The sequence below is a fragment of the Talpa europaea genome, assembly GCF_964194135.1.
Source record: "Talpa europaea genome assembly, chromosome: 9".
In the NCBI taxonomy this organism is placed as follows: Eukaryota; Metazoa; Chordata; class Mammalia; order Eulipotyphla; family Talpidae; genus Talpa; species Talpa europaea.
Window position 1 is genome coordinate 40,806,342 of NC_140076.1, and position 72,089 is coordinate 40,878,430.

The 72,089-nt window shown below is 35.9% G+C and overlaps 1 protein-coding gene across 6 annotated transcripts; it reads left to right on the forward strand.

The window, feature by feature from the left end:
• Positions 1-480: 480 nt before the first annotated feature.
• Positions 481-33,822, forward strand: ODF2L (outer dense fiber of sperm tails 2 like; the record flags this gene model as incomplete). 6 transcript variants are annotated; one of them, XM_084241741.1, is made up of 17 exons in its annotated part: positions 481-694; positions 3,166-3,298; positions 3,918-4,043; positions 5,929-5,988; positions 6,116-6,187; positions 7,000-7,116; positions 11,028-11,213; positions 18,027-18,136; positions 19,068-19,203; positions 23,728-23,838; positions 25,077-25,181; positions 27,095-27,253; positions 28,351-28,389; positions 29,450-29,535; positions 29,618-29,780; positions 31,360-31,485; positions 33,694-33,822. In XM_084241741.1, exons 1-17 carry the CDS (start codon positions 582-584, stop codon positions 33,820-33,822), a joined length of 1,971 nt encoding a protein of 656 aa, XP_084097867.1. In that variant the 5' UTR covers positions 481-581. The 6 variants fall into 6 exon arrangements, with proteins under 6 accessions (XP_084097867.1, XP_084097868.1, XP_084097871.1 ...); XM_084241742.1 differs by lacking the exon at positions 28,351-28,389; XM_084241745.1 differs by lacking the exons at positions 27,095-27,253; positions 28,351-28,389.
• Positions 33,823-72,089: the final 38,267 nt, after the last annotated feature.

The window sequence follows — 72,089 nt, forward strand, 5'->3', positions numbered from 1 at the left end:
ATACTGCAGAGAGCCCCAAATATTGCTATGTTGCCATCTCTTTATTCATTATCACCAAACAATAGCCAAGATTGACTGGGAATTTAGCTAATTTTTTTTTAATCTCAGTGTAAAGTCTGTTTTCCAAAAAAATCATATCTTTGTAGCTATTGCTGCCAAGTATATGTTTAATTTCTATTTTAGGTATTAATAGGAACCATAGTTAACCTCTGGTTTTTTATATCTATTTTCTAGTTTGAATTAAGATAATAGTATGATACTTTAAAAAATACATGAATAAAATTTCTGCATTTTAGTGATTATATATTGTAGAAAATTGTAGGCCTTTTTGGGTAACTGTATGGAGATTGTCAATTGTTGAATAGCGATGTGATACAATTTGATACTACCTAGAATGAGTACAGTTATAATTTCAGTTTTGTCTGAGAAATATTACTCTTTAGGATCTTTATGCTGTATGGTAAGGTAATGACAGAAAAAAAGAATCCCTACTTAAATGAAGTATAATAACTAAAATATTTCCTAACTTTCAGCTTTTGTGGAGTTGTGGAAGCCACCTGTAAATCTATTTACCGAACTTAATGGAGAAGCCTTCAAACAATGGAAGTCATTCAGAAGAACTATTTTATCATTTTGAAAATAACCCAGAGAAAGAAAATAACCCAGGGCATACCAGTGAAAGTCATCTCGGCTGGTATTCTCAACATTACCATGGGATATCTCATTTTCTGATTTCAGGGCTTCCTGTTTTGTCCATATTGTAAATTATCTTAATCAAATACAACATTCTTTTAAGAAGTATTCTTTATCTAGTAATTCTTATACTTGTTTAATTTGATTACAAATGTACTCATTCAGCACAAATTGGCTAGTTTTTTGGGATCTTGATGAAAACAACTAAAAATGAAAACCTAACCTAGAGAGAATTTGTAAAATATAAAGCTTTTCAACTAGGTAAATGAACATAGTAAATGCTATAGGATATTGGAAATGCAGATTGTTAAGTTTTTAATTCACTTGGTATTTTGCTCTATAACAAATACTTGTCATATTTTCTTCTTTAGTATGGGGCATATACTTGTTATTTATATGAACCTTTGCCCCCCACAGTGACAATTTAAAAATATCTTTATTGTCACTGTCAATGGTTTTGGCTTCCAACTTAACTGTTACAAATGAAAATGTATTTGGTAATATATAATTATTCCTGGCTTTCTGCCCTAGAACAGGTATCATTCATAAGTCCATCTTCTTAGGGGCATCTTCTTAGACCTATCATTTAAGCCACTGGTATAGAAGGACACAGTCTACTTTTTCAACGTAGCATCTACGATGCCATCACTTGTTAATGAGCTAGAATATTATGTTCCATAAAAAGAAAAGACGGCCTCCCTGGTGGCATAAGGGGTTAAGCACCCCACTATGAAGCAATCCGCAGCCTCTATAGCATGAATTTGATCCCTAGCTGGCCAGGGAGAAACCCACATGGCGCAGCAGACCTCTCGTGTCTTGCCCGCTGCTCCCCTCAGTAGTGTATTTTAGTCAGTCTGCCTGTTCTGTTCCCCACTCTGTCTCTGGTGAATCCTCTCACCCTCCACCCACACACACACATCTCTGGTCTGTACCCCAGCTCTTGTGTGCATGGATGAATAAATCTTTAAAAAAAAAAGAAAGGAAGAAAGAAAGAAAAAGAGCTGCCACTTAAAGAAGCACACAGTGCTTTCTTATCAGTGGGACTTTTATTTATATTGAAAAGTGCCTTCAGACTTAATTATATATAGATTTTTAATCCAAACAACCCTGTGCTTATATAAAAATAAATTGCAAGTAAAATAAATCAGTTAAGGAATTCTCAAATATTCTTTATACTCAAAGTCCAGGTCCTATTATGATTCCAATTTGTCCTTGCTATTAAAAGTATTGGTGAAGAGATATTTCTTAGCAGCATCTTTAATTTTTTTTTTTTTTATAGAGGCATGCTTTATTTATTTGTTTGCTGGTTTGTTTGTTTTGTTTATACATGCACTGGGTACAGTCAGAAGCGCGGGAGGGTGAGAGAATTCACCAGAGCCAGAGCGGGGAGCAGAGCAGGCAGAAGGACCGAAGTACACTGCTGAGGGGAGCAGCGGGCGGCAGGAGAGGTCTGCACGCCATGTGGGACCCTCCTCTGGTGGCCGGGGAGCAGCCGGGGATCGAACCGGCGCCGCAGAGGCCGCGGGCAGCTTCGCAACCCAGCGCTCAACCGCTGCGCCACCGGGGAGGCCCATTAGCAGCATCTTTAAATGAAACAAAAGTTATTGGTGCTGAACTCTTAATTACAACATATAGCAAGCCTGTATTATAATTTTCTGGAATGTTGCTAAGCATTCCTACTCACCCACTCCCTCAACACCTCTTTATGACCTTTTGTCCCAAGGAATTAAAATGGGGCCATAACCTATCTCTGGGATGTTCTTCAAAGTATTGGACACCCACAATGTAAGTGTTAAGTGTGTGCAAGTAACACAGGTCAGGATTCTCTTTCAATGACAAGGTAGTACAAAGCATCTAGACTTCAGGATATAAAAATGGAACCAAAAAATATATCTTAAGGTGTTACATGTAGTGTATAGGTAAAATGTAATTAGCAAAGCCAAAAACAATATTGTTTTGAATGACAATAATTTATTCTAAAGCCAAATCTGAAGGAATGTTAGGTATCTGGGAAAGTGTGTGTGTGTCCCATTTATTTAGATTATTCATCCTTCTGGAGGAATTTTCTTATGAAGAACAATAAATTTCAAGAAAGGGTTTGGGGATAATATCCAAATCTTTTTGATTTGGAGTTAAGGAAGAAGTAAGCGAAGAAAAAAGGACACATACCAGAAAAGGGATACTGAATAAATAGTAGCACGGCAAAGCATTGCTAGTCATGGTCTTGGTGTTTTATATATTTTAACATCTTAAAAATTGCCTTCTCATGTACAATATTGAAAAAACACAGAAGTATACATTCTGTTACAGAAGTATAAAAAAATTACACGTTTTCAGTGATAATATACTGTTACATTTATGCAGAACGATCTTTGCAACTCATTTAGTCAGGCTATGCTGTATTTGCATAAAAAGTATGACTAGTGTGTGTGACAGATTTAACTTAAATTTTATTTGTGTATATGTAATTAGTCTAAAACAGGACATCCTAAATGAAAAAAATGAATTGGAAGCAACATTTAAGGAAGCTGAGTTGGCAACCTGTTCTGTAGAATTACTTTTACCACTTTTTAAGGAAACCATTGAAGAAATTAATTTTGAAAATGTGAGTATTTGACCTGTGAACAAAATACAAAGTTGGCATAATACCAGAATGCGTTAAGGAGATCTCATATCTTAAAGTAGTTCGGCTCACGTGTTGGTATTTGATACCGAAATATGTAGGCTTATCAGTATTCTTTATTCCTATGTCATTAATTGCAATTCTTTCGCTAAAAGCTAGACTCGGCATGTACCTGATAAGAGCTGAAACAAGAAACTCTATAATTTGGTACTTGACTTACCTGGAGTTGAACTAGAGTCAGCCGAAATGAAAATATTCTGAGAGATTAAAAGATATGCTACTATATTTTCTATAGTGTTAATGACTAGAACACTGTATTCTAAAATATCAGTTCTGCTAACATTTGAGTTAGGGGCAAAAAAAAAATTATATTCTAATTTTATTAAATGCCTGAAGTAATTTAAGATTTAACCTGTTATTTTGATTTCATTTTAATTTATTCTACTGTGTAATATCATATTTACTATGAATAAACTTGCCAATATTTGTCACTATATGCAGAATGATTTTGTTACTAGCAAAAGTATTCTTTAATAATACATATTTTACAATATTTTAATGCTATGTCTTAACTGTGTATGTGGTTCTTATATTCTGTCAGGCTAATCTTTTTGTATCCAATTGGAAGATTTCTAAACAGAAGGAAATATTGACAAAAGAACTAGACACTTTCACACGTGTAAAACAAGCTTTGGAACATCTTCTTAGAAAGACAGACTACCAACAAGTAAGGAACACTAAACCCTAATTTGATAGTAATATTTCACATTTGAAGGGTATAGTCTCAAATGTAGTTTTAGATATTAATTATTTTAGAAGTTAAAATATTGATATATTTGAAATATTTCTTGACTGTTTGAAGTAGCAATCACTAAGCTAACCCCTATTTTTTATATTTCATAAATAATTCTACATGAAAATGACATGTTTTATAAAAAATATATTTTTATTTTTTATCTCAGAATCTTTCATTACTTTTTGTACTTCATTCACCCTATGGTAGTAAAATACTCTTAACATTTAAATTGTTGTGTACTTTCACATATTTTCATTTTGCTTTCATATATTTTTGTAACCATTTAATTGAATTATAATTACATCTCATGTAATTCACCCATTTAATAGATATAATTAAGTGATTTTTAGTATATTCACAGAATTGTGGGACCAAATCCATAATCAAGTTTAGATCATTTTCATCACTACATAAAGAAATCCCAAGTCCTTTATAAATTCATCTGCCATCCCCACCCACACTTCTTAGCCTATTACCTAATTTCTGTCTCTGATTTGCCTTTCGGGACATTTCATATAAATGAAATCTTAAGCGATTGTTCGTAACTGCCTTTTTTCATTTAGTTTATTTTCAAGGTTTGTCTACATTGCGGCAGGTATTAGTACTTCATTTCTCTTCGTTGCTGAGGATTATTTTGTTGTACGGGTATACCACTTTTACTTATCCATTTTTCAGTTGATGGACATTTGAGTTGCTTCTGCTTTTTGACTGTTAAGAATAAAACTGTTGTGTGCATTCATTTACAATATGCATATCCCCGAGAGAAATGAGAAGATATATATGCCGGGCTTCCCATTGTATTCCCTAACAGTCTAAAGATGAGTGAGCCTCAGGAAGTCAATGAAGCCTTTGAAATTGTGCAATTTGTATTATATATTGTTTATATGTTCTATATTAGATATGTGTTATGGAGTGAAAGTAATTAGTAACTTTTTCACATTCTCAAGCAAAGGTATGGCCCTCAAAATGAATAAGCATTCTTTGTTCTCATTTAAAATGCCTAGACAGAATTCTGTTACTGATTTGTTCTAATTAAAAATTTGTCTTGTTGCTAGAATTTAGGTCCTTTATAATTTTTATCTATTTATAAACAACACTGTGAAATTCTTTTGTAAATCAGATTTTTATGTCATTGACTTATACTGTGAATTATTATTTAGCAGTTAATTAATTAATTGAGATAATTGTGAGCAAAATGATTTAGGGACACAGTCAAAAAAATCATTCTGACAATTTTTTAAAAATATGAGGTGTGCATGTTAATTGTCTATATTAATTACATAAGTGATTTTTGTTATAATTGCTACCCTTTTATATAGAGAAATATAATTTGTGAACATTGAATTGTAACATCTTTTCTTCACAGTTAGGGGGTGGTTTATTCAACATGCTAGAGAAGCTAACTGATAATGAAAGTGAAAATGCTGTAAGTCTTTATTTATTTATTATTTTATATATTTTTCACATCATTTTTCATTTTTTGTACAATGTATTAATTTTCATCTTGGTTATAATCTCCGTGAAATTCCCACCACCCATTCACCCATGTACCATCACCATGGTCCCTTGTGCTCTTCCCACCCCTATTTTGATCCTATTCCCTTCTCCTCCCCTGCAAAATATATCTGGTTTATAGTTGCCCGTTGATTTTGATTTTTACTTTATCAAAATTACTTTCTTTTTCCTGATCCCTTATTTGGATGCTGTATATTCCTCCTATAAGTGAAACCATCCAATATTTTTCTTTTTCTTTCTGGCTTATTATATAAAGAAATATAATCTATGAACATTGAATTGTAGCATCTTTTTTTCACAGGCAGGGGATGGTTTATCCAACATGCTAGAGAAGCTAACAGATAATGAAAGTGAAAATGCTGTAAGTCTTTTAAACTTTTTCTGACATTTTTTTTTTTTTTTGGTTTGTGTGCTGCTTGGTTTTTGTGAAATTAGTCAATATTATTCAAGTTGTGATATTTCTAATTCTTACAATATATTTACTAAAGAATCTTAAGAAGAAGATCCTTGAAAAGGAAACCTATATCCAAGAACTTTCTTGTCTGTTCCAGAATGAAAAGGTAAGCAAATATTTTAGCTTAATTTATTATATATTTTTTGATGTTGGTTACCTCTTTCTCTGCTTTCTGTCTTGATCACCATATATCCTTAAAAATAGACAGGTTTTGGGACCTTCCTGGTGGCCTAGGGTTTAAGTCGCAGCACTATTACCACCACAGCCTGAGTTCTATCCCCAGCCAGGGCGCTAACCCATCTGGCACAGCAGACCTCTCCTGTCTCACCCGCTGCTCCCCTCAGCAGTGTATTTCAATAAATCTGCCTGTTCTGTTCCTTGCTCTGTCTCTGGTGAATCCTCTCACTCTCCCCCCCGCACCTCTGGCCTATACCCCAGTTCTTCTATGCGTAAATAAATAAATCTTTTTTTGCAAAAAAAGAAATAGACAGGTTTTTAGATTATTTGAGTATTTTTCAAGTTTTATATCTCAAATATATAAATATTGATATTTTTATGGTGTTTCTGTCAGGGTCCTTGACATAATTGATTATATATTAGGAACTCTGTGTAAACTTGTAGTGCATTTTAATTTTGGTTTGGTGTTTGTAGAAGCATTTTAGATATATTCCTAATTTTACAATGAAGAGAGATGGGAGCTTTGAAAAAGAGATTATTACCAGGAACCATTAAATAAACAAGGGGAGGAGAAAATATCCCAATGGGTTTATATAAAATACATTTGTAATAGGAGTCATGGCTTATGTAAAATGCTACTATGTCTTTTTTTATCAGTTTTTAAAAGCATGTCTACATAGGGGTAAAATTAAAGATTGTAGAGAAATACATAAAGTAACACTTTTTTGTTTTCTTTTCTAGGCAAATGCTCTGAAAGCAAATCGTTTTTCAAAGTCTGTGCAGATGGTACATGAACGGCTGCAGCTCCAAATTCAAAAAAAGGAAGCAGAGAATGCTAAGTTAAAAGAACACATAAAGGTTACAAATTTGCATCCATTTTGTAGTTTAAGGAAAAAATTAGTGAGAGGCTATTTTCCTAATTCTAGAATTTTGTGGTTTTGAAAGAATTCAAGTATGCACACTTGAGACAAATCTTAATCTTAGGATTTCTGCTCCTTCTAAAGATTTGGTTCCAAGTTCCAAAATAAAATGCCATCTCTTTTCAATACCAACCTAGGAAAGATTTGAAGGACTTGAATTACTTTAAAAATCTACCCCATTATATAATTAATTTGTGTTTACTGTGGAAAACTTGTAAAATATAAAGAAGAAAATTAAAATGACTTTGAAACACTGAAACCATTGTTAGCATTTTGGTATATGTTATTTCAGTCATTTCCCCACACTAACATGCATGCTCTCGAACATACTTAATGAGCAGTCAATGCAGGTTAATTGTTTTGTTTGTTACCAACTATAACTTAAAATCAATTTAATCTAGCTTTGGTGTTTAGATAATCTAGTAATCCCCTTGATATATATGTGTTTGTATATATAAAACTCAATTTGTTTATTTTATGTATAATACATATACTTAGGAGTATAGTTAGAGGAAATATTCTTTTTCTAATTTTTTAAATTTATATATATTTTTACATCATTCTTCATTTTTATACAATGTATGCTTTATCATATCAAGTATAGTCCCCATGGAATTCCCACCACTAATTCACCTGTGTACCATCACCATAGGCCCTTGTGCTCTTCCAATCCCTGTTTTGATCCAACTTCCTTCTCTCCCCCTGCAGAATGTCTCTGGTTTATAGTTGCCTGTTGATTTTGATCTTTACTTTATTATAATTACTTTTTTTTTCTGATTCCTTATTTGGATCCCCTACATTCCACCTATAAGTGAAACCATCTGGTATTTTTCATTTTCTTTCTGGCTTATTTCACTGAGCCTTTTCAGCTGTATCCATGTTGCTGCAAATGGCATGAGTTTATCTTTTTTGATTGATGAGTAATATTCTATGTGTATATGTACCACATCTTCTTGATCCAATCATCTATTTTTGGGCATTTGGATGTTTCCATAGCTTACCTATTGTAAATAGTGTTTAGGGAAAATATTCTTTTGGAAGACTCATAGTCACTTTGAGATAGGAACTTGAACTTGCTATGATATGGTACAAGCTAACTAGATTGACTCATTTTTGGCATTTCCCACTTTCAGAAGAGAAGTGTGTAAAGACAATCCTCACTGAGTGTGAGGACTTCTGTGTTAAATTTGTTTGCTTTTGCACTCCTGAATTTGGGAGATGACTAAAATCTATAGCACATTTTTTCAGACTGAGCTGGGGTTGGATGTTTTTGTTGTTTTTTTTCCTTCGAAGACAGAAAACCTTTTGGCCATCTAGGGGACATTAATGTCTATGGGGGAATATAAATTTTGTTCTTTGTACTCCTGCCTGTGCTTTTGAAAAAGCACTTTCCCCTTAGATTCCTGTGTCCTTTGCATTGGTGTCCTAGGGCGCTGCATATGAACCAGAGTTGGTATGTCTGTCTGGTAAATACACAGTGTTGGTATGTCTATTGCATTGGTCTGTCTGGTAAATACAAGAGAATACATGTGATTAATAATCATCTACCAAAGTTCTTAATTATGTTTTCAAATATCAACCATGAATGTTTTTTAAAATATCCTCTGCATTTTAAAAATGAAATATTAAGTTGCAATTGTATGGAGAATATAAAAATAAAATTAAAAAAAAAAGAAATATGTAAAAAAAAAATCATCCTACTTTACACCTTGAATGTCTGTCTACAACTTTGACTCATCAATTATAGCTCAATAAAGCTGGAAAAAATAAATTAAAAGGAAGACCTGGAAAAAAAATGAAATATTAAAATTTTCTTGAATGATGTTTAACAGTTTCTTTTTATATCCATATAATTTGGAGAAGCAGAATAAGGTTAAAATCCTAAGATTTTGCCAAGACATTCTTTGTCTAATACACAGAGTTCAAATTCCTTTACAAAAACGCTGTGCTTAGAAATGATTAAGAGAAAGTTTCATTAGGTTACTGATTTTTCTACACCCCTCTAACATGGTTTGGAATTTAAGGCATTACATACTTGGGGGTTAGAATTTAGTTCTTCTGTTTAGGTTTAAAAGTTTGGCAATGTAAATCTCAATTTTTTAGTATTTCAGAGTAAATTCTATTGGGACTTTAAAAAATTAAGATTACATTTTAATTCTCTGAGAACTATCCTGAAGATACCTTTAACCATTTTTTTTATCTTTATCTTCATAACATAAAAATTAGATTTTATATACTTTCACTTGTTAGAACAGGCCAAGAGTAATTATTTTTATAATATGCAACATGTCTATTTCCTTGGGAATAGGAAAAGACAAATAGTTGACCTTAAATGTCATTAATATAGGCCTTTTGGCAAATGACTGTGAGGTGTTATTTGAAGCAACAAAAATAATCTCATCATTTTATTACATTCCCTAATGGTACTTAATAGTGGGATTTGATAAGTCTAGTGAGACAGTTTTGACTAGAACCTTGTTTTAAAAAAAAAAATGTACCTTTGGTGTTTAAAAAAGCTCTTATTTAAAGTGTAGCAGTTTTTCATGGTGTGATGATGACACCCTGTGGTTTCTTAGAGGAATGACAACTGCATTTATGGGTCTTCCTCTTAAGTAGACTTACTGAACTGCTCTTATTTGATTTTTTCCAATTATTTATTTAAAAAATTCATGAAATTTTTAGCTTAGGATATAATTTTTAGAACCAATAAAAGAATGTTTCATTTAGTCTTGGTCTTTCTAGTTATTTTCAAAAAGATCAAATCTTAAAAGTTGTACTTAGTATCAATTTTAGTAGAAGCATAGTTTTTGTTGATGACAGGTTAAATAGACAGTTATAGCTTTTTTACTATGACTTCTCTCTCTCTTATTTTATTAAAATGATGTCCAATGAAGAGGAGTCCAAAGCTTAAAAATTCTATAAGAATTTAAGTTCTTTTCAGGATTACACAACTTAATAAAATGAAAATCATTAAGATCTTAAGTTTTTGCTGCTTAGATACCTAGTACTCAAATACTGTAAATACAGGGTCTTAAAATTTGTAGTAAAACTATGAGAAGTTATCATACTAAATGATATCTGTGATCCACCTAACATAATATTCTAGTTAACTCCCCAAGAGACATGTCAATGTAACAATCATGCCATTTAGTACCATCTAAATTAGTGGTGGAAACATGTCCTCATACATCTCTTTTCCTTTACTACTATTAGGACCTGGTAGTTACTCATTCATCCAAACTTGTTTGTTCTTGGAATAAAAACTTTAACAAATACTACTCCTTTGGTGAGATAGTACTTTTATTTTCCTTGATGTCAAGGCATGCCCATTAATTCTAGTAAATTAAAATTTGATAAATAAGTCTGTTTGTCTTATCTATATCCTCTGTGATCTATAGATTTTAATCATATCTTCTCTTAAGTCCTTATCTCTCAAACTAGTCCTAATGTATTTGGAGAATCACCAATTCCTTTGAGCTTTGTGTACCTATTGTTTGAATTGTCTTCAGCGCAATTATTTGCAGTTAGTGCTCTGCTAGTATTTTTGACCTGAAATTTCTTAAAGGTTTAGTTAATCACAAAAACTTTTAGAAAGTTGGTATTTGTAGTATAATCACCAATATTGTTAATAGAATAGCATTAATTTTATGTACACTTACAGATTTTCTATTTGTGTTCTCTTACAATAAACTGTTAAAATCATCTTTCTTCACTGTTTTACTTGGTATTAATCTTATGATTAGTCATTTTGATAAAAACTGGATAATTATTACATCTTTTTCCAGTGTTTACATAAACATTGACATTCTAAAATGATTTGAGTGCTGTTTTGTTTCGTTCTGTTTTTAGAGTTTAGAAAGCAAGATAACTGAATGGAACTTGCAAGTGAGAAAAAATAAGCATGAGGCTGTAGCAATGAAAGAATCAAGTAAGCAAAAAGCTATAGCTCTAAAAAAGGCATCTAAAATTTATAAACAAAGGCTTGAACATTTTACTGGAGACATGGAAAATCTTACTTCCCAAATTAGAGATCAAGTAAGTGTATACATTCTTTCTTATAGAACTCTTCTGTGCTTAGCTTATGTGGTTAATGTTACGATGCTTAATATAATACTTTTATTTTTAATGCTGCTGACACTAGAACAACTTTATACTTTTTTTGCCCTAGACTTTATTTTGAAAGATTACCTAAAATGTCAAATATGCATATTGAATTATATCAGCATTTCCTTGGGAACTTTCCTTAAAGAATATGTTAAGTTTTCCCCAAAGCTTCTTTGGTAACACTTCACCATACTCTGCTCTAGAAATTTATAATGTATATTAGCATATTAAAGGCCCTGAGAAGGCCTTCAATAAAGCTTTGTCTCCAAGGGTATTGAACTCAGAATTTCCCACCATTTATTTAACCACAGACTCTTCTTTTTACCCACAAAGCAATTGTTGGAACTGGTTCTGAGGAACACCAGTTTGAGAAATGCTGATTTATGTTATTAGTCCATATGACTTTATTTAGTAATTAACTTCATTTAAACTCTGTAATGCATTTAACACCATATGCTGACGTAAACGCACCATGTGAAAGTTATCTCTTGGTATAATACTAAGCTGAAAGAAGGACTTACTGCTTTGTTGTTTTTGATGAGTTATTTATTCAATTACCAATTAAAAAATATTTACTCTTTTTAATGTCTTAATTAAAGACATCTCTTAAGAACTTATGTTAAGGCTTATAAAATTATTAGAGACTTTTAGAAATGAAAACAGACTTGCTTAAAGCTTGTGTAAACAGAACAACTTATATTTTGTAAGTTCAAGTGTTAACATTTTAAGGCTCTAATACTTACCCTACATTCAGAAGTATTTAGCAAGATAAAACACTTGAGGACTAGTACAAAATCTAGAAGGTTATAGACCTGGTTAAATGCTGGAAAATATTAAGTGGTAAAAACTATATAATTGGGTCCTTAGCATTCTTGGGATTGTATAGGAAGGCTCCTGCACTAACTAAACTTATGACTTTGGTTAAGGTATTTAACCTTCCTAAGCTTATCTACTTTTCTTTCTAAGCTTATCTATAAAATAAGGGTAGCATATTGTCTCTCTCAGTGTGGATGCAGGCTTGTACGTAAATGTGTATGTAAATTAAAAAAATATGTCAGAGCACAGTTCCTGGCCATGCTGCATTTTTCCATATTGACCTCTTTCTATTCCTCTGTTGCATGGAATTTGTCTTTGTTTGGTTTACTTTGCCTCTGGCTCTAATTGTCTTCTCTGGTTCACTGTCGTGGGTTCTTTGTTGCTTTTGAAACCATTCCGGTATCTTTTTAATTTTTTTATCTCTTTAGAAAGGCCTTTCTTGACTATGCCTTTTAAAGTACTCTGCTAAAAGATAAAATGAGGCCTATTAAAATTTTAGGAATTTATGTGAGTAAAAATTGATTCAAATCAGGCAGCACCATATCAACAATAGTAAGAAGCACTACCCTCCATGGGAGCTGGGAAGATCTTTATGGAGAAAGGCTGGAGCAAAGTAAGGAAAGTTTCCAAGGAAATGATGATATAATTCAATATGCATATTTGACATTTTAGGTAATCTTTCAAAATAAAGACAATGGCATTAAAAAGTGTAAGCGAAGTAGCTGATTAGTTGTCCTTAGGTTTCACTTTTGTATCCTTGAGGTACGTACAGGCTTAGATTTGGGTTTGCTTAGAACGTGCTGTGGTCTTAGAGCCATCTCAACCTAATGGCCTCCTTGTCTAATTAACAACTTCCCCGTCTGGGTCATCCTTTTTGTATATGAGAGATTTCGAAAAATTTGATATTACTGCCACTCTAGTCACTGTAAAGTTCAAGCGCTCTTATCTTATCATGAAACTCATAGGTTTTGATGTCAGATTTGTGGAAAAATTTTGTTTGCTGTTTATTTCATTGTTTATCTTGTTTCTGTTTCTCTAAGTGTGGTGAGCCCATCACATCTGCAGTTGATGGCTGCAAACATGCATTTAGAACTTTGAGGTAGCATACCAGGGAAATTATAATAATGACTATTAGGAGTGTAATACCAAGTAACTGAAGGGTACTCAGCCAGGGTCCCCATGAGTCAAACCAATTGGTATCAAACAAATAAAATAAAAATCCCTGGTGAGGTATCAATCTGTTTTAGGCAAGTAGCTTTTTATTGATTTCTGGTATTTGCATTTCTCCAATACCAGAGGTATTTATCAAGGTACAGGAGGGGGTATTTGCTATAACACAGATTCCTTATTCAGCCAGCGAGTAGTCTAAAACCAGCAAGAGTCTGGGGACTTGTGTTTTATAGCCATGGGCTTAATAGTTGTCTCAGCAATAGTTGCCAGAGTTAAGGATAACTTTCTAATTATATGCTTATTTTGTACTAACTCCAAACCAAGGAAGGGACAATTCAAATGATGCCCATCCAGATATAGATATCTGTTAGTAAGCTTCTTTTTGGTCCATTATATAAATTTAAGGGAGTAATTCAATGTTGAGTTTATGAGGTATTATGAAGAGACAATGGATCAGTAAATACACCCAGAATACATTGTTCTTTCATCCTTCAGCTGTCAAGACAATGAGTGACCCAAGAATAGGGACTGTTGCCAAACCCTCCGCATACAAAGATGTTGGCAGAAGGAATACATAGGGCTTCCTCTTAAGTATTAGTATGGGGCCCATTGGTCATTATAAAGGTATTGGTATCATTCAACCAAGGCCCAAATGTTATGGTATCACATTGAAAGGCTATCTAGCAGCTTACAAATGAGCTCATGTATAGTTGGCCGCAGTGTCTTTTATATATATGTTCTCATTGGATCTAGTTTTCTCATCCCAGGGTTGGGTTTAATTGAAGCAAGGAACAAGGGTATGTGGATGTAGTATTTAAACTTTATATAGTGCAACAATGCAGGCATACAATGGGATTCCAGTGAAATTACTTTTAGGGTATATAATGGGTTTCCCTGTGTTCATGTTCTGATTTTGCTTTAGCGTAACAAACCTATTAAATTTCCTACAGTAGCTGTTATTTGTGAAATCCTAATTGTAGTGCTGTCTTCCCAGGCATCAATAGAGAGAAAAAGCAAACAGCAAATAGATAAAAGGGAAAAGGTTTCACATTGGAGGGGCTTCCTTGGTGGCACAGGGGTTAAAGTCTCAGCGCTATCAAGCTATCGACAGCCACTGCAGCAATAGTTCAATCCCGGCCAGCCAGGGACCTACCCACATGGCACAGCAGACCTCTCCTGTCTCACCTGCTGCTCCCCTCAGCAGTGTATTTCAGTACATCTGCCTGTTCTGCTCCCCACTCTCTCTGGTGAATGTTCTCACCCTCCACACTTCTGGACTTCACCCCAGTTCTTGTATAGATAAATAAATAAAAATAAATCTTAAAAAAAAAGATTTCACATTGGATATACAGATCCATGCTATTAGGAGAGCCGTCTGCCTCAGGATGTTATCTACTTCTGGGGAGGAACCTCCCTGGTCAATTATAACTTTACTTATCCTTCTGGTATGCTGCTTAAAGAATCTTTTCTTTCTACCCAAGGTTCATGTCTGAGAATTTTGGCAGTGGCAGTGGTTCATGTCTGAGAAGTTTGGCAGTGGCCAAACAGTTTCTCCCCCTTCCAGGGGAGAAGCTGGTTTGGTCCTTTCAAAAGAGGTTCAAGGGCAGTTTTTCCTAGGTGTTGTTTCCAGAAGACCACTCTTTAGGTTCTAAGTTATGTAAGGTTTTTCCATCTGTAATAGGGTCATGGAAAGCTTCCTTGATCTGGTGCAAATACACTTGGTGTAATGCATTGAAGCTGTACAATATTGAGTCATATTAGAACTCAAAAGTAGGGCCTCCCTGGTTGTGCAAGGGGTTAAGCACTGCACTGTGAAGCAATCCACAGCCTCTGCAGCACGTGTTTGATCCCTGGCCAGGTAGAAACCCACATGGTGAGGTAGACCTCTCCTATCTTGCCCGCTGCTCCCCTCAGCAGTGTATTTCAGTCAGTCTGCCTGTTCTGTTCCCCACTCTGTCTCTGGTAGATCCTCTCACCCCTCACATGTTTGGCCTGTACCCCAGTTCTTGTATGCATAAATAAATAAATCTTTAAAAAAAAAGAAGTCAAAAATATAGTAGATACATGTGGCTCTATTATTAAACATATAGTTCTTCCTCGTACTATTTTAATTTATACATTAATTATACTTTCCTGTAGTTGTTGATCAAAATCAGTAGCAGAATTTTGGGCTAGGATGGTCCAGTTGATTCTGTTAATTTCGTTAACTTTAGTTTTAAGTTACATTTGTCCATCTGACTTTACCAGGTGTCTGAGAGTATTAAGAATCACCTTGATTGTTTAATTATTTGTCTGATTAAAAGGAGTTCCTCAGTCACTGGCAATTTCTCTGGTGCTACCCCATAAACAAAATATATTTTCTAAAAGTTTGACATGGTTTTGGCATCAGCCCTCCTACATGGAGGGCTTCAGTCCACTCTGAGAACATACAAACAATTTTAAGAACATATTGATAACTCATCATGGGAGGCAGTTGAATGAAATTCATTTGCAAATGTTCAAATGATCCAGTAGGTGGTGGGACTGCTCCGTCTACGATGATAGTGGTCTTTTTAGGGCTATGGGCTTGACAAATCAGGCATTGGTTGTAAACCAATTTTGCAGCCTTGGAGCAATCACCCCACTAAGACTTTTTTCATAATTTGGATCATTTTATTTGTACCATGATGGTTTGCAGAACTTTTAGAGCTCTTAGGAAGTTGCATTTTTAAGGACTCAGGAAGAACCTCAGTGAGTCCTCATTTGATATTAAGTTTGCATCCTTATTGTTACCAACATTGGTGCTACAGCTCAGGTGCCTGATTTTGTCTTTTATATAAATTTTCATAAATAATTTGATTATACACTCTTAGGGACTTCATTCAGGTTGCATAGTGGAATAGTTTTAGTACTGGCTGATTCCAAGGAAGTCTGCTAGAGCATTTACCTGATGCTCAGGTTCTGTTTTTTTAGCATGAGCTTCATTTTTTTAATAATTGTAATTTGGTTAGGCAATGGAATGGCAAAGAGCAGTTTATTTATCTCTTGCCCATTTTTGATTGGAGTTCCTAGAAATGAGGAATCCTTTCTGTGTCCATAGCATACCCAAATCATGGACCATCCCAAAGGCATATCTGCTGTCCGTATAAATGTTTATTGGTTTTCCTTTGGATAGCTGACAAGCCTGAGTGAGGTCATGTAGTTCTGCTGATTGGGCAGACTTAAATTGGAGGAGTCCCCTTTCTGAGAGTTCATATTGTGCTGTTACAGTATATCCTGCTTGATATGTCCCTCTGATTTCTTACCATTTGATCCATCAATAAAGAGTATCAAATCTGGGCTTTTTAATGGTGTGTAAGTCATTGCGAGGGGTTAATAACTCTGACACAGCAGGATTGGGTGAGTTACAGCATTTAAGATGAAGGTTAGAAGGTGAAAGAAGAACTTCAGATATTAGTCTGATATGTTTTGGGTTCTGGGTCTATTATAGTTTGTAGAGCTAAGTTATCACACTTAGATTTTAATTGCAATTCATTTTACATAAATATTAGAACAGAATATACGTCTTCAATATATCAGAAACACTACTGTGAGAAAAAAATAAAAAATATATTTTTATTAACTATTTCTATTATCTATTTTATTATCTATATTTTTTATTATATTATATTATTTAGTAGGTGCTCAATAAATACCAGCTAAGTGAATGTCAGAAAGAAGAAAGCACACATTATATGTTAACTCTGTTATTACTGGTCTGGGCCTTTTGGTTAATAATTATTGGCATTGCCATTCCAGTGAGTTTGTTTTCCTGTAGTATGTAGACAGACCACACAATAGCTACAACTTATTAAATAGATTTGTGAAGAATAGATTTATTTGACAATTAAGTTTTGAGTTCTGCCATATGCCAGCTGCTACTCAAAACCCTGGTCATGAACAAAACAGACAAAAATCTTTGCCTCTTGGAGCTCACATTCAAAGTAGATAATGGCCTCCCTGGTGGCCTAGGGGTTAAGTCTCAGTACTATCACCTCTTCTGCCTGAGTTTGATCCCCGACTAGGAAGCTAACCCACATATGGTACAGCAGACCTCTCCCATCTTGCCCGCTGCTCCCTCAGCAGTGTGTTTCAGTAGATCTGCCTGTTCTGCTCCCCACTCTTTCTGGTGAATCCTCTCACCTTCAGCCCCTCTGGCCTACACCCCAGCTCTTCTATGAAAAAAAAATTTAAAAATTGCAAAGAGGATAAGCTGCCACTTCCACTTCCATCTATTTGCTGACAATAATTGTTTGAAGGTTGACAGGGGTGATGCTATAAAACTGACTGGCATCCTTATAACAAAAATGAATAAGGGTACTTTATTAAATACTCTGGAATTGTGGAATTAAAGGTAATTTTTATATATGCCATAGAGGACTTCTTTATCCTCTGATGCTGATCTGGTTTTTATCATCCTCTCTCTGGAAGGTGAGAAGTTCGGTAAATGGGGAGGCATTTATATTCATTTGTATGAAACATTGTTTGAAAATAGTTACATCAACATTAAAATGTTAGGTTGGGACTGATACTATGTGCATATAAAATAGTGATCTAAAGATCTTATTAATGTTTACTTTAAAACTTCCCTACATGCAGATTTATAGCTGAAAGTTTCTGTAATCTAAGTTCTAATCTTTACAGGATGCGTATCCTTGTTTAAAAGATACTTTTGTTTAAGACCCTCAGCAAAACCAAAGTGTTATTAAATTACAAGATGAGTACTTATTGTATTTTTAGGAAGCCAAGTTGTCTGAAACAATTTCAGCATCCAATGCCTGGAAAAGTCATTATGAGAAAATGGCAATAGAAAAAACTGAATTGGAAGTTCAGATTGAAACAATGAAAAAGTAAGAAAAAAAAACTTAGATGTTTTGCTTTTTGTAAGAAGTGTTTCCAGTTTTTTCTCTTTGAGTGATTTGTATTTTGGTTCTTCTGGATTAGATGTGTTAAAGGTGTCATCTTTATAACTTGATATTTTTGTTATTTATAATTTTATAAACTTTTCTCACTGTAGTATAAGAATACAACAAAAATAATTATGCATTAAAATTATATTGGTATTATCATTTGGGGCTTTTGTAATAGTACTTGGTATTTGAATACGTGTCAGCTATTATTTGTAGTAAATGTTAATACTACTTTATGTTAAAATGGAAATGATATTTCTCTGCTAAACCAGAATGTATAAGAATAGATAACAAAGTTTATAATAAAAGCATAAATGCTTTCAAAATCCTAAAATTTAGTGTTCCTTTATTGAAGTACCTTTATTGCATAACAAAATTTTTAAAAATCACATATTTTATGCTTTGAAATACAGTATTCATAAGCTAACAATAGTGAATGTCGACTATTTGCTTTTAAATATTTTACCTTCTGTATATTCTCTTCAGTTTTGTTATTGACAATAAGCATATAATTTACTTCTAAATATTGCCTCACTTGATACGTGTGGTTAACCATGCCCTTGAAATTTTGTGTGTGCACATATGTGAATGACAGTGAGAAACATAGTACCTGTGGATGGTAGTTTAGATATTTTATTGAACGGCAAAGCTAATGTTGTGATTTCTTTTCATTGTCATCATCAATGGATAATTATTACTACAAAAGGATTGCTCAAGTAATAACCTTACAAATTAGTGCTTTCTATTTCTCTTATTCTATAACTTCTGTTAACTTTTAAAACTATGCACTCTACTACAGTGTTCTTGGGAACACTTAAAATGTAGTCTTTGAATAAAAATTTCTATGACTTTCATATAATATTTTTAAAAGGCAAATCACTAATCTTTTGGAAGACTTGAGGAAAATGGAAGAGCGTGGAAAAATTTCATGTGAAGAAATTCTTATAAAACTTCACTCAATTGAATATGAAAATGAAACTCTGAGTCTTGAGAATTCAAAATTGAAGGTAATGTGTGTGTATGTGTGTGTGTGTGTGTGTGTGTATTATTCTACTTAGATGTAGCTTCAAATAGTAGCATGTTTAGAACTATGCTTTTTTTTATCATTTTATCATTTATACTTCTTAGAGTATTAAAGTACCATTATAATAGTTAACTTCTAAAACTATCTTTATATACACATATATTTATATATATTTTTAAAATTTATACTGTATACACAGATAATTATGTTAAAATTGTTTAGAGCAGTATTAAATAAAATTTAAGATGTTGAGTAACTGTCTCCTTGTCTCAACTTAAAAATAAATTCATTTACTATTCAATTTTAACAGTTAAGTGAATCATCTGAAATTATATTAACTTTTAATGCATAAGATTACTTCTAGGTGTCATGGTTACGATAGGATATGACCTCAGGCTTGGTCTGTTTGAAACCAGAAAGTATGTTCTTGGCTGCATCATAACCAGAAAGAATTTTCCAACTTAATCAATCCAAGGGGTGATAAGTTTATGTGTGTGCCAGAGAAAAGATGGGGAGAAGTTTTTATATTTTCTGGAAAAAATAGATGCTTGAGCCCTCAATCAATCGAGAGATACATGTAATAAAATGACACTTGACTGAAGATGATGGCACCATTTTTAGTCCATAGTATTATTTTTAGAAGATAGAAAATAGAGAATGGAAAAGAACATTTATGTGAAAGAAGATTGGAGTTGGCAGTTCAAAGTTTATATAGTATCAAAGAACTTGAGATTTTTTTTTTAGCTTGCCCCTTCATCTTTCATTCTTAGGTTGTGACCCTCATTCTCATAATCCAAAATAGCTGCTGGAGCTCCAGCCATTATAACCAAGTTTCAAACGACAGAACAGAGGGTGAAAAGATGCATTATTTCACTTTTTGTCATTTCTTCCCCTTTAGAGAGAATCCCATACCAGTTGACACATCTGCTTATTTAGGCACATGGCTCCACCTATCAGCAAGGGAGACTAGGGGGTGTGGGCATGTATTATCCTAAGCTCCAGGCAAATATGGTCACTCATTCTTTCCTGCGGTTTATTCATTTTTTCCAGTTTCCAGTCCTATAATTTTACTATGCTTATAGTTTGGAATGCTATTTTTCTCATTATTTACCTTTTTTTTTGTTTGTTTAAAGTTCAGTTCAAAATGATTCTTCTCTCCAAAACCTTATTAGGACAAAACTCTTCTTATAAACTATCATCTTTGCATGCAAAGGATAGCTAGGAGAGGAAAGAAAGCTATGACATATATGTAGCTCTTAATAAATATGTTGAATAAATATGTATTATATCTGGGATGCAAGCTTATTTTATTAATTTCCTTGATCTCCTGCCAAGAAAAGTGATTAGAATGATATTTTACTGACTATAGTTTTTAACCACCCCATAGCGGAATTAATTTTAAATTATGTAGACAATAAAAATTATTGAGTTAAAATTTGTCATATGTCTTAATCCAGAAGCATGCATATTTATGCATTATTCTCTGGATTTTGTTTAAGAAAAAAAATTAGGGATTTTTGGGATGTTATTTTTTAAATCATGTTATTTATAAAATCACCTAGATACTGTATTTGTTACTTTTAATTATTCTAGAGAAATTTTAAAGTCTAAAGTTTCAAATGATAAAAAAAAAAGTTGATAATTGTTTCCATGGTCCAGTGGCCTCTTCTATTAAAAATAATATGTTTATATATATATATAAAGTTCTTTTTTTATTACAGAAAGTTGGAAAAACAAAAAGGCCTGAAAGAAAAGTAAAAATTCATCTGTACTCTCGCAGCTGAACAATTAAGTTTTAGCATATATATAATTTTTGGATTTTGGGATACTTCCAGTGTTTTGCCATTATAAATCAAAATGTGGATAATTTGAGGGGATTTTTTTGTATTTCTGGTTTTTTAGGATGTTTCTAGAAATGGATTTATATAATCAAAAGGGAAGCTTATTTTTAATGTTGGTGTTTTATATTTCTTAATTACCCATCATAAATGGGTCCCTATGATTTTTTCAGTACTAGGCAATTTTAAAACAAATCTCTTCAGATTTGACAGGTGATCTCATTTAGTGTTGGCACTTTATATGCCATCTCTATCCTGAGGACTCTCAAATTTATTTCTCTACCCTAAAACATGCCCCTGAATTCCATGATTATTTCTACTCTCTACTTGATACCTGCACTTAGATATTTAATAGCTGTCTCAAAGTTATATAGAGATGGAGCTCCTGTGTTACCAACAAATAATGCATCCTACAGTCTTTCTCATCTCAGCCAGTGGCAGTCATCCTTTCCATTACTTGGTGTCATTCTTGATCCCTTTCTCTCACACCCACTTACAATCTGTCAACACATGTACTTCAGATATAGCCAGAATTTCACTACTTCGCACTAGCACTGCTGTTACCTTGGTTTTAAGCTACTGTCATCACTCAGTATCACAGTGGCTTCCTAACTCTTTGCTCTGCCCTTACCCCAGCACTCAGCATTCACTGGAGCAGTAGAACAGATCTACACAGCCTACATCAGACATGTCACTGCTCTGCTCAAATGATACCTTGGTTAATAAAGTGAACACCGCACCATCTGGCTTTTTTCTATCTCTTCTCTAACCTCATCCTCCTCTACATTTTCCCTTATCTTTTCCCTATTCTTGCAGTCTTGGTATTCTTGCACTTTCCTCTCATTGGCCAGACCATCTCCAAAATGTTTTTCTCTAAGGGACCTTTATCCCTCAAAGATCCACACTTCCTTTTGTTGTTTGCTTAAAAGTCCCTTTTTCAGGAGACTGTTATCTCCAGTACATCTCTCTCATCCTGTGTTTGTGTATGATCGATCTTTACTGTTAATTCTTGGTTTTTGCCTGTCTACCCCTTGTTTTTGTCTATCTATACATGGAATGTGTAAACACCGTGAAGGGAGGGATTTTTGGCTCAGTGCCTAGGGCATTTTCTAATAACCAGTAAACATTTTTTCATGTATTCATTGATCATTTACATTTCTGCCTTTTTGAATTATATACTCATTATCCTTTATATGTCTATTAAGAAATCTGTAGATTAAGATTATTGATATTTTGTCATAATTGTAGCTTTTTCATATTTTGTTTGCCTGTAAATTTTTGATGGGACTGTCAAATTGTGTGTGTGTATGCATATGCATATTTTATTCTTTTATGGCTTGTGTAGGGGATGGCTCACATTTCGGAACATCTTGTGAATCTGTGATCGATCTAGATTCTCTTTTCAAGGGTGATGTTTACTGAACATCCTTGAAAGATAGCCATGTTTCCTTCTACCAGAGGGGAGGCATGCTTCCATCCCTACATGTTGGGTTCCCTAAACTCAGTGTTGCTGCTCTGTAGTGCATCTCACTGAATAGGCAAGTGTCATCAGACCCTTGTATCACCCCTATGGGAACTGGGGCTCAGGAAACTATCACAAATGCAAATATCTGGCTACTCCTCTTGTGAATAATGAAGTCTTGTGTCTATTGTAGTATCCATGAAACTGCACTGGGCTGACTCATAAACTTGGAGGATAAGATCTCATGCTCTTATAATTCTCAATATCTTCTTTTGATTTTATGTTTAGTAGGGTTGTTGCTGTTCTAAATCAAATAACATTTTACTTTGATCTTTTGTGAAAATGTTAAAGCTTTATTATTTTGTATTTTAAAAAATAGGAAAAATAGTGTTGGATGGACACAAATACTTAATCTATTTTTTTTCCTAACAGTTGTCTCCTTGCCATTTGTTTAGTGATCATATGTTCCCCATTTATTTAAAATGTAATCTTTGTCATATACTAGATAAAATTTTATTGTATTTTTCTTTTTAATTCCATTGACCTCTATGTTTTATGTTAATATAGTGAGTAATTTTCTTTATATATTAAATATACTTTAGTATCTAATGAGATGTTCTAATATCTAATAAGATTGATTGCAATGGCTATAAGAGATTCTCTTAGTATTCCTTTAAAAATTTTATTAGTGTTTGCTATTTATTTTTTCATATGAATTTTAAATTAATTTTTCATATTCCTTCTTCCCCCAACTTTTGATTGAAATGCATGTGAGTTTATTGATTTGGAAAAACTGTTATGTCATACTGGGGCTTTGATGGTAAGCATGGTGTGTTAATATACATTTACAGAGGTGTGAATGGTGTGTTAATATACTTTTAAAACAAATTCAGTATTGGAAACCCACAATATCCTAATAAACATAATTTTTTAAAAATAGGATTGGGGGGGAAGCCTGTTGTTTCAATAGTATTGAGTCTTTGCATCCAGGATCATTTTCCAAGTCATTTTTGATTAGTAAATTTTTAAAGTTGTAAGAATGTGTATTACATGAATCTAGTTAAGATTATTCATTTTAAATGGTAATTGTATACAATCAAAAATAACTATTTTGTTAACTCTGTTGATAGTTATATTTCTATAACCCCATACCACTATAATACAAATGAATTCTAATGATTTATAAAATCTGTGTATTCCTTCTTAGACTACACTTGCTGCTTTGAAGGACGAGATTATTTCTGTTGAAAATGAGCTATTAGAATTGCAAGAAGTAGAAAAACAACAGAAAGCCCTTATTGAAGTGTATAAAATGCAGGTGACTATTGTCTTTATTTAATGTTTATTAAATTTTTAGACAATTTTAAAACTGCATTTGTTTATAATTCAAATTGGCAGAACTAAAAATGGTGCAACTGTTATTGTAGCTATATGACTACTTTAGCTATACATGTCCCAACTATTTCTTCAGGTCCCAAATACCTTTTAAGTAGATGATTCTGCTGACTCTGATTCAAACATTGCCTGTCCTCATAGGTATTAGATATTCCTAAAAGCAGATCTATAATCAATTACATATGTATAATGTAAAACTTATATAAGGTTTAACCTTGTTGTTCTTGATTATACTTTTCATCTTGTATACTCGTGGTGTTGATTTAGAGTAATGACTCCCTACTGAAGTCATTAAAGCCCAGTATCTCTTCTTTCTCAATACATAAAGTGTAATTCAGACTTACTTACATTAAAGACCTGGAGAAAAACACAGGGCTATTATAAGGAATAGAGTGTGTGTTCAGCAGTAATTTATGGAAAAGCTTATGTTTTAGAAATTTAGTGTTCAAGAAAAACTTCATGAGAAAGATGGGATTTAGGCAGGTCCTTGAGTGATGGGTAATAAATTGGTCAATAAAGAGCTTGGTTTATTGAATTAAAGAATAAACTAAGGGTAATACCTAAATGGGGGCAGAGTGTAGGTAAGTAGGAAGGGGCTGCATCTTATGTTTCCAACAGGAAATTGAAGTGGAGACATGCAGTTAGACTTTTACAGTCATCCGGAGGTGAGAGAGGCTTATGGGAGTTGTCATTGACAGTGTCATCTGGGCCTTCCAGCTGGTTGTTCAAGTTTGATCTCTCAGCAGGAGTAGAGTGTGTGAGTTACTATATTCTGTGCTCTGAGCCCTGTATAAAATGCACAGTTATTTTATCCTCTAAATCAGAGGATAAAATAATTGGAATGGTATAATAATTGGAATTGAATTGGAGGCAGATTTTTTACAGTGATTTTGACCTGCAAATGAAACTATCACCTTTAGATTTTAGTGAAAATCTGGAAGTATTGATGAGGAAAGATAGATAAATTGTGCAAGGATTATGGATTAGATTAGATCATTGAATGATACACAGATTTAAAGCAGGAATAATATTAGGTAAGTGTACTGAGCATAACAATAGGAAAACAATGATTTGTTTAATAATAAATTTTCAAATTTCAGCTTTTTATTGTATTCTGGTCCTAGTAGTACAATCATACAAGTTACTCTTATCTATTTTCAGATACAAAAGTTACAAGAAGCAGCTGAAATTGTGAAAAGCAGATGTGAAAATTTGCTATGTGAAAATAAGCTAATAACAAAAGACAAAAGTAAAAAAATTGAGAAGGTAATTTTGAAATTTTAAATAATAACAATAATTTATTTATGTGTTTTGTACTTTGTGAATATACAAATTCTTTCATTTTGCTCATTTTCTCTAGATTATAGCTAGGATATCTGTTCTCAGTCTTTTTAGGAGTTTGTTTTCTGAGGAAATAATGTTTCTTACAGGCTTGAAATGTTTGTGTGAATGTTTTTTCACTTTTTCCTTACTATTTGGAAAATAGTATGAAATTTTTCCAATATTAGACTGACTTAACTAGCATGCAAGTATGGTTATTTACCACTGAACTTCATCATCCATCAGTATGCAAGCTGGAATACCTCTTATTTTTAATCTCACCCTTTTTTTTCTTGTAATAGATCTCTATATCTAAAAATGCAAAATAAGTATCCTCTGTTAAATGCCTTTTTGGAAGACAAATAATACCATTTAGAAAAACCCAGCATCATTTCCTTTTATTCACCCTGTTGCAACAGAAAGAGAGGAAGGCCAGTGTTGGCAAGTTAGGATGTTTTTGTGAATATTTTTAAATGAAACCGCATCCTTTTCTGGGTCTTTTCATATTACTTTGGTAAGGAAACAGTGAAAGTCAGGATACTCATTTGCAACTTGGGGAGGTCATGGGATGTTACTGGTCAGTTCCAACTGATAAGAAGGTGACTAGCTATGTTTACATTGGAAAATGGAGTTGTCCTATATCTTGGGGTTGAGAGGCCAGAGTGAGACCCAATGTGAAGAGGGGGTCAGCGAGTATAGGCATTCTGCGGGCTCAACAGAGACGAAGATAGCCCACCAAGTGTGTAACTTACTCCTTTCTTAGAACCGCTTTTCACCTATTTTTAGCAGACTGGAGACAAAATCATTCCATGTCTTTTGTACTCTTTTACTCTGAGACACACCAGTGCAAATATTTTCTGCAAGGCAACACTATGAATAAAAGTCTATTAAAAAACTGCTCAACAGGCAGTCGGGGCAAGAGCCTGTGTTTTTAATATGCTGTGAGGTCACAGTGCTTCTTACTGGTATTAAATCAGGAAAGTCTTTTTTTTTTTAATGAACATTTTCTTTTTCCTTTTCTGCTGTTTTAAGTCTCCTGGTTTTCTCATGAGCTCTTCCATGCCTGAATACCGAGAGGCATGCTCTGTTCTAGTTTTGTCCTTTGTGCTCAAGAATGCCAGATGTTGCACAGAACCCTTAGGTGTTCCCTGTCTCTCATGCGAGGAGCCAAACTTGAGTTTTTCCTCCCTGATATCCTAAAGGTCATTCAGTCTGGTTACTTTTTCTTAATTAACAGCACAAGAATTTCTTAAGATAGCTTTATAAAAGAGCCACAGTGAAGAACTGCCACAGTCACAAAGATTTATATAGATACATTTAGATTTGTTTATAGTAACATTTTATAGTCTACTGAGGACTGATATTAACTAGCTTGAAATAATATACAGTGTAATATACAGTATACAATATACTGTAAACCCCACCACTGTGGACTGAGAGAAGTAAGGCTGCCCTAATTTAAATATATCTCAGCTATTAAATTGAATGACTAGAATAGTAGCAATTACTTTAGAACTAATGGCTGGAAACTAGAAAACTACATACCAGCTTTATCAGTAATATTTATACTTTGACAAGATTCAAAAAGTTCATTTTTCTAAATAGGTGAACATTCTTCCTGCAAGCTTTTTGACTGTATTTACTTGCTCAACAAACTTTGAAAACTATTAAGGTCTAACCCACTTTTGAGCTATATTCTTAGTTAGAGTCTAAGTTAATGTTTATATATTTCTTGAATCTATTATTTAAGACTATTATACCTAAAATATTTATAATACAGTTATCTGGTACTCAAGATCATAAAAATATAAATGCTGAATATTTGCTCTTGCATTTATTTCCCTAATGCTACAACTCAGATGAGAGGCCAGATGGAATCTCAAATGAAGGAGTTAGAGCATGTCCGCGATTCCTTGATGGCGGCTGAGCAGAGGCTTCAGGAGTGTCAAGAGAGTCTGCAGCTTTGCCGGGGGAAATGTAGAGACCAGGCGCACACTATTAGGGAGCTTCAGGGCCAGGTGTTCTGCTCTTGTTCTGATTTTTGCTAGATATGTTAAAGAAACGCTTTGGAATGCTTTCACCAGTTGAGGGCACTCATGTCAGGGGTTGCTTTTTTTTTTTTATTCCCATGTAAATCAGTTGATCAATTATCAATTTCCTTCTATGATATTATTTTACAAGCTTTTCTTTTACTATTTTACAGTGAAAAATTCATGATTAAAATTGCAGTTAGTGGACCTCCCCGGTGGCGCAGCGGTTGAGCGCTGGGTTGCGAAGCTGCCCGCGGCCTCTGCGGCGCCGGTTCGATCCCCGGCTGCTCCCCGGTCACCAGAGGAGGGTCCCACATGGCGCGCAGACCTCTCCTGCCGCCCGCTGCTCCCCTCAGCAGTGTACTTCGGTCCTTCTGCCTGCTCTGCTCCCCGCTCTGGCTCTGGTGAATTCTCTCACCCTCCCGCACTTCTGACTGTACCCAGTGCATGTATAAACAAAACAAACAAACAAATATAATAAATAAATAAATAAATAAAACATGCCTCTATTAAAAAAATAAATAAATAAAATTGCAGTTAGTTTGATGATATGTTAGTAGTATAAGAGAAGAAACGAACAATACTGTTTATATTTTTTTGATGTCAGGATAAGATAATTATTATAATTTACCTTACAAAAATTAGACATTTCTTTTAACTTGAATTGTGCATGAAGGTTATTTGGGTTTTTCATGATTAAAATTTTCATTATATACATTTTTTACTCCACCAGAATAGGGCTCATGTGTCCCCTGTAATCACTTTATTCAATGCCTAGCACATAGTAAGCACTTAGTAAATATTTTTGAATTGATTTTTTTTTCAAAGAAGAATGTCCAGGGAGATTTGTTTCTTTATTTGCAAAATAATTCTAGAAATGATTCCATATCTCTTTTCCAAATGTAATTTGGATTTTAATTTTGAAATGTACCATTTTAAAAACATGTAAGCAAAACTTTGATAACTTTAGATTCCTGAGAAGAAATTTTTCTAGAAAATGTCAAATTATGTAGATAATCTAGATTGCTAGTTGTCATGAATTTTTAAAATTTTCTTCTCAAAGCTTTTTCAACTATTTAAAGATAATTTTGAAGCAATGCGAAAAATACTCTGTTTTGACATGGCAAGTGGATCTTTGGTTGATTTGCTTTTTTACTTTACTTCTCGCAATCACTGGGTTTTACTCCTAGTTACAACTTCACACATATTCAATTATCAATCACTGTCTTAGGTGAAAGAGAAAACTATGAATAACCGTAAAGATCCATAATAGGAAATTAAAACAGTTTAAAATCTAGGGCCTCCCTGGTGGCGCAGCGGGTTGAGCACAGCTCTGTGAAGCTGTCCACAGCCTCTGCAACGCCGGTTCAATTCCTGGCCGGCCAGGGAGATTCCCACATGGCGCAGCAGACTTCTGTCTCCCTGCTGCTCCCTTCAGCAGTATACTTCTGTCCTTCTGCCTGTTCTGCTCCCTGCTCTGTCTCTGGTGAATCCTTTGACCCTCCCGTGCCTCTGGCCTATACCTGAGTGCTTGTATAAATAAATAAATCTTTAAAAAAAAAAAGATAGCTTAAAATTTTGACATTTATTTAGTAAAATGAATGTCCTTCTTCAATACGTATTATTCAGAATGGTTTAATTGGCATCATTCAGAAAATTTTTCAGTAGTAGATTTTCCATGAAGTAACATAAATATTTTTATACTTAATCAGGGACTTAAGACTTTGTTTTAACGATATAATGTTTCTTGGTGTCTCTTTGTATAAGAATGATACTAATATTCATACCATCTTTTTTAAAAAAGATTTATTTATGCACACAAGAACTGGGGTGTAAGCCAGAGGTGCGGGGGACCGGGGTGAGAAGATTCACCAGAGTGGGGAGCAAGACAGGCAGATCTACTGAAATATACTGCTGAGAGGAGAAGCGGGCAAGACAGGAGAGGTCTGCTGTGCCATGTGGGTAGCTCCCTGGCCAGATGGGGGTCAAACTCTTGCTGCAGTCGCTGGAGATAGCTAGATAATGCTGTGTCTTTAACCCCTGCACCACCAGGGAGGCCCTTCATACATTCTTTTTTATGGTTTTTCTACAATAAAGCAGATAGATTTCCTTAGAATCTATAGAAAAATTAAGAAAGAAAAAATGAACAAGAAATTAAAGTAAGAAAACTATTTTGTTTCTTAGGTTGATGGGAATCACAGCCTTATGACAAAGCTTTCTCTGGAAGAGGAAAATTATCTTATTCAGTTGAAGTGTGAAAACCTTAAACAGTAAGTATTAAATTTACTTAAAACTAGTGTTACATTTTTGTCTACACACTCTAATTTTAAAATATATGTTTCCTGTAAAAAGAAAATTAGAACAGATGGATGCAGAGAATAAAGAACTTGAAAAGAAACTGGCAAACCAAGAAGAATGTCTTAAGCACAGCAATCTTAAGTTTAAAGAGAAATCTGCAGAATATACAGCATTGACCAGACAACTGGAAGCTGCTTTGGAAGAAGGAAGACAAAAGGTACAGATGGCCTTTATTTAGAAACTTTTTAATTAGTTTACCAAGGAGATATCTTTTTAAACTGACACTATCTCATCTTGCCAAATCTTCAGTTATAAGTTTTATCCTGATGACAGTGTAAAGAGAACAGTTACATTTTTGTTCTTTACCTACTTTTCCTTTTTGGAGCTAAATAGATATATTATTGATCCAGTTACTTTACTAGGGAAAATGATGGTGTGGCATGGGAAAAGGTAGAGATGGGAAATGCTTTCAAGGAATTTCTCCCTCCTTTTTTTTTCAATTTTTTCAATATATTTTTTACATCTGGGCCTCCCCTGGTGGCGCAGCGGTTGAGCGCTGGGCTGCGAAGCTGCCCGCAGCCTCTGCAGCGCCGGTTTGATCCCCTGCGCCAGCAAGGGTCCCACATGGCACAACATATCTCTTCTGCCGCGCCCACTGCTCCCCCCAGCAGTGTATTTCATCAGTCTGCCTGTTCTGTTCCCTGCTCTGGCTCTGGTGAATTCTCTCACCCTCCCATGCTTCTGACTGTACCCAGTGCTTGTATAAATAAATAAATAAATCTTTAAAAAAGATATATATTTATATATTTTTTACATCATTTTTCATTTCTGTACAATGTTTAAAAAAATGTAAAATCTATTGAACGTTGTAGTTTTGATGAGGATCAGTGAGCTGTGAAGCTCAGTTCCCTTTTTTGCCAAATATTGTTGCATGAGTACATGCAACAACTAAATCACATTTGAGTCCATTTAGTTAGCCTTTAGTAAATATCTCATTGTGTCAGGCACTGCTTGAGATGCTAAGATAAGTAAGACATGGCTTCAATACTCACGTTCCTACAAGGAGATAACATGTGAACAAAAAAATGTTATCCAGAATGTGTATTCTATAAATAGGATGGAGGGTGCAAGGTACACTGGTAGGAGTAGTTTGTTCAACCCTGGGTGAGGGGATAATTCAAGAGAAAGCTCCCACATATCTGAATCTTTGGATGAGCACAAGCTAGACTTTGTGCTAAAATAAGCAATCAGAAATATAACAACTAAATTCAGACCACTTGGGAAGTGAGCAAAAACACTTGTGTGCATGTTCTCACTTGTGATGTGTGTGTGTAGTGTATATATCACCTTCCTGCCCCCAATTCTGTGTGTCGAAGTCTATAATAAGCACTGAGAATATAATCAAAATGAAAACTTTCTCTGCTCTACCACTGTTCTAGATACCCTTAGATATAAATTCTATAAAGCATGCCAGTTTGTCTCAGTGTATTATAAATATATGGTGTTGAGGAAAATACCTCCCTAAGTCACAGAGCAGAGAAGATATATACAACTTTTCCAGATATTGATTCTGTAAAGTGTATACACAGATGCATATATTCACATCTGCATACTATAGTTATACTATATGTGCTTCCACAAGAAAAAGGCATCACTAAACATTTTCTAATTCAACTGTCTAGCATGTAAGTAAGAGCTCTAGAAAAAAAGAGGGACAGTATAACCATGACAAGGCTTTAAATAATATTTTGAAGAAAACTCATTTAGTTGTTTTACTCTTTTTATAAAAATTACAGGTTTCTGAAGAAATGGAGAAAATGTCATCTAGAGATAGGGCTTTACAAATTAAAATATTAGATCTGGAGACTGAGCTTAGAAAGAGAAGTGAAGAACAAAATCAACTTATTAGCAAAATGAATAGTGTAAGTATTCATATGACTTCATGTGTTTTCCTAAAAAATAAATTAGCATTTAGCATTCTTACCATGTTATTTAGTTAAGTGGTTAAAGTACAAAATGAGGAGAATGAAGGTTCTTTCTTCACTGATAGCATCAAAAATAGCAAATAATATAAATAATTAAAAATAGGGATGTCAGGATTATGCCAAGGAATTATATTCTTGCAGCTTTCATTACATGTCCCCCAAAGAGTCATCAGGCCCCTTCCCTGCATACTGTTTTTTGCCTGACAGCTGCTTAGTGAAGGTTACAGATGTAACCTACTTATTTTCTTTCTAGTACGAATTTCTCATTTTAAGATAAGCACAAGTTAAACTACTAGTGTGAGTTAGATTTTGATATCTTTCTTGAATAATGAACATTATATTTTAAAAACTTTTTAAGTTGGTGTTAAGTAAATACTCACTCTTGTTCTATCAGCATGTAAGATGAATGCTTGAAATGAGAATACCAAATTGACTGTTTAATTAGTCCTCTAATGTTTTTTCCTAAATATTCGTGAAATACTCACTAGTCATGATTAATTTGCTTGAAAACTATCTATTTGACAATGACTTAGAACATGACACTTTATTTCTTCCAGGAGCTGGAGACTCCATGAAAACTATTTTTTTCATTCCCAAATGTCTAAAAAGTTGAAAACATGAAAGGTTCAAAAGCTAAATGATTTTGGGAATGCATTATTATTTTAATTTGATTGTCATTGAAAGTTCCATTGCAATTTAATCAGAACAACACATTTATCACTTTTAATTTAGCACAGGCCTTCCTTTTATTCCTGAACTTTTGTCTCCATTCACCAGCAGAATTTGTGGTAGCATAAAATATGTCTGATATTCTTTATATAATTGCAGTCTCTTAAAAAATAGCATCATATATTGACATGAGGTGGATTTTCCTATAATGTTCCCAGTACTTGTCTAAAACCACCCAAATAAATAAATTTAAGATCTGATGTTTTATTAAACCTGATAACTTTCATAAAAATAGTAAAGTAGTAAAAAAAATCTAGTATTCTAAGCATAGATTTAGGCACTGCTGAAAAGTGAGTTTATGTTTTCTGTCCCAGTAAACATGCCCTAGCCCCAAATAAATTGAGCACCCTGAGGCCACATTTTGATTCTGTACCCCTGTCTTCCACAGTGCTCTGCCCACAGGAGCAAGCCTCCAGATTTTCTGCCCAAGTGCTCCTGTTGGGGGCAGAGTGGATGCAGAGACCCAGTTGTGACCTCCACAGCTAAACTCAGTATACCCTCCCTCAAACTTGAAATGGCTTTGAAGTTTTATATATTACCCTAAAATCTATTCACATTTTGTATTCTACACTTCAGTATAAGTGTGCTTATATTATGTTTTTCCCTCCACATTATAGTGTAAGACTGATATTCCACAAAGATTCAATTTATTCATTCTGTGACTGGGTCTCCCAGCCTAGCACGTTACTTCCTACCACTTCCTCTAAGCACTTCCTCTGAGGGACATTCCTCAGTTTCAGAAGATATCAGGTATCATTCATTGAACTCCTCCTGACAGGAAGAAAATGAAAGGTTTCTTAAGGGCCTACATTTTAGCTGGAAGCTAGATAGTATTTGTAGCCTGTTTAAAACTCTTCGTGAACACATCTACTTAGGAATCTATATAAACTATGTTTTTAAAATTATATTGAATTTTTAATTTTTCCCTCAAAGAACACCTGTACTATTCAGAATTCTTTTCATTTTCTAAAGGAGTCTAAAAATAAAATACCATATTCATATTCTCAAAACTAGAATTCTATCAATGTTTAAAATAGCGAAAATCATCCTTATGGTATAAAATAAGAATTTTTAAGCAGAGAAATGACAAAAACTAGTATTAAAATATGTCATGTAATGGAAAATAATTATAACATTTTTAAATAAAACCCATTTATTAAGTAAGTTGTGTCAAATATGTAATAATATGGGTTTAAGTGAATGTGTATCAGAACAAATTATATCATAGTAGAAATCAAACCTGTATGTGCTCTGAATTTGAGAGAAAATTTGAACCCCTAAGTGAATAACAAACAAATAAGATGTTAGGATTCTTTAAAAATTTATTGTATCCTATCATTGTATATCAAAATTGTGTATTATGACTGTATTTCAATATGAATGCTATTGATTATTTTATTTCTTTTTTTTATTTAGAAAGCACAACATCAAGAAGTATGTTTGAAAGAAATGCAACATAGTCTTGAAAAGTCTGAGAATCAAAATGAGAGTATTAAAAATTATTTACAGTTTCTTAAAACTTCTTATGTAACAATGTTTGGGTAAATTGTTGAATTTGTTTTCTATAAGCAATAGTTTTTCACAATGAGCCCCAAAAGAGAGTAGTAAAATAAATAAAAACCTGCTATATTTATGATTTGTGGGCAGTAGTATTAGCATTTTATATAAAGAATTTTGTGACATAATTTATTGTTCAGTTGAACTTTGAAATAACATAGATGTTAGTATTACTTTTGCTGGATAATTTTCACTTAACTGTGGCTTAATTACTTTTAAAGTTATATTGGTTTTCAGATTATTTTGATACACACACACATACACACACACACACAAAACAGGCCAGAATCATTCTTTGTAACTATCTGTAGCTACCACTCAAGTGAATTTGTAATAAATCTAGGCTAATTATGAGCCAAAAACATGATTTTAAGTGATGTATGTAATTGTTTTATCTTATGGTGCTATATAAATATAATAAAATAAATATTCTGAATATTAATTTTTAATAATGGTACAATTGCATACTTTCTAAAAATACCAAATATTTCAGTGTGCTTAATACTCTTTCAAGTTTATGCTAAGATGCTATTATCATTTCTGTTAGGTTTTCAATATAGAATTTTAAGTCATCTCAACTGTCAGTTGATGGTGACAGATGAAAACATGTTGGCATGCCTTGTTTCATTATAAAAAAGTAGATATTCAGGCTTCCCTTTGACTTTGTAGTCTCTTTTGGTCTTCATTTTAAATTAGTGATTGTCTAATATTATCAGTGTACAATTATAAAACTCCTGGTTTAACAAAATGATTAAAGGGGAGCAATTTTTCCAATCCCTTTCCATAGCCAGTTCACATGGAATGATCAAAATAAGCACTACTAATGCCAAAAAGCTTTAGAATAAGGTCACTGTTGGGGTGAAATAGAAGTAATCCTACAAACTATTTCACTTAATCTCCCTTCTTATTTGTGAAGGCAAGATACTGTAAAAGGGAATAGGTGTGATTGATAGGGGATTAAGTAATAGTTATTTCTCATAGACAATGGCTTGAGAAGTGTTTATTCAAAGGAATACCAAAGTCTCAAAAGATCATTCACATAGGCAGTTGTGTACTGTACTGTCCAACCTATGAACAGAGCTCGGTCTCTGAAAGAAGTTTTATCTTTCTCTGATCAGAAGGATATGCTTTCTTTGGTCCCTTCACGCCTAACACTTCATATCATCTGCAGGAAATAGCAAAATATAGTAACTGTCAGAAACTGACCACAATGGCTAGCAATTTAGCATTGGCTTTTTTTTTTTAATCCTAATACTTGTGATACCAAAACACATGCTTCACCCTCTGGTCCTTTGTTTATATCCTAAGGCAGAGGAAGCCTTTAAGAAATACTTCCCCAAAAGGAAATTCAGGCCCTTGAGTGTTGCTCACTAAACTGCATTCCTGCAGGGCAGAACTGCATCTTACTATATTTTACCCCCTGCACAACACCTGGTATGTAGTAGGTACTCAATTGATGTAGATAAATGGATGGATGTTGAAAAAGGTAGGTATTCATATTCTTGTTTTAGATATGAAGAAAAGTATGAGCATAGAGTGATTAACTGCTGTAACTGCAGTATAAATCTCTTCAGTATTAAAGTTGGCATGTAAACTGAAGTCTTCTGACTCCCGAGTTAAAGTTCTTTGTACATTGCTGTTTTCTGTTTCAAGCAGCAGTGGCAACAGCACGGGTTCAGCAACAAGCAGCATTGCTGTGACTGCCTACTTGCTCTTTGCCAAAGTGTGAGTGTGTTAAATATATTAACGTATTTCATCTTTATAGCTGATCACATGAGTACTATTAATTCCATTTACTTTTCATGATACCAAAACACAGAAAGGTTAAGTCACTTGCCTAAGGCCACACAGCTCATTAGTAGCAGGTATCACTGCTCTTAACTGACCTCACTACTTTTATATACATTTCATTTATAAAGGTAATGGTTTCCTTTTACAAGTCATATGTTTACTCCATCTATAGTCTTCATATTTTAAATTTTTATCAAAGTAATTTGTATATACCACGTTTAAAAATGGGTACCTGCAATGTTTTAAGTAGACTGGATGGAAAAGACTGCTGCAAAGACTGTTGGTACTGAGACACTAGTGACATAGAATAGCAAAGGAAGTCTGCTGGATCCTAGAAGGATTTTAACAGTCTCTGAAAATGGGAAGCATTGAGCCCACAGATTGGGCTCTTCTGGTGAGTGAGCCAGACAGTGTCAGGAGGGCTCAGCGCCAGTGCTCTGATGTGTCTGCATCTAGCTTCTAGCTTCCCGCCACCCTAGAGAGCCCATTTTCCCACATCATTTACAGGCTGGCAAGATTTTCCCTTTATCCTTCATATTCAGAGTCTCATGACTTTCTTAAGTTTTAAAGTTTTCTTCCACCATTTATGGGATTATCACTTCTCCACATGTTCCTTTCTTCCTCCTGGTTTGGTCTCCTAGATCTCATCTCCACACAACTTGTCTCCTCTCAGGGTCTTTCACTGGTTTTATTGTGAGCTATTTCTTCCACCCAGTTCTCACCAGTAATGTAATTCTCAAGGATAGTTATTCTCTTTTTCTGTTGAATATTGCATTTCTAATTAAGGAATAATTGTTTAATTCCTGAAAGTATCGGGGTTTGATTTTTGGTTTTGGAACTGTAATTCCATTATATTTTCATTAAAATTCTCTTAGGTTTCTTCCATTGGTTCTGCTTTAGTAGGCATCTCCTGTTTCTGTTCTGCTGGCCATTTTTCTTTCCGAGGCCCATAAGTAAGTTTTAATTTTCCTTGCCTAGTCATGATTGTGGTTACTCGGTACTTGCCAGCATCCTTGGGTAGCAGCAAACCAAGTGGCGAAAGACACCATGGTTTCAGTTCTCATGGGCCAGAAACCTCTTTCTCTGCTGAATTGCTCTGAGAAACCATCCCATTCCCAGATTTTTTCAGTCACAAGCAGCAGTTCTTTTCCAGCTGCATAGATGGAAACACTTCACTCCACTGGAGAGCAATCTAGGAGGTTTTCTGGGGTCAGCAAGTTAGTTGCAGCAAAAGACAAAGTCCCCTTTGCAGGGGGAACCACTTGGAATAATGGGTAGCAATTTTAAGAATGAGTTTTGTCTTTATCTGCTGCTTGACATCTGCTCATGATTTTGAGCTGAAGAAAAGTCATGGAATTGTGTATTCATATGATTCTTTTTGTAATCAAAACAGGCATTTCTCTTTGTATCTAAAAATTCACAAATACATGCACATGGAGAAAGGTGTAGAGAAGCTTATATACCTTGGCGCAGGAATGGAAAAAAGAGTAATTCTTCTAATGAGATTTTGTCTTTTTTTCTAATCAGATAATAAAATGTAAAGTATGGAGGACACATGATAGATGTTAGATAGTGGAAAATAGGATTAATGAGAGGTTATGATCTGAGAATGAAATATTGGAATTTGATTTTTTAAAGATTTATTTATTTATGCATACAAGAACTGGGGTACAGGCCAGAAGTGAGGAGGATAAGAGGATTCACCAGAGACAGAGTGGGGAACAGAACAGGCAGACTGACTGAAATACACTGCTGAGGGGAGCAGCAGGTGAGACAGGAGAGGTCTGCTGCGCCATGTGGGTAACTCCCTGGCTGTAGATCAAACTCGTGCTGCAGTGGCTACAGACAGCTTCATAGGTTGCGTCTTAACCCCTTGTGCCACCTGGGAGGCCCCTGGAATTTGATTTTGAGAGCTGGAGTAGTTTTGAGTAAAGTGAAGCGAAGTCTGCTTAGGGTGAGAAGAGGTCACTGGAGTCCAGGGTGTTGAATAACAACATCCAAGCCTTGGATGCTGATGCCATCTAGGATTTGTATGAAATTGGGGTAGAGTTGAAGAAGAAGCGTCCGGCTTAAATGTGAGCAGATGAACAGATGATAAGAAATGAAGTTATAAAACGCAGTGGTTTCTGATTACACTTAAATAAAATCCAGAATCCTCAATGTGGTCCTTAAGGCCCTGATGTTTAGCAAAAGATAAGTCCTAGTTAGTATAAAATGCATTCTGGGTATGATTCTGTAGGAGATACATATGTAAAATGTTCTCTATTTCTTGCTCTTATTTCTCTATGTTACTCTTTTATTTCCTTAATTGTTACTTTTGATAACCAAAGTTCTTAATATTGTGTTGGTCAGGATTCTCACATCATTATGGAACCTGTGAAATCCCATGATTAGCTCTCTGCAAGCTGAAGTCCTAGGAAAACTGTTGGTAGAGTCTGAAGGGCTGAGAACCAAAGATACAATTTCCACAGTCAGGCCCTTTATGGTCTGGATGATGCCTACAAATTCAGAATGATAATGTCTTCCTATGGGTAGACCCCTCATCATTATCAAATGTCTGTCTTAATCTCTAGTGATGTTTGTCATGAAGTCTATGTTGTATGTTACTAATGCAGTTGTATCAGCTTTGATATGTAGTGTTTGTATATCTTTTTGCATCTTTTTATTTTCAACCATGCATGGTTTTATAATTTTATAAACCACATACAATTGTATTTTATTTGTGTGCTTGCTTGCTTTTTCAGTCTGACAGTTTTCATCTGAATATTTGAACTTATTTATATTTAATGTGAGTTCTAATATTTTTAAGTTTACATTGATCTTATAGTTGTTTTTTTCCTGTTTGACCTGCTTGTTTTATGTTCCCTTTTTTCTCCTTTTTCTCTTCCTATTCTACTTTTCCTTTTGCTTTAAAAGGGCTATAGAAGCTTCAGGTGATTTATTTTTCACCAGAGAGGGTCTGCCCTTTTTCTGTTAATCAGTAGGGGTGGGCTCGTCCTCTTAAACTAATTAGCTGTTTAAAGGCTGGGTTATTGTTTGTAAGATTCAGTCTATCCCTTGTCACCCTTTTTCTTATGGCATGTCTCTTCTGGACTTTGAGAGCCTGATGGCTGTTCATTGATAGACGGCTTGTCATTCTTTTCTGTTCTTCAGAGGTTTTCAGGTTAAGATTTAGCCAATTGCCTCTCACAGGTTTCAGAGTTTAGGAAATGGCTTGATGAAACATTCTGTATGTTTGAGATGCTTCAGTCTCCAATTTTTCCCTCTATTTCCAACTAATTACCAAAAGTTCTGTGGTTTCTCAGACCCCCAGAAATAGTCTTTTGCCAGGGGCCAAGCCTGAATTCTCAGATCCTCCCAACATGCAGCTGTTAGATGCTAAACAAAGGTAATTAAGACCTATTTTCTCCCCTTACACATGTACTTCCTACCCTATTAAAAACCTCAGCATAAGAAGAAAATTTTTTTTAAGATTTTTGTTATTTATTTATGTATACAAGTGCTGGGGTACAGGCCAGAGATGCAGGGGGTGAGAGGATTCACCAGAGACAGAGTGGGGAACAGAACAGGCAGACTGACAAAATACACTGCTGAGGGGAGCAGCGGGCTTGACAGGAGAGGTCTGCCTCGCCATGTGAGTTGCTCCTTGGCCGGCTAGGGATCGAACTCGTGCTACAGAGGCTGCGGATTGCTTCATAGTGTGATTCTTAACCCCTTGCATCACCAAGGAGGCCCCCAAAATATTTTATTTTAAAATAAAGGAGGAGAGTGCTTATTACCAGAAATTTCTGGACCAGAGCTCCAGTCAACAGAGGTCTTGAGCAGATCACACCACATTAAGTTGAGAAGATCATTATCTCCATATTTGTAATCCACTTGTAGTGCTGTTTAGGAATGTTTGCTATAAGAAATTCACACTATGCTGACATTTCCTCTTACCTTCTAATCTTTCTCTTTTGAAGACTGAATATTTTCTCGTGTATCTTGAGGAAGAACTAATGCAAACTCCAGATGCCTTTGGACCTGAGATGATATGTAGGTAGGCCAGAAACTCTATACCTTTTTCAGAAACTCTATACCAGAATAGATACTCTGATTGCAAGCAATGGGAGGGAGAATAAAATAGTTTCTTAACCCTAAGTCTCAGTTTATTTACATTTTATATCTGTTATTATAAATTCTCTAGTTTTCTTCAAACTTTACACATATTTCTTTGTAAAATTATTTCTAAGTATTTTGGATTCGTGTATCAAGAATTGTTAGCTTCTAACGAATAATTAATAGTATATATGAATGCTGTAATTTTTACCATTTATTTCTACAGGATTCATGATATGTCACAATACTAATTTACTCTATTTTCCATTTTATTTCCTTTGCCTATTCTAAATAAGTAGCATAAGATTGATAATATCAATGAGAAATATTAGTAGTTAATATTGTCCTTTTATTAAAATATCAGTCATGTTTAAAATGTATTTGTAGAAATTTTTTATAGCAGGATCAAAACAAAAACCATATACTACATTTGGAGGGCATGTCTCTTGAATCTATAATAATTCCTGCTCTTCATGATGTTTATTTATGGAATAAATTGAATCATTTTTCCCTATAGAATTTCTCACTGTATTTGGCTGATTATATCCTCATTACATTATTTAATATGTCTCTCCATCTGCTGTATGTCTTGTAAACCAGTAGTTATATCCAACATCTTCATTGAATTCAGTTTCAAAATTTTTTGGCAAGGATATTTTATAGGTGGTGCTATATACTTTCAATTGCCTCACATTAGGAGCAGTGTAATGTCTGGTTGTCCTAATATTAATGCTTAAATGGATCAGTGGATTCAGATGATGTCAGACTGATTCATTGAAAAGAATTACATCAACTTTTTACTGAATGCCTTTAAGCAATCATTGATGATAATTGCCAAGATCTGTTGCTTCATTAGGGAATCTTAAAATGGTAATTTTCTGATTCTATTTTTCCTCAGCATTTATTCATTACTTTTTTTTATTAAAGAAAAAGTCCTTAATCAGCTGTTTATTCTGACAAAGTTAAAATGATTGGTTCAATATTTAGGATGAGTAACTAGCAGCTTCAAAAAGTGACAGTTTTTGTTTTCATTTTTTTGAGTGTGTATGTGTGAAATTTGTGGAGTTTAATTCATCGTAATAATTTATTTTTATTCTTTTGGAATAATCAAAAACTCAAATGCCTTCAATTTATACCTGGCCATTTCCTGTAAATATTGAGTGAGGTATGTATGTGCCACCTATTTTTTGGTTTGTGTTTTTTTTTTTTTAATTTCATATTTGTATTTTTAAGGATCTTTTTGCTTTCATTTTATTTTTTTTTTTAAAGATTTATGTATGCATTCAGAACTTGGGGGTGAGGGGGTGAGGGGATTCACCAGAATAGAGCAGAAAACAAAATAGACAGATTGACTGAAATACACTGCTGAGTGGAGCAGCAGGCGAGATAGGAGAGGTCTGCTGCACCATGTGGGTTGCTCCCTGGCCCGCTGGGGATCGAAGTAGTGATGCAGTGGATGATAGGGCTGTGTCTCTAACCCCTGCACCACCAGGGAAACCCTTTCATTTTAAGTTATAGTAAAAATTTGATCTTTATAATTTTTTCTGTTGGGAATTTACTAAGTATCTCTACTCCATTTTATTTTGTAAACCTTCCTCATTTGTCTGTTTTATCTGCCAGAGATTAGTGCTGATGTATATTAAAGTCTTCTACTGCATGTGTGTTTCTGCCCAATTTCCCTCCCACATGCAATGTCTTCATTCTACATATTTTGATCTTATTATTTGCATATTATCTACCCCTGTCAAAAATATGTCTGAAGCCATTCAATTTTTAATATGGTGTGGGTAGTCATAAAATTGATGACATGTCTTTATTACAAATAATGTTGTTTAAATAAGCTTCATTCTTATTTTATGCATTTCTGCCTTGTATTATTTGGTGATAAAACTATTGGCATATATTTTCCTTCACATTTGCCTATTTTACTGTTTTTTTTCCCATGCCTAATATTTTGTTTTAGGGTCTTTTCTTTGAGATAAGGAATTTGTTACTTCCCCTTTCCTCTTAGTCTTTGAAAATTTAATCTAGGATTGCAAATTCCATTATTATTGATTTTGTAATAGTGCAATATAAATAATAGTTAAAATTGAAAATTAATGTTGTAGTCCTGTGTAAAAAAATCATTTAAATGTCTATTTTTATATTTAACTAATTTCATAGGATCCACAACTAATGGGAACCCTGAGACAGGTAGTAAAAGCACCTTACTGAGACTTCAAAATTAAGAGATGAGGAAGATGGCCTTTTGTTAACAAGTCAACTGAAATTTAATAAAGAATTTGGAGTTTCTTGATGCTAATAATAATTTTTCAAAGTGTAACAAAATAACATATAATGACACAAAATAATATGTAATCTCCAATGTTCCTGTTTTTTTCTTAAAATGATAATTCTAGATCTAAATTGGGTCTTACCATTTTGAAACACCATATGTAGAACTACCTGTCACGTTTCAGTCAAGGTAATTCTTTTTGTGTGATTTATTTTTTAGTTTCTTTAATGATTTTAGATGTTACAAGGTTTTCAACTTAACTTTATCATTCATAATTTAATTATGAAGGTAATTAATATTTACTTAAAAACAAATTCAAGCAATCCCAAAGCATATGATGTAGCTATTTCTCTCCCGTTTCCATTCCAAAGTAACCAGTATTATAGGTGCCTAATAATATTGCTAAACCTTTAAAAAAAAAAAAACTAATTCTTTAACTTTAAATAATTTAGTTCAAGAAAGAAACAGTATTTCTTTTTTTTAAAAGATTTATTTATTTATGCATAGAAGAACTGGGGTATAGGCCAGAGGTGGGGGGGGGTGAGAGGATTCACCAGAGACAGAGTGGGGAGCAAGAACAGGCAGACTGACTGAAATACACTGCTGAGGGGAGCAGCGGGCAAGTCAGGAGAGGTCTGCTGCACCATGTGGGTAGCTCCCTGGCTGGCCGGGGATCTAACTTGTGCTGCAGTGGCTGTGGACAGCTTCATAGGTTACGTCTTAACCCCTTGCGCCACCAGGGAGGCCCAGAAACAGTATTTCTTTTATAAGTAACAAGAATTAATTTGCAATCATTTTAACTTTGAGTATGAGTAACTCTCAAAGCTAGAATACTAATGAATGGTATTGAAAATTATCAATGCTGAAGCAACAACATTTTTTATAGCATTTTCAATTGTCTATTTTAAATGGTAAACTACCCTTTAAAAATGTTTGTCTATATTTATAATAGATATAGCAAATTTCAATATTCATGTAAAGTCTATATAGAATATTAATTGTTCTACTTGTGTTTAAAAATGAAAGGATGGCACTTTATATGCTTTTCAGCTTAATGCAATCCTTTTAAGGCCATACATTCCAGTATCCAAGTTTTAAAGTAGTTTGTATACACCCAACATGCAAGGCCATAACTTTAATCATTTCCTCACCAGAACTTCAATTATGAAAGCACTTTTTAATTATCCTGAAGCCCACATTTCTATTCTTAGTAAAAAGTCTGACTTTTACAGAGGCAGTGTACTCCTCTGTGGTGAAAATCAACTCACCACTTTACAACCCCACCCATGAAAAAGTCCTGTGAATTAAAAGCTACTAAATTAAGTGTGTATTTTTAACAACTTCAATTTTAAAGTCAATTTTGGCATGACAGTGGAAGACCTCTTTTTCAAAGTACAAAAATGCTATGTTGGCATTTTCAGAATGCAGTGTGTTTCAGGGTTGTCTCTTACAAAATTAAAGTAGTTTCTTATACCATTTTTTTTCCTAAAAGGAATATATTTAATCGTCTTGTCCTATCACTTATTTGGTTACTTAAAAAAGAAAATTCTGAAACAAAAAAGACAATAGAAAAATATATGTGAGGACAGGGCTGTAGGGCAGAGGGAAAAAGTTTAGGAACATAGGATGACAGGGAAAGCACAGAGCCAAGGCATAGCTGAGTTTAGCATTTCATGTGCAAATCAAAACTGGGAACACAAATCCGGAAAACAGGTAAAAGTAAATGACAGAATTATTGTGTTACTTCATTCATTTTTATTTCCCAGTAGTGGAAAAATCTCTTTTCCAGTGAATAAAAATATAGTCATTTTACGATATGCTTGTGTAATGTTAATGCTTAATAGAAATCCTAAACATCTAATACTATATAATATAGTCGTTTAAGAAAAAAAATAATATAAGCTGGATACATGCAAGGGGCTGTACTTCTATTATGTCATAATGTAATTCCAATACTCTATTGACTCATGATACACCTTAGGAAATATAGTATTCAAAATCTACATTTAGGAAACATGACAGAAGCAATGGGTTTAAGCAGTAGTTTTCCTTTTGTTATAGAGGCTTGCCTTTCAGCTCAAGTTTCCTGATAGGATTCTGGCCAATGAGTTGTTAAGGGAAAGCCGCTGGTGCTTCATGGTCTCCTGGCAAGGAGCTCTGGAAGTGCTGCTCTCATCCCTAAGGGTCCTAGAGCTGAAAGCCAGAAGGATCCTGGATCTATGACTGTGTCCTTGACCTCCATACTAGTTGTGAACTGACAACCCTGGGACTTCTTGTGGCATGAAGTAAACCTCCCCCTTTATTTTAAGTCACCTTTTTCTGGTGTTCTTGTCACTCTGGGCTGCATGTATTACTAACTGACTCAGGAAAAACTCAACTTGGCAATAAACTTGATGGTAGTCTTCATATTCTAAACTCTGTTGCCCAGTCCTCCTGGATATCTTTGTGTAAGCCCCACCCCCCCCTTATTCTGTCAGGGTCAGTTTATTGACCAGTAGGATGTGGCAGAATGGTGGGTGTGTCACTTTTAAAACAAAGTAATATAATGCTATGGCTTCTGTCTTGGATTCTCACTCTTGGATTACCTACCAGCTTTGAGGAAGGCAGTGCCATGTTTTGTGAGCAATATGGGAAGATTTAGTGAGGAACTTGACCTTCCTCCAACAGTCATGTGTATGAATTTGCAAGCTGACTTGCAGTCCTTGCAGATGACTGCACCCTCGTGAGAGACCTTGGGCTACACTCCCCTAGATGAGGCCTTTCTAGATATTTCAGTAACAATTTGAGATAACAATTGTTTGTTGCTTTAAGTTGCCAAATTTGGGGGGTAATTTGTTAACAATAGAAAACTAACAAGTAAATGGATCCATTCCACGTTTTAAGTGGGTTGCTTAAAAACTTCAAATTTGCATTTAATATAGGAAATAGATGTGTGTATGTTGTTAAATATTTTCTTCATATTTCAGACTAGTTTATCATGGACCCTCAAAACCAAACTTAATTGACTGTGGAATCTTGTCAGACTGATGGAAGTAGTCAGAGCTCAGATAAAAAAAAAGTATGTAGATGACATTTAGATCAAGGAACTGAATGAAGTCTAGCTATGAAAAGGACAGAACTAAGGTGGAGATTAAGGACATCCTGTGTTCATAATATTGCTTTAATTTTGATGCCATTTAGTTTTAACAAAAGTTCTGAACAGCTCTCAGGTGTTTATAACATTCTCTTTTTCTTTGGTCAAAGAAATTGAATTCTGTATGTCAAATTCATTCTGGGTCAGCAATTTCTCTAGCATTCAAGTCATGTGGTGACCTTAGAAATAATGGTTTTCATTTGTGAGATTGTAGATTGTTTCTTGCAGTTGTTTTTCAAATGCATGTTGTGTTCATGGGAGAATAATGCAGAAACACCATGCACAACACATGACAGTATGTGCCTTTCTACATTCAGACAGCGTACTAAAAAGGGACATAGGCAAAAATAAATGAAAAAATTCTGCTGTTAAAAGTCTTACAACATTGTGGGATTGGTTACCTGTCAGCAATGATGAGTTACCTTATACTTCAGCAGTTACTTAAAAAAACATGCAGGTGGCATTTAGACCAAGGCACTGAATGAGGTATAGCTCTGGAAAGAGCAGAACTTGGTGGAGATTTAGGAAATCCAGTATGCATAATGATGCTTCAATTCTGATACCATTAAAAATAGATGTAGTTTTAGCAAAAATTCTGAACAGTTCTCAGGTGTTTGTAACATTCTTCTTTTTTGCTCAAAGAAATTGAATTCTGTATGTCAAATAATCTAGTCCAGTTTTGGAAAACTCTTAACGATGGCAACATCTCACCTACTGGAAAGCAACTTAGACCCAGAGGTCCCCAGTTGAGAAGTGACTTCATCCTGGAGGTTAAGCAAAGCTGAGGTGCAAAGTTATGGGGTGGCCAGCCAGCTGCCTGGCACAAGTATCTCAGACCGAAAGGCTGCATGTGCAATCCAGTGGCAAGTCTAATAAGTGCGGTAATTTCAAAGTAATGATGAGTGAAAATATTTATAGTTATCTGTAATAATGGTAAAGTGATATGAAAATACCTGTGGCTATTACTAGTGAAATAACCACTTATTCAGCTTTTACTACTGTGATTTGCTGTCTACATTTGTAATTGAGGACAAAGCAAAAAACCTTCAGCTATAAGTTAATGAAAGATGTGAGTTATATTTCCCAGTCTTATTTATGCATACATTTATTCACAAGTCCCACATTTAGAAACCCTCATTTTAAGTGTAGGCTAAAATCTGGGGAATTTAAAGATTTGACATGTTACAGATTGAGGGGTCAATAGATAACATCTCTCTCTTCCCTACATGAATTTAGGCTAAATTGGGAGTAACAAATGTAGGAATAAAACATAAAGAAGTCAGAATAGAGGCTTTCCTGTTGATGAAACTATTTACGCAAGCTTGCTAGTATATCCTCTCAACTGCCAGTCAGCACTACCCACCCCAGGGGGAGACCACATGAGCATCATGCCCCCCACAAGCATCAGTAAACACTGCATGCTCACTGGGAGGAGTGTAGGAGGGCCTGAGAGACCAGAACCTATTTAAAGGAAGTTCTTGCATTCTAAACAAGTATTCTCCTTAACAAAACACATTAATTCATCAATTCTCGGGTTCATATTTTTCCCTTGAGATTTCTGTGAATGACTACAGAACAATCTATTGATTTTGACAAAAAATGTTTACATGTAAGGTGTTGCTCATGCATTCTAAAGCTAATTAGACAATTATGAGATGGGAGAAGAGGTATATTTAGAGACTTAGATTAAACAACAAGGATGTCTTCATGACAGAATATTGGGTAGTTCTTTGAAGAAAGAACTGGGAAATATAACACATCTTTACTTTCATTAACTTATAGCTGAAGGTTTTTTGCTTTTTCCTCAATTACAAATGTAAACAGCCAATCACAGTAGTAGGAGCTGAATAATTTAGCCTGATTTAGCCTAAATTCAGGTAGGGAAGAGAGAGATGTTATCTATTGACCCCCTCATTTTAGGCCTGCTTAAAATGAGAGGGTCTACTTTATCTTCTAAGGTGCTTTGCAGCCCTGTGACCCTATGAAACTGACAAATGTAACCATAACTTTAAAGTAATTTATATTTTATTTTATATAAATATCACATTTTTCTTTTTATATATATTATAAATTTGGTTAATTATGTGTCCTTTCTAAAGTTGAAAATTAATTTTTTAAGCTCTTATATAATACTGAATACCAGGCACTCTTCTATATTCTTCTAATTCTTTATTAAGTTACTTTTTTTCCAAGTAACTTTTTGAGATATTTTAACCAATTTGCATTTGGAGAAATTAAGGGAGCAGTTAAAAATTCTGCCCAAGGCCACATCCTTGGTGGCAGAGCTGAGATTTGAGCCTATCTTGGCTGGTTCCAGTATTTATGATCCTTTTAAAAATCACAAATAAACTTCAATTCTACTAAACAGAGAAAAGTGAATGTTAGTTTATAGCCTCTTGAACTCTTGCTATACATTTATAACATGTACCTTTGTTTATTGTCCTTTTTCTTAGTGTAAGGGGTCAATTTCTGCTGGTATCCCCAGTTTCTTAAGTATCATTGCTCCTCTGATTTTTCATCACAAATCAGAATGTCTTGTATTCTGCTGGTGTCACCAGCTCTATCAGTCAGTGTCCAGGTGGGCTATCAGATCTAACAGAAGGAATATTGTATAGAAAAATAGTTGTGAACATGTTGGAAAGCTTGCAGGAGCAAAACGGAATGTGTTTACTCAAGATGGGTAACTGTGGGAAGTCACTCCCACACCGAGGAAAAGACAAGCTGAAAGGAAGATGCTGTTTTCCAAACCCCAGCATCACAGTGCTCCTGAGGCTGCAGGAACCCCACTGCAGCCGACTCACAGGAAGTGGGGGAGAGAGCCCTCTTGTTGATTTTACAGGAATCCTGGACCCAGAGTTGCCATCTGCTGAGTTGGGGCACCTGCTGCTGTCTCTGCTTCCAAACCATGTTGCCTAAGCAGGCTGGAGTCCCGGGCCTCAGGCTTGCCTGCTCTGTGGTCACCTTTGTCAGAGAAACCTCCAGAAGAAGAGGAATCCTCATTTTAAGCCTCTGCCAGTGCCTCTCACTCACAGATTGTCTGAGAGGCTGCTGGAAAGAGAGTGTGGAAAAGACTGGCATTTGCAGACTTCTGGCTGCCTCCCTGTGGTTGTGGGAAAAGCGCGCAATGGTGGCAGTGGGGCCAAGGAGCAGCCCAGTCTTCAAAATGTTCACTCTTTCTTGAAATGTTTTCCTTCCCCTAACATATTTTCCATACCATTAAATATTCCCCCAAAATTAATAGCTATTTTCTATTATAATGCTCTGGTTGCTAAGTATTTACTGTTTTTCTTAATTTACTTTTCTTCCATTTCTTTGAAGTTTTAGTTCAGAGGTTTATCTTATATGGGAGTTTCTATCCCCTCCTTTCAAACCTCCTCCTCTACTCTATCAATATTTTGGTTGCCTTCACTAACCTACCCCTCACCATCTTTAGTCCAGGTCTTAGTTGAAGACGTAGGTGTTTCTGTCCCTTGGTGATTGGAGATACTGGCCATCCATTCATTGACCGGGCAAAGGGTTATGCTGTTCTTGCTTCAGCTTTAGGAAGGAAGTCTTGCTCTGACAGCCAGCATAAGTTCAACCTTTGGCTTTAGCTCTTGCATATCGCTAAAGTTTCTATTGTGTTGCTTTTGAATATGGCGATGGCTTTTCTTTATATTAAAAAAAATCATCAATGCTGTATCTATAGTCTGTAAAGGAATGTAAGCAAGAATACATAGTGCCATAGTAATGATGACTCTGTCTTAATACACTTAATTGATATGCTTGGGTTTTCTAGATAAATAATCATATAACCCAAGAATGACAAGAACTGGAATCATCATTTAATCAGTACCCACTGCATGGCAGGTGCATATGCTTTATTTACATGTCAGAATCTGCAAATGGGCATAGATTACTGGTATGTTTCAGTGGAGTCCTGGACATTGTCCAACAGATCCTAAGGATTATCTAATTCCAGGAACGCACACCTTTATTATTTTGCAGCTCTGTAGGGTAGCTGTTCAATTGTGAAAAATGAATACAATGCAAATCATTCCTGTTTGTACCAATACAAGTGTAAATAACTGGTAGCATATAAAGTTTTTTTATGTCAAATTCTCATTTGGGCAGGTCTTAACATTTTATTCGTTTTCTCAGTAATTGAAGAGTTAACATCTTTGCTGCATGTCTATTTTACATTTGTGTAAGCATCATGATTTTCATTTTTTTGAAAATTATACTTTAGTATTCATGGTGTTGTCTCATTTTCACAACTGAGAACTAGGTATTATTTCCATTTAATAAATAAGAAAACTGAGACTGAGGCCAAATGATTACTTAGTATCAGATTAAGTGGCCAAGCTGGGATTTAAATGCCAAATTTTGCTCTTCCAGATTTAGGTTCTATCATTACCTTAGAAAAACTCCATTTACTGACAAATTTTTTTCAAATATATATTAAGATCAACAAAACAATAATTAATATTTATTAGATGTTTACAGTGTGCTAAAACCAAACTAAATGGTTTTATGGATTAGCTAATTTAATTAGCAGATGAGAAAACTGAGGTTCAAAAACTCAAAGTTTTCCATAACGCTTTCTTGTTTTTCCCCTTCAGTACTTCTTAGCAATAGCTGCACGTTGGAATTTTCTAGCGAGCACTCAAAAAAAATTAGTTTATCAGAGTTTCTTCAAAGCTTCCAACATGATTCTCACCTGTAGATCCGCCGTATGAGTGAGGCCACTTAACATTTTGTTTTCTTAGTTGGTACTAAAGGGGACAATCCTGCAATGCCTGTTTTGATTTTCCTGCTGTATATTTGAAAGAGAACAAGGAGGCTGAGATCTGTGCTGTCCTGAAGTTAATTGTCTAGAAGTGTTAAGGATTTAAATAAAAGCATTTTAAAAATCAAGCTCAACTGAGGTCAAATCATAATAGGAGCATATTTTATTGAGAAACCATCTTAGTGGTAAGTAAATGACTTTCCACATTGACTCACTAAACCAGTAAGATCTGCTGTGTAGTGCCAAACAATAGCATAAAAGTCAGTATTTGCCAAGGAAATGTTCTCTTTCTGAGATTTAGAAAATGATTTGGATGGTCTATTATTTCTGTTAATGAACTTCCTTATCCCTTTGCACACAAAGGCAGACTGGATGGCTTAACTATTCCAAAGTCATTTTATAATCCTTCATTCTAACTTTTTTTTTTTTACATGCTGGCTTGAAAATTAAAATTTTTACCTTTCCAACAATCAGTGGAAATACTGAGGTGTTACGTGGCCCAATTCTAGCCAGTAAGATGTAAGTCATTGGATGAAACCTTAAAACAGTTTATTATTTTTTTTTAGGTTTTCCTGGCTTGATTTGGTTTTCAAACTGCTACAATATCAAATAATATCAAACGAAAACAATCATGACTAAATTCATAGAGTTTGTTTCATTTTATAAAATGATATAAAACCAGTTTATTTCATTTTGCCTCTTCATCTTTATCATATTGCTTCAGCATATATGCTTTCATGTAGCAGAAAGAAATCAAAGCATTTTATATTAATTTTTTTATTTTACAGGTATTTTATTTTTTAATTTCTTTCTTTTCTTTCTTTAATTATTTTTTTTACATCATTGCTCATTTTTAAACAATATTTGCTTCCCCCCTCAGGTGTAGTCCCCACAGAATTTCCTTCCCCGATGCACTCGTGCACTATCCCGTCAGTCCCCAGTGTTCCTCCCTTAAAGAATAAACAAAACTGCTCTGGCCCTGAGAGAAATGGCCCTGAATGAGTCATGAGGTGGTAGCAACTGACATGTGACCAGGGGAGACAAGCCACGTGCCAAGAATGGAGAAACAGGAAAGAAGACTGACCCTGGGTTTTTGGTGATTTCATGGTGCTCAGCTACTGGCTCTCCACAGCCTTACATAAAACACTTTATTAAATAAAAGGAAGTCCCTTAATAACAATTCAATAAAAAAATGTTTTCCAAAAAATAAAACTTTTAGTTTTTAGTTGCTTCCAGCTGAGGAAGATCCTAATTATTACATTTTTTAAAAACATGGACATAATTTCTTTTGAGATTGCATTTGAAGAATCATAGGTAAATAAATTAGAAGTTTCTGAAAACAGGGCCTCCTCTGGTGGTGCAAAGGGCTAAGTCACAGTGCTGTCAAGCTATCACTATCCACTGTAGCCTGAGTTCAATCCCACATGGCACAGCAGCTCACCCATATGGCGCTCATGTCTCGCCCACTGCTCCCCTCAGCAGTGTATTTCAGTAGATCTGCCTGTTCTGTTCCCCACTCTCTCTGGTGAATCCTCTCACTCCCACACCTCTGACCTAGACCTCTGTTCTTGTATGTATAAATAAATTTTTTTAAAAAAAGTTTCTGAAAGCAAAATAAGTTGAGTCAATTTCCTATAGGCTGAGCACCTCTAACCATTTCTGGTTTGGTGCCCGATTAAAATATTTTTGTTCAAATAAACTTAAATTTTTAATATGCTTCAGTTTATATTTAACAATAGCCAGATTTTTTCTAAACACAGCTCCTATTCCTTTTTTTAAAAAGGTTTATTTATTTATGCATACAAAGACTGTATACATGCCAGAGGTGTGTGGGGGTGAGAGAATTTACCAGACAGAGTGGGAAATACAACAGCCAGACTGACTGAAGGGAGCAGCGGGTGAGACAGGAGAGGTCTGCTGTGCCCTGGGGGTAGCTCCCTGGCCAGCCGGGGAATCAAACTTGTGCTGCTGAGACTGCAGATAGCATCACAGTTCTGTGCTTAACCCCTTGTGCCACCAGAGAGGCCTCACAGCTTCTATTCCTTCCTCTTTAATAATATAGCATTTTAAATCTCACAGTAGAAACCAACTTTGTTTTCTCAAATTCAAACGTAATGCAAAAACCAGAATAATTTGATGTTTGGAATGTTGAATTGTCAAGTAACTTGAATTGTCAAGTAACTTTTAGTTCTTTGACAAAGAGATCCCTTCTCATGCATTACTTTATTTTTTGAGTGTACATTACTGCCATCTCAAGAGATTAGGTATTCCTAAATCTCAAAGAAAATGCAAGCATAAAGCATTATGTTGTACTGAATATCCACTGGCCAACAGAGAAGGAGGCAGGAGCCTCGAGTCTCTTTCTTGGGAGTGGGCAGGCAGGATCAGGACAGATCTAAGAGGAGTAAGACTCTTAGTCCTAATTCCAGTGAAGTGTGCTGTAGTGTTTAGGTGAGTGGACACAGTGTTTGAGGAACTTAATTCACCAAAAGAACAAAAAATTGAGATATGAATTCTCTAGTTTTCTTCCATTCTAACCATGAAATCATGTGTATCCAATTCATCCTTCTTACCATCACTCCTACCACCCAGGAATTGCTGTTTTTCTCCCTGTTTGAAACTTTCCTCCCACTGTGTCCTGGATTCCAGCCCTCTGGTTCAATTTCAGACCTTGAGAGCTTGCTAGGGGAATCGTCTTGCTTCCTGCTACATCCAAACTTCCCATTTTCTACAGTATTTACATGTGAAGTTTTCTTAACCTCTCTCTACAGTGCTCCCTTTCTTTTCTAAAGTTAGGCTTCTTGAGCAGCTCTGAATATTTATTTGTACTCTGTATCTCCCATTCTCTCCTCACTCCTCCTAGCTTGCCTTCTGCCCTCCCCCAATCCCTGCCCTGGCCTGTGTGATGAGCCCCTTTACGTATTCAGCCTCATCTCCTGCACTCACCGTTTACTCCTTGTTCTCCAGCCCCATCTAGTCTTCAATTTTTCTAAACCTTTGCCCATTTCCAGGCTTTTACGTTTGTTCTTTCCATAGCCTGGAATTCTCCCCCCAGCTTTCATTGGGTTGATTCATTCTCATTGCTCAGGTCTTGGCTGAGATATCTGTTCTCAGAGAGGCCTTTCCTGGATGACACATGGTTTGTGACCTTGGCAACCTCACTTAACCTCTCTGTGATTCAGGGTTTCCTCTATAACTGAGAAGATAGTTGCACCTATCTTCCTGGTTGTTGTAAGGGTTAAATGAGGCTCTACATATGCAGTATTTATAGAAAGACTGCATGTATAACAGTAATTTAGGATTAATTATAGATAACTGCTTACCATTTGTAGAGAACATGTTAATCTTAAATTTCTATTTTTGTCCTTTGTGGCACTGAATATGAGATGTGATTACACTGTTTACTTATTCACTTACTGTATGCAGCATGGCGGAATACAAGGTTCAAAAAGACAAAGGGCTTATCTGACTTATTGGTTTCCTTCTCCATTATATCTCTCTTAAACCTGCAGCATGGTGGACACTTGGGCCACTTTCTTACCTTGCTCTGCTTTTGTCATTGCTAACCATGATATTCTTTCTGAAACCCCCTTCTCTTTTTCTTTTGCTTCCTTGTCTTCCTCTGCTCATATATGCCAGGACTTGTTTGAGAGGGTACAGGACAAATCAGGGAATGGGAAAGGTTGGAATGAGAATGGGTGAGGTGTTGTGTGCCCACACAATGAGCTGTGTTCACTGGAGCTCTGGTAAGAGAAAGGAAAGTTGCATGGAGCTGCTGATCAGAACTGAAGAAGGGAATCTTGGATTGAATTTACATGGGTGGAGTCAGGAGTGAAGGGAATGGGCTTGCTCTTAAGGCTCTAGTTTAATTCAGTATGACAGTATGAATTGATCCACTTAAGGAGCCACAGTGCTCAATTCCTATTATATCAAGGGAACAAGTCCTACTTCTTTCTGAGCAAGCACACAATCTAGTTCTACTCCTCCCCCCCTCCTGCAAATCCAATCACTACCCTGCTTCAACAATCCTCTCCAACTCTTGTAATATAAAGGGCAATGGAGAATGACACAGCTATTCTATTTTTATGATTCCTCTCCTTTAGTATAATTGGTTTTTCTTCTAGCATGGAATGACTTTCTGCACTATGAAATGTCTTCTTTTGTGTCTGAACAGTGGCCACCAGCACAGTCAATTTGTTCCTGGAATCTTTCTATTTCATGCCTCTCTAGAGAGAATTATACCACTGTATTTCTTGTGGTTTCTGTTGTTTGCAACTGAACCCTTCTGGTTCTGCTAAGTATTCAGGGAATTATTACCAGCTATTAGATAGTTTTCAAAGTTATTGGAAGGGCTATAAGAGCAACTAGGCTGAGATTCCAGGAACAACTACAATTTCCAAAATCACACAGGCTCCACATAACCAAGAATTTCAGAGCCTTTTCTTGACATTTCTGCAGGAAACTGATGACAGGAAAATCTTGAGGCTGTTCCCACAAAATCAGCAGGCATACAACTAAAGCCTCCTGCCCTTTCTCTCCGCTGAAGACCACTTCAGAGAGTGCGACCTGGGAAGTTATTCAAGGCCCTCACTTAGAAGCGCCCTGTGATGGAACTAGAATGCTCTGCAGTTGCCATCTTGCAAACCCCTCCCCCCACCATTCTTTGTATGTCTCTGTCTTGTTCACCCATCCTTCTCCCTCTTAAGCCTCAAGCCCCCACAGCATTTATTAAACTTTGCTAGTTTGGGTATTTTACTTTATAAAATTGTCACCATCTTGACTTTTTTTTTTTAAGATTTATTTATGCATACAAGAACTGCTGTACAGGCCAGAGGTGCGGGGGCGGGGAGGGGGAGACAGTATGGGGGACAGAACAGGCAGATATACTGAAATACACTGCTGAGGGGAGCAGCAGACAAGTCCGGAGAGGTCTGCCACGCCACGTGGGTAGCTCCCTGGCCGTGGGATTGAACTCATGTTGCAGTGGCTGCAGATTGCTTCATAGGTTGTGTCTTAACCCCTTGCGCCACCAGGGAGGCCCCATCTTGAAATTTTTAATGGTATTTTAAAATTTGTCTTTTTTATCTGAAGTCCTCTGGGGCAGTGACGTTTTCACTGCTGGTTTGAAAACTCATCACCCCCCTCCTGTCATCTCCGCATGACAAGCTCTCTGCAAGCCTCTAGGGCAACCCCTCCCCCAGGTCCTTGCAACTCTGACCTCCTCTTTCCAGCTCCAGCTGGGCGCCTGAGGCCTCAATGGTAATTGGCCTGGGCGTGGTGCTACCATTGGGGTTGGTTGGCTCGAGGCACATGCGCCCTGCGGTATGTCTGGGCGGGGTTGCAGGGCAGTGGGGTCTATCATGGAGGACAGAGCCCACGTGAGCACAGTTAACGTGGCGGGAGCGAGCCTTTGACCTGCCTGGATCCAGGATCGCTGAGTATGTAGGTGTAGAGAAGGTAGTACCCTCACAGGTCGCCCAATTTCGTGATTTCGAGGTAGCAGAGTAAAGAGAGACGGCTGGCCGGACTTCTGGAGGCTTCGATCCTGCAGCAGGTGGGAGAGGAAACCTACAACTTCTGGGTCGCACATGCTGCATCGTGGGCAGGATCCCTGAGCGCTGGTGAGTGTCTGAGCTTTATCTGCCTATGCCACCTTCTGGGAGTGCAACATATAATAACAAAAAGGAAACACAGCACTGACAAGTTGTGGGACTAGAACAGAGAAGGAAGGAAAAAAAACTCCCGTCCCCCTTACTTTTTGTGTAGGGACCTTGCGTTTTCATTTTGTATTGGATCCCGCGAATTATGCATCTAGCCCAGGCATCACTTAATTTAGTTTGAATCTGAGTCGTTGATAAGTGCACCTGGCTGGTGGAATCAAACCATCTTCTACACTCTTATTATAGAGGCGCCTGGGAAATGTCTTTCATAACTTTCCAGACTCAGCTATCCCTGGAGGAGATTGGCATGAATATTGAGTAAGATAAATCACTTAATCTGCCACAATCACCTAAGTGTGATGACTCTGACCAAAAAGTGGCACCCTATCTGTACCCTAAGCTGGGGGAGGGGGTGTGGGCTGGATCTGTCTCATTCACCCCTCTACCTCCAGATCATGATACAGGGCCTGTTACTTAGTACCATCACAATCTTTGTGGCATTGACTTGTTAATCACCCATTGTTTAAATGCTGTGGTTATTAACCTGTGGATTTGTTATATTCTGTCTTGCTGTAGTTGATATTATCTGGAGGTCTTCATTATTAGTGACAAATTCATATTCAAATGCAATGAGTTAATTAAAAAATGGGCATATGGATTATACTTAGTATTTTCTTTTCATGCAGTGAGCACATCTAATACAAGTATGGTACCATATGTCTGCTGTGCTTAGGAATTAAATCACTTATGCCAGTATGAAAATATTAATAATGCTTACTCAACCACAGAAAACACCAATAAGAAATTACATTTCTTTTAGTCTTCACCTTTGGAATTTCATAAACTGGAATTATTTTCAAAGGGAACATATTTGGCTAACATATATTAAGAGTGGCCAAATCACAGGATACTCTATGGAAAAATTAGTTTGATTTAAAACAGGAATGCCCCAAACAGAAGCAAACTTTTCATATACTTCTCACCATCTCCAAAATGAAAAGGAAGGGTATTTCCATCAAAAGGTTTTAATTAAAAAGGCTTTTGGCGTGTGTGTGTGTGTGTGTGTGTGTGTGTAAAACTGTTTCAATTACAAAGATATAAAGTTTAAGCTTTTACCTAAGATTTAATTAACATTCTACATTGTATAGCTGGGGATTAGATGATGATGAACACAAGTATTTGTTGGATGATCAGAAAATTAAAAGTAATTCAAGAAGCAAAGTTGGCAGCTCTTAGAACCTTTCTGGCTATTGAAGAAGTAGTGTGGTATGGAGGGGTTACTCCAAATATTCTTTTTTTTTTTAAAGATTTATTTATTTATTTATACAAGCACTGGGTACAGTCAGAAGCATGGGAGGGTGAGAGAATTCACCAGAGCCAGAGCGGGGAGCAGAGCAGGCAGAAGGACCGAAGTACACTGCTGAGGGGAGCAGCGGGCGGCAGGACAGGTCTGTGCGCCACGTGGGACCCTCCTCCGGTGTCCGGGGAGCAGCCAGGGATGGAACTGGTGCTGCAAAGGCTGCGGGCAGCTTCGCAGCCCAGCGCTGAACCGCTGTGCCACCAGGGAGGCCCAACTCCAAATATTCATTAAATTTAATTGGATAAAAGAGTTATTTGGAATCTCATGCTGAGATGCTTTCTTCAGGCCTGCATATGGAAATCTGGTCTTGAGAGTCTGACAGGTCTGAATTAGAACTAGTTATAACTCAGAGGTATGACTGACTTAATGGGAATCAATGAGGCAATTGTATGAGTAACTGGTTGCATAGCCTAAGGACACAATTTGGCCCTTTAGGCAGAGTAAAGAATAGGAGAGTTCTGGTTCAGGAAAGATTGAGAATGTTGACTTTTATTACTCAGATAATCTTGTCTTTCACATCAATTTGACTGCGATATTTATCCTAATCCATTGTGCCTCAAAATTAGTTACATTGACAAAGTGTAATTATGATACCACTAAAAATTATAGCTACAATAAAGGTTATCACCCAGATAATCCCATGTAATCTTTTTTTTTTTAATCCCATGTAATCTTCTCATTTCAGAACCCTAATTATATCTGCAAAATCCTTTTTTGCCATTTAAGGTAATACTCATAGGTTTCAGGGATTAGGACATGGATATCATTTGGGGGGAGGTGAGTATTTTTCAGGCTAACATGCTTGCTATCTCCAAAAGCACTACAATTCAAACTTATTCCTACTACTCATTACTACCTACTTTCTTTTTGACTTGCAACCATAGACCTCAGTTTCTAAAGAGGTTTATTTTTAAAGTGGATTGTGTGGGGGAACATATGACAATGCAGATTCTGTGTTTAAATATCCATAATAACTTAGATAAAATCTTCAAAGTTCTTGCAGGTTAGATTTGAATTGAATTTTATTGTGGTTATTTTGTATGTTATTGTAGTGGCAGGAAGGGACGGAGCAGGATCTCTGTGACCCGAGCAGAGGAGGGAAGAAGTTGTCCTGGAGCCCTCAGGGGCTTTTTCAGGCTTTTATTGGGATTTACCAGGTACACAGCAGGCAAGGGTGCTGGGGGGCCGGGAGACCCCCTTCGAATCTTCACTCTTATCTTGGCCCTCTGGCATTCTCAGTTGGCCTCGCCCTCTCTCTTGTTCTGGTCTCTCCTGTGATCTTTTGTTCTGCTGTTCCACTGGTGTCTCCGTGGTGCCGCCCTTATAAGCCCAGTCTCAGCCCAGGTGAATCCCATCTACCTATGCCCACACCCTACTCCAGGTGCCAGCCATCAGGCATGCATTCAGGACCACAGTGATCCATCATCAGTCCTAATGGCGGGAGGGCAGAAAAGCCTGATACTTTACTTACCCTACAGTTACCAAACTCCCCAAATTATCATGTGTTTCTGCACCTTTTTAATCAGCTGTATGTGAGCTATAAGACCTTGAATCTGGAAAGTCTGCAATGCTTAATTTTTATCCTAGTACTAATAAGAATCTCATCCCAGGACTGGGATTATAGTTGAATTAATACACATTTTCAATAGATTTAGAGCTGAGTATAGCTAATGAGGCAATAGGTAGCTTGTTTCACGATCCAAACTTTAAATACAAAGGTTATCCCATCTTTTTCTTTGTCAGGACATTGTTTTTGCCACGTAACTCACCAAACAATTTCATGTTCATCCTTTTTATTTGTTAAATATTTTGCTAAATTAGAAATATTGCCTTCAGAGCCCCCTCATAAACTCTCTTGGACTTGAAATCTCTTGTGTTGTTTTAAGTGTTACCTCCAATCCCTGTGATTGTAGTTGGGACTTGAGTACTAGTTCTTTAAGTGGCAACACCTGTAACGTGCTTAGCACTTCTGACCACAGACTCTGTGCCAACCACAGTGCGGGAGGCAGGATGAATATAAAGACATATAAATGTTCATCTGTGTCCCCTCTAGGCTCTAAGCTCTGGACTAGAACCCCACCTTATTTAACCTTAATCTCCATTATCCATTTTACTGCCTGGCACATAATCAGCTCACAGTAAATGTCTGCTTAATAAATAAACTTTGATTTATTTAGTAGTTGTTGAGCGAATAAATAGCCTAGGAATGGAGCTGCTCATAAAATGAAATAACGAAGATAGACTGCTTCTACCTTCAAATCACTTATAAGTGATGTCATGTAGATGTCAACAGGGTGAAATGGGACCCCCAATTCTACTAAGGAGAGTATAAGACTGTGTTGTGGAAAAGTAATCATGTGAGCTGGTCTGGAGGAAATGAGGCCAATTATCCAAATAATCACATCTATAAATTTGTTTCTTCTTGCTACTTTGTTTTGATGGGCTAGTTTTCATTTGTCTCCATAATAGCATTCAAAGGAATGTTGGGTTTGTCTGTGCCCCAGCTCTTGCTGCTGGCTCAGGAAAGAACAAGGAAGGAATGACTACTTGGGAGGAGAGAAAGAGCAGAGTCAGCACACAGCACAGCCCTCCCAGGGAGGACGGAAACTACAGGCACAATGTCTGGCAATGAAAGAGAAACCTAGGACAGATTCATATTTACAAGGAGAAAGTATGTGTAAAAAACCATTATACGTGAGGCTGTAGGCTATGTGACTATATATTCCATGATGTGTTCTTATGCCCACATTTTCCCCTTCTCTGGGTCACAATGTGTGCTGACAGTCCTCTTTATCTCACCTCCTGAGGAGGTGTTCTTTTTCTGTTTTAGTATTTCCAGCTGTGGCAGCAGGACTCTAGGTAGAAACAAATTAAATAACCCTGAAAATGCTGTTATAAAAAGTGGTTGTAGGGTAAAGAAAATATCAGGCTTTTCTGCCCTTCCGCCATCAGGATAGATGATGGATCCTTGTCCTGAATGCATGCCTGATGGCGGGCACCTGGAATAGGGTGTGGGCCTAGGTAGATGGGATTCAGCTGAGTTAAGACTGTGCTTTGAAGGGCGGCGTCACGGGGACGCCAGTAGCAGAAGGAGCAGCACCAGTAGCAGCAGTAGAAGCCGAAGCAGAAGCCGAAAGAGAAGCCGAGAAGCAGCAGAACGAACGCTAGAGAGCCCAGATAGAGTGAAGACTTCCCAGAGGAGGGAAGAAGTTGTCCTGGAGCCCTCAGGGGCTTTTTCAGGCTTTTATTGGGATTTACCAGGTACACAGCAGGCAAGGGTGCTGGGGGGCCGGGAGACCCCCTGCGAATCTTCACTCTTATCTTGGCCCTCTGGCATTCTCAGTTGGCCCCCCAGCCAGCACCCCTGCCTGCCATATGCCTGGTGAACCCCAATAAAAAACCTGCAAAACTACTGAGGACTCTGACTCCTCCTTTACCCAGTCTGCATGGGATCAGAAAACCTGCACTGTGTCCTGTCCTGGCCCTTTACAGTGGTCAACTAAAAATTTACATAAAATTTTAAAAACTATTAAAATTACCCCATGCAATATGAATTGTTATATGTTTTATAGATAGTTCAAAGAAATAATAACATTTGGCAAATTGACCTGTGGAAAGGTGGTTTTCTGCAGCTGGTATTTGGCAGATAGACTCAGAACCAGTCTTAAAGAATTAAGACAGTCACCTGGCAAAAATGGGACAGGACATGCCAGGTACAGAGACAAGAACAAGAAAAATAAGTTGGCAAGAACAGGTTCATTTATTCATTCACCAAATGTGCTACAGCAAAAACTTACTTTGTGAAGTTTATGTTGTAGCTTTTGTATAAATGTCTAGCAAATTATTGGCTTTAAATCCACATACACACACTCCAGAGAGAAATTTTTTTTGGATGTTGGATATAAGTTGTGACAGTTGAGAAACAGTAGAGCTCAAAGGTAAAATGATAGTAATTGAAATTGAACAAGTATGTATGTGTCGCAGAAGCTAGAAAAGTTCCAGGAAATTGAACAAAATAACAACAGGATGATAAAAAGCAGAAATCAGTGATACATCATATATCTGATATATTTGGACAAGCTGGTATCTAAAATATATACAGAACTTTCAGAACTCAAAACAAATGACCTAATTAAAAGTGGGTAAAAACTTTGGTCAAACACTTTACCAAAGAAGAAAATCTGAATAAAAAATAAGCACACGCAAAGATGTTCAACATCATTAGTCATTAGGGACATGCAATTAAACCACAACAAGCTAGCACCACACATGATTAGAATCACTGATGGTAACATGACTGACCAATGTGAAGGATCTGGAATTCTCATCTGCTACTGGTAAGCGTGCATTCTGTAACAACTCCTTTGAAAAATAGTTTCTCAGTATGCTAAAAAGACTTGGTTAACACTTAAGAAAATTAAGCATGTGCCTACCATATGATCTATTCCATGCCTAGGTGTTAAGAGAAATTAAAGTGTATGTCCATCTTTTAGTTACTGATTCACACTATGGATGGATGAATCTCAGCGTAATGATGCTGAGTAGAAAATGTGGCTAAAAATACATCATGTAATGATTACATTTTTAAAACATTCTAGAAAATTCAAACTAATCTATAGTGGCATTAAAGAGATCAGTGGTTTCCTGTGGATCTGGGTGTTAGAATTACATAGCGGCTTGAGGAAACTTTTTAGGGTGATAGACATAGTCATTATCTTGACTATGATGATAGTTTCTTGGATGTGTGCATATATCAAAACTTAGAGTACACACTTTATTTAGTTTATTGTAAGTCAGTTTTATTTAGTTTATTGTAAGTCAGTTTTACCTCAATAAAATTGTTTTTTTTTTTTTAAAGATTATATCTAAAAGCATAGTGAAACCATTTTCTTTTGGAGTTCAGATTTCTATGATCCTCATGTTCCTGGTGCATAGTGTTGCACCCAGAAATTTTTTTAAAAGCATGTTGGGATGGCTTTGACAAAGCCACAGCATCCTAGCTAACTCCATTATTTCCTACGTGTATTTATAAACCTTCATTCAAAGCCTGCTTGATTTTACTTAACATATAATTTCAATTAAGCTTGATAAGTCAATTACAAAGAATGCATTTGAAAAGAGGAGGTGACATGAACATATTTGATGGAATCCCAGTGAAAAGTGATTGCTAATACTATAGAAAGAAAACTTTGAAAGGTGTTAGAATTTCACTCTACAAAGCTTTGTCAAATGATGAGCATTTATTGAGGGAATCAAAGACTGTCTTCTGTTCAGTGAGTCATGGAAGAAAGTAATATACTATAAAAAGATTTCTGACAAAAAATAAAATGAAAACTATTTTAAGTACTGAAGAAGCATTGTTCATTTCTGTGGAAATCCATTAAGTTGATATACCTTGCTGAATGACAACAAAGTGCTTTTGAGGAAAATCTTGAAAATTACAGGAAGCATTGTATTCGAACTTAGTGAAAGATGAAAAAGAATGTGAAAGACTATCCCAGTATCAAAAGTAAAACAGACAGGTCCACTTCAGTCTTTTTCTTTTACAAATGTTTATGTTTCTTTGGTTTCTTAAAGTGCTTTTGTTGTTTAAATTGACAGAAAAAAACAAGTCTTAATACTTTCTGGCTCCAAGTTCTGGATTCCAGTCAATTCACAAACAGCTCAGAATGTTAATCATTGAAAGTTGATCTAGTTTGACCAGTTGCCAATTTTGTGACTTAAACTCATTCTTTGACCATAAATCTTGTCCTTTCAGGGACGGTGCTGGATTTAGTCTCAGAATTGTGACAGATTGACTTTTCTGTTACTGAAAATTATGTCCAAAATTAAAGCATTTATTATGCTCAGCCTATAAAAAACAATTTTGAAAGATCATGTTTCTAGGAATCCCCTACGAAGAAATGGCTCGTTCACTGACATTACTGAGAGCAGATGAACACACAGGGAACACTGCCATAGACTAAAAGAAAATCTCCTTTACAGGAGACATTAGTGCCAGGAAGGAAAGCACGCTATGATAAGACGAGCCCATTATAGATAGAGCCGGCCATGGCCAGCCCAAGCCCACTCTAGCTTGCCTCAGGGAGACAGAAGTCCATAGAATTTGATGGGCAGCTCCATGGTCATCCCTCACTGTCAAGTCAGCCTCGAACTCAGGGAAATGGGTGATAAGGTGGGTGCTCTGCATAGGATGCTGACAACAGAGCAGCGTCTCTGAAATAAGTCTGTGGTGAGTTTCATAATTCTTTTGGCTACATTGTCCTTGACAGTGTATTATTCAAGATTGTTTCCTTGGCCTTCCAAAAAGATCTACAAGCTACCTAATGGGCTGCAATAAATCCCTTTCTTAAGTAGAACAGATTTTGCTCATAAAGCTGGTCCTGCATCTGAGAACTTCACCAGTAATAGTTGCCACTATTAGGGATAAGTTTAGCCATTGGGAAAAAGTGTCTCCCAAGTACACAAATACAGTGGCTAAAATATTTTAGAAGTTTCTTTCTCTCTCTTATCACTACTCAAGACGGCTAGTTGGGTTATGCTCCACAAAGTCATCTAGGGACCCAGGATGCTCAGACAACTCTGCTATCTTTTCTTTTGGCTTTTCTCTCTGTCTCTAAGGTGTTTGCTCCACTCATCTTCAACGATTCTGCACTGTGTCCATGTTCCAGGCTATGGGAAGGAAAAAGAGAAAACCTCATTTTTAAGAAGATAAAGCAGAAATTATTGCTAAATTCTAGAAGCTAAAATCAAATCTCAAATCCTCACCAAAATTCAAAGCAAGATGGAAAATGTCATTTCTAGCTGGAGTGGCCATTAGCATAGTCAAAACTGAATATATATGGGGCGTTTTCTTAGTAAAGGAAGGGGAGAACAGATATGGGAACAGTTCCCAAAAAATTTCATATTATTACCATAACTTTCGAAACATCAGAGATTCCCCGCGTAGTCTTTCACTCTGCCACTTTCTCCCAAAGCAAAGATACTTCCAAGTAGCAGCACAGCACATGAAATATCAGAAAGTAGCTTTCTTAGCCCCTTTAGGTAGCAACATAACAAGAGATGCCCATTCTTATTTTGGCTAGTTATTTTGAATAGAGTAGAAACAAAATGTCCCTAGATTTTAAAACACATCAACTCTTTCACTCACTGCAGTGAATATGCTACACCTGATTGGTGTCCACATTGTAAAATACAGAAGTGACCAAGACAGGCCTGGATGCTGCCATCATGGTGCTTACATTCTAGGGTGGAAAACATATACTGAGCAATTTATTTTATTTTTTTTTTAAGATTTATTTACACAAGAACTGGGGTACAGGTCAGAGTTGTGGGAGGGTGTAAGAATTCACCAGAGACAGAGCAGGGAGCAGAAAAGGCAGATCGGAGCAGTGGGCAAGTCAGGAGAGGTCTGCTTCGCCATGTGGGTTTCTCCCTGGCCAGCCGGGAATCGAACCCACACCGCAGAGGCTGTGGACAGCTTTAAGCGTGGCACTCAACCCACTGCGCCACAGGGGAGGCCCTACACTGAGCAATTTATTATGAGTTAACTATGATAAATGATCCATGGAAGTTCAAATAGGGAAGTATGTATAGAGCCCTGGAATTTGACCCAGCCTGCAGAAATTAAGAATGCATTTTCTTCTTAAAGTGATATTTAACTCCAAAAAATTCTGGACAGATTTACTAGTAAATTAAATTTATTTCTTCAAGGTACAAATTGGTTACAGAATTTCTTATTTCTTTTGGTTATAAGTAGATTGGGGTTTTTGTTATTTTAAAATGTATGTTAACTTTTAGAATAAATATTCATTTACCTAGTTTAAACAGCAAAAAGTACAAAATGTATACAGAATTTTTTCTCAAATAACCTCAGCCAAATGATTTGGCTTTCCTTCATTTTGTTTTGTTTCTTTTCTGACTTCTTAAATTGAATTTCCAATTTCAATTATTTTCAATCTTTCATGTTTATAATAGAAAGTACTTAATTAAGGCTGTGAATTTTCCTAGCAAATTGTAGTTTTCTTATTGTTTTTAATATGTTCTGCAATTTTAGTTCTGAATGTTTCTCTTTGATTAAAGAATTGCTTAAATATAATTTTTTAACTCCAAGAGATATTGACTTTGTTTTCTGATTTTATTGCTAAATAATCAGATGTTGTCTATAACATTTTTACTTTTTGTAATAGACTGAAACTTTCTTTGGATTTTAGTATATCATCAATTTCTGTGAATGTTACATAGCACTTAAAAGAAAGAAGTGTGTAGCCTGAGGCCTATGTTTTCATTTTGGTTTCCGCAGGTGATTCTACTGATATTGAGAGTTTGCAGTTCTGTTCTCACAGTTGGTGATAATGGTTTCATTTAATATTCTGATTCTTCATATCTTTAGATGCCACCTAGGAGTTTCCTTGTATGCACAATGATACATTTTCACAAAGTTTTCTGCAGATTTGGCTTCTCTGCTTCTTAGCTTGCACTGATTCCTCTATTTTATCTGAATGAACCAGGGTTTTGGAGGGCGGGGGTTGAATAGGGTAGGGAAACAACCTCTGCTGATAGTCATGTCCATTTTTGCATCTTCTTGTTCAGATAAGAGATGTAGCCTCTGTCTCTCTGAACTTCAGAAAGGGTTTTTGTTCATTTCTTTTTAATTTCTGATATTCCCTGCTGCTGGACTCTCTCTCCAGGACTTATTTTCTCTCAGGGGGCTCCTGTGCACTCTCAGTTGCTTTTGGCAGTTTTTATAAATATATTTTTGAGCCTGAACTCCTGGTTCTATCAAATTCAAATTTGAATTTTTGTTTCCTGTTTCCCTGCTGCCTTTGGCTATATTACATGAATAAAGAGGACTGCAGAGTGAATGCAATCCCATTCCTATTGGACTTCAAGTTTCTTTATTCTGTTCTTCAGGAATCTGATGAATCTGACATTGATCAGACATTTTATATATAAACCTGCATTCCTATCATATACTAAATAATTTATAGATGAAGTTGTGATACTATGTATACTTTCAGTTATATATGTTTTAAACAAAATTAAAAACATAAGGAAATTATAAGCTCAGTGAAACAAGGTTGAGCTCATGAACCCAATGTTTTGAGAAGAAAGATGGACTAAAATATTTTTCTGGTAATAATTCTTTTCATTTGGTCTTTTATGTTCTCCTTCCAGCTTCCAAAAAAAAATCAACCAAGAAATCAAAAAAGCAGCTATACAGTGTCATCATATCCATGTTAAATCCACATATGGTTTGGAAATACTTGAGACATAGCCATGTATAAGCAAAGGCAGATGCTAAACTTTTTTTCAGTTGACACTATCAGCATTGTTAAGTCTTGGGTGATAATAGAAGTTTCGGTTTAATGAACAAGAATATAATATTGTCACTTAGCACAGTACCTTAGAATTGATATCTGTTCTTCCCATCAGATTTCAAGAGCCCACCCACACTGCACTGGTCTTGACAAGAAGAGTGGGCTTTTGCAGCCCATTCCAACTCAAATCCTGTTCCCTGGATTCTCTGGTGTAAACCAAAGATCTCCAGATACTGGAGAAGTACCAGGATGGTCTTAACTTTTGTTGGTACTCAGACAATGGGGCACTTCAAGATGAAGTCCTTAGTTAATTATCTATATTTTTGCATAGAGCACTTCACCTTTCTTAGCTTTTAAGATATGAATAGTAATGTTTTCCTTGCTAGTTTCAAAAACTCCATATCAACAGGATGTGAGGGTCAAAGGAACAATGTATGTGAAAGTATTTTGAAAGCTTCACAGAACTACATAAATAAAAAAGTAGCATTATTTAATTTTCTTTGGTGGCAGGTGGAGGGAGGTCGTAGGACAAAACCACTATCCTGTAGTCTCAGCAATAGAAACTCCGAAAAATTTTAATTTTTCTTATTTAGTTCCATGTGGCCAAGTATTAACTGTCCAAGTTTCTATGAATTATGCACGAGAACTGGCAGTGTAGCTTGACATTTGATCTGCACACCTGGCCTGGACAGACTATCAATGCCAACCATATTCTGGACTTGCTTTTTTGAATGACTTTTTATCAGCACATTGAAACCAGCTGTGATTGCAGAATCACTCACAGCAGTCATATTTAGATGCTTTAAAATTGCCTATCTATCTATATATCTATTTATCTAGCCAGCCAGCCAGCCAGCCATGCACCCATCATCCATCTAGAGAAAAACTTCTCAGTGCATGTTTAAACATCATGATGTGTGAATGATTTTAAGTAGTTTTTTTTTTTTATCATATGAGTTTTGATGGTGTGGCTGTCATCAGTGTGTCTTTGAAATCTTGGTTCTGATATTCAAGCCCAACACACACACACACACACACACACATCACAAGTGGATGTTTATAAAATATCACCACCCACTGAAAGTTAGGAGAATTTAACCTTGCCCTAATGCTATATATAAACATGCTGACCTCAGAATAATTGTATTAGATGAGAAATAAGGAAAAAAACACCACCCCAACCTTGTGCCAATGTAAAGCAGTTTATCATCCTGTCCAGCCAAACACATTCCTCCTAGAAGTGCAGTCAGCTCTTTTTTTTTTTTAAGATTTTTTTTTTATTTATTTATGCATAGAAGAACTGGAGTATAGGCCAGAGGTGCGGGAGGTGAGAGGATTCACCAGAGACAGAGTGGGCAGCAGAACAGGCAGATCCACTGAAATACACTGCTGAGGGGAGTAGTGTGAGACATACTGCACCGTGTGGGTTAGCTCTCTTGCCGTGGATTGAACTCAGGCTGCAGCGGCAACAACTTGACAGTGCTGATTAACCTCTAGGCCACCAGGGAAACCCCTGCAATCAGTTCTTTAGAAGAAACAAATTTCAAAATCTGTATTTTCATGAAGATAGAAATCTCAATTTTTTGCAAATTGATACAGTGGTGATTATTTCAGTTTCTGAATGAGCTTACCCAATTGCCATTTTGGTATTTGAAAGTAACTTGAATTTATAAACTAATGTCAGTTTTACTAATTTTTTATTTGAAAGAGACATGATTTAGTAACACAGTTTGTCAAATTTTGATCTTACAGAGTTCATTCCTCTTTTGTAATCTGATTGGTTTGAAATAAACTTCCTCATAGGTATTTAATTTTATTTGATTTTCTAGATATTTTCAGTTGAGTTTAGACCCTGAATTTCGTGAGCCACATGGATATATGAGTACATATTATAACCTAAATCTGAGTATATATGAAAGTCAGATGGTAACTCAATAAATATGGTGCATGCTGCCAGATAATAGCTTTCTTGAAGTGGATATGAGAGGTTATTTCTGTGTCTCATTACCATATGCATGTTAAATGTGAAGCTTATACAACATATATCTAGACATGGAGATCGCAAACTTTCTCTATATGATGGCATTTAAATGAATGTTTTCTATTCTGTTTGATAAATAATATTTTTGCTTATCCATTTGACACAGCGGTCACCTAACCCTCATAATTGACTTTAGAAATTGAGGGATTCTGCCATCAAAAAATAGAAAGGAGGAACTGAACAGCTAAACATTTAAAAAGTTGTAATATTAAAAATAATTTTTTTAAACATTTATTTATTTATTTATACAAGCACTGGGTACAGTCAGAAGCGCGGGAAGGGGAGAGAATTCACCAGAGCCAGAGCGGGGAGCAGAGCAGGCAGAAGGACTGAAGTACACTGCTGAGGGGAGCAGCGGGCAGCAGGAGAGGTCTGCGCGCCATGTGGGACCCTCCTACGGTGGCCGGGGAGCAGCCGGGGATCGAACCGGCACTGCAAAGGCTGCAGGCAGCTTCGCAACCCAGCGCTCAACCGCTGCGCCACCGGGGAGGCCCTAAAAATAATTTTTTAATTGAAGTAGCCTCACTTCTACAGTCAGATTTCTAGGGCTTGTTATTAATTTAGTTTTACTGACTTTTTGTTTCTCTGTATTCCGCATGTAAGTGAAAACATCTGGTGTTTTTTTCTTTCTGACTTATTTTGCTTAACATAATACCCTTCAGTTCCACCTATGTTGTTGAAAATGGCAAGAGTTTATCTTTTTTGATAACTGAATAGTATTCCATTAGCTATATAAACAACATCTTCCTAATCCACTTACTCTCTTTTTGGGCACTCACTGTTCCAAACTTGGAACTGTCAAATAAAAAATTTCTATCAGCCATTCATGACCTGAATGTGTAGGTCAATTTAAATATGATATACACAAAAATGCCATGAAACATTTCTTTTTTTTTTTAAGATTGATTTATGTATATAAGAGCTCGGGTACAGGCCAGAGGTGCAGGGGGTGAGAGGATTCTCCAGAGACAGAATGGGGAGCAGAACAGGCAGATTGACTGAAAAACACTGAGAGGAGCAGCGGGTGAGTCAGGAGAGGTCTGCTGTGCCATGTGGGTTGCTCCCTGGCAAGGCCAGGGATCAAACTCATGCTGCAGTGGCTGTGGACAGTTCCATAGGTTGCATCTTTTTTTTTCCCCTAATTTTTATTAATGAAGTATAATTGTTTTGCATTTTTGTTAATATTTTGACAATGTGGGATTTCTCCACTCAGGTATGGCTGTTATTGCTCTCCCACTACCAAAGCACCCATAGTCCTCCACCAGGTTGCGTCTTAACCCCTTACACCCCCAGGGAAGCCCAAGACATTTCTTTTGTAATAAATAAGGCAGTGACACCTGTTACTTATAGGAGCTTTTCTGAGATAAGCAGCCAACTCTGTTCTTTCTAACTTCTTACTACCAGCAAAGATCACTTTTTTCCAGATATGCTTCTTGGATTCTCTAAGTACTCCATCAGTGTGTCCTCTTTCCGGGGGATGCCTTTGTTCTTGTTGGCATCTATGTAAGAGGATTGAAGGCCTGATTTGCCTTTCACCCAAATAGACCATGGAGATTTGGCCCAGTATTTGTGGTTGTCTCATTTTCCCACACACTTCTGAACAAAAATCTTCTTGCCTTTCTCAGCATCACTCATTTTAAAATTGCTCTTTCCTCGAGCTCAACATGAAAATTCTTGCTCACAAGCCAGGCATCTTGGGAGCTCTATAATTTCCTGGTATATTTTTAATAATCACTTATTATTTTGTCTTTGTCCTTTCCTTTTAGGTGTGTTTCTCATTAATAACATTTGAATAGTTAGTGAGCAGACGTGTCTCTTGGGGAACATGCCAGTGACCCCCTGGACTGATGTTTGTACTAAAACATAGCATCCATAGTCCAGCTGGCTCTTTTATTCTCTTTTGAATCCAGAGAGAATGAACTGAACCTAATCAGTATCTGGAAATATGTGGTAAATGAAAATCTCAGACCCACTATCTAGGAATTGTCAATATGTTTTGGATATTTTCTTTGATCCCTTGCTACAAGAAGAAAAGTGAGATCATGAGATAAGTGCCAAGGTCAATGTTGTCTTTAATCAACACTCACATTTCGGTTATATCTTCTTTGTATTAATGGCTTAAATGTATGAAGGTGGAATGTCACAAATGTTCTGTAAGACCTGGCAGCTGTGTAATCTTGCTCCACTTAATTAATGACTCTGAGCTTGAGTTTCCTCATGGGTGAGATGGAGATAATGATACTTCACAAGGTTTCTGTGGGGATTAGATGTGATAACACAACCAACAGTGTCCAGTGTATAATAGGTATTCACTGTTTCCTTTTTTATTCCTTGATCAAACAATGGCAACAACTCTGTTTCTAGGGACAGACCAGGGAACATATCACAGAACTGTAGGTGGGTTCATGAGGATGCTGGTACTCTAATGTCTATTCAAGGTGTCAAAGACCTAGAAAAGGGAAAAAATATGGCAAAAACTATTTCTTTTCATAAACCCATAGCCATCTGACCAAGAGATACTGCTACTAGTGGTGGACTATCTGATTTATAAGTTTCTTATTTCCATAAGTCTTGTCAGCCCACAGATGGATTCCAGTGTGACTTTCTTCCCTTTGAGCTGGATTTACTTTTACCAAATGTGAGTCCTGTACAGTTATTTCCCACCGTAAGCATGCTAGAAACCTGAATTATTTTATGCAAGTCATTGGAAGAAGCAAAGAATCAACTATTCTTTCTTGGATTTCCTTGTATTTATATTTTTAAGTTACTCACTTTATTCAATACTTTTCCTGTAATGTAGATTCTTTGAAAATAAAAGAATAAAATGTGTATCTGTAGCTATTTTTTAACATGGGTATTTAAAAATATTATATTATAAAATAAAGTTATGTTGTTGTCTCAGACCTTCAGTTCGTAAAAATCATTACCTAAGAATTACTCTATCAGGCAGCATTATAATAGATAACTAATCTTAAAATAACAAAAGCGTTTTGCTTAGGAAAAAAGTTTGCATTTATACTCTGCATTTATACACTTTAAATATAGTAATATTATACTTTAACATGTCTTATGCAAGCCCTTAAAATTGTACAACTTCTTTTTTCAGTCTATAATCTTTTAATTTAAATGTGTAAGGGGCTGTTGAGGTCTTTGGAGTTTTTTTTCTTCTTTCATAGAAGCATTAAGACCTTACATCAAAGATATCATCTCAGGGGCCTCCCCGGTGGCGCAGCAGTTGAGCGCTGGGTTGCGAAGCTGCCCGCGGCCTCTGCGGCGCCGGTTCAATCCCCGGCTGCTCCCCGGCCACGGAGGAGGGTCCCACATGGCGTGCAGACCGCTCCTGCCGCCCGCTGCTCCCCTCAGCAGTGTACTTCAGTCCTTCTGCCTGCTCTGCTCCCCGCTCTGGCTCTGGTGAATTCTCTCACCCTCCCGCGCTTCTGACTGTATCCAGTGCATGTATAAACAAAACAAACAAACAAACCAGCAAACAAATAAATAAAGCATGCCTCTATTAAAAAAAAAAAAAAAGATATCATCTCAGATAAAAGTTTTGTTTTATTTTTAACTGAACCACATTTGAAAGAACAAATGTGAATTAAGATAGGTAGCATGGGACTAAATTAAAAGCACACTAGATTACTGACTCTTGGAAAATTTTGTAAACTGTATGATTTACTCAAACAAAATCATTAGCTCTCCTTTTTCAAAGTAAACAATTACTACATGCAAATTAACTGAGCTATGTATGTGATTATGAAGTATAAATAGAATTTTGATGGCATGTTCAGTGGCACTCACAAGTACCTATA